Source organism: Salvelinus fontinalis, chromosome 20 (genome assembly GCF_029448725.1).
Source record: "Salvelinus fontinalis isolate EN_2023a chromosome 20, ASM2944872v1, whole genome shotgun sequence".
NCBI classification, from domain to species: Eukaryota; Metazoa; Chordata; class Actinopteri; order Salmoniformes; family Salmonidae; genus Salvelinus; species Salvelinus fontinalis.
In genome coordinates, this window is record NC_074684.1 from 19,379,702 (window position 1) to 19,438,506 (window position 58,805).

Genomic DNA, 58,805 nt, shown 5'->3' on the forward strand with positions numbered 1-58,805 from the left:
GGAGTCAGGATTTTGCGTTTCAGTGGGATTGGGACCATAGGAAAATAGCCTAGGGTCTATATATGGCTACTACGTGAGTCAATAGATAAATGTTACACTTGATTTAGGCTACATTATTGCATGCTAAATGTTTCTAATCAGTGATAGATGAGCAAACAAATAAATGAGCTACCAGTTCCACTTGTCCAGCCAGAGATCAATTAACCAAATATACAGACAGAGGTCTATGAAACAAAATCGAATGATTGATTGATTATCAGACAAGTCACAGACTTTTGGTCGGGAGCAGGACAGGCTACAACGCGAGTGAAGAGCAAAATCCACTTGTATAACAAGCTAGCTAAATGTTCTGATCAGCTAATATGTGAGCAAACTACAATAAAGATGATCATTAGCACTCACCTCAACATAGCTAACATTTCCCCAGCCTAATTGTTACCAAATATCCAAACGGAGATTCAGTGAAAACAAAGATCTGACGTTGATTGATTTATCTAGAGAAGTCCCCGAAGCTTGTCTCAAAACAGTGTGATGGTGCTGTCCCAATCAAAAGGGTGCTGAAATTACGCTGAACAAAAATATGAAACGCAACATGCAACATTTTTTAAGATTTTACTGAGTTACAGTTCATATAAGGAAATCAGTCAATTTAAATATATTCATTAGGCCCTAATCTATGGATTTCACATGACTGGGAATACAGATATGCATATGTTGGTCACAGGGGCGTGGATCAGAAAACCAGTCAGTATCTGGTGTGACCACCATTTGCCTCATGCAGCGCCACACATCTGCTTCGCATAGAGTTGATCGGGCTGTTGATTGTGGCCTGTGGAATGTTATCCTACTCCTCTTCAATGGCTGTGCGAAGTTGCTGGATATTGGCTGGAACACGGTGTCGTACACGTAAATCCAGAGCATCCCAAACATGCTCAATGGGTGACATGTCTGGTGAGTATGCAGGCCATGGAAGAACTTTGACATTTTCAGCTTCCAGGAATTGTATACAGATCATAAAATGCAATTGTGTTTGTTGTCCGTAGCTTATGCCTGCTGTCACGAACCCGGCTTGTGGCCCTTAACAAAGAGGGAGACAACGTGGAGATAAGGAATAACAAAAAATATATTTATTAAATAAAGTAAGCTATATACAATTAACAATGGTGAGTGTAGTCATTAGTGTAAGTGAGTGGTTGCGTGCATAGATGGTGAAAATGAGGGGTGTTGAGAGGTGCCAAAACAAACAAGCCAGACCCAAAAATGCAGTGTGTCTGCGTGGAGAGAGTCTCCTCAATGAATGAGGGAAAGGTGTATTTATACCCGGGACACAGCTGAGCCCAGGCGTGTCCCATTTCGCTGATGACCCTCCCAGCTCCGCCCACCTACATCCTATTAAGGAAAACAAGAGCAAAGGGAAAGAATTCGGCAAACAGTGGGAGGGACGTCACACTGCCCATACCATAACCCCACTGGCACACTATTCACAATGTTGACATCAGCAAACCGCTCGCCCACACACGACGCCATACACACTGTCTGCCATCTGACCGGTACAGTTGAAACCGGGATTCATCCATAAAGTGCACACTTCTAGCTACAGTGGTATCTTCAACCTAGCCTGACTTTGAGCTAGTGTACGCTATCTTGACTTGCTATAAAGTTGGAGAAACAAGTTGAGGAAAAAGTAACTAAACAAAGCATGTTTTATCACCTGAAAAAATATATTTATTCTGTCTTGAAAAAAAGGTCATTATTTACAATCTTCCAAAATAAATGCGATATCTGACAAGAGGGCTGTCCTCTTGTCTTCCTGGAGTCTTCCTGTGGTAAAGTCAAATGATTGTTCATGATTTGGAAAGGCCCCACAGTTGATAGTACGTCAGAGAAAAAATCAAGCCATGAGGTCGAAGGAATTGTCCGTAGAGCTCAGAGGCAGGATTGTGTCGACGCACAGATCTGGGGAAGGGTACCAAAACATTTCTGCAGTATTGAAGGTCCCCAAGAACACAGTGGCCTCCATCATTCTTAAATGGAAGAAGTTTGGAACCACCAAGACTCTTCCTAGAGCTTGCTGCCCAGCCAAACAGAGCAATCGGGGGAGAAGGGTCTCAGTAAGGGAGGTGTCCAAGAACCTGATGGTCACTGACAGAGATCCTCTGTGGAGATGGGAGAACCTTCCAGAAGGACAACCATCTCTGCAGCACTCCCCCAATCAGGCCTTTATGATAGAGTAGCCAGACGGAAGCCAGTCCTCAGTAAAAGGCACATGACAATCTGTTTGGAGTTTGCCAAAAGGTGCCTAAAGACTATCAGACTATGAGAAACAAGATTCTCTGGTCTGATGAAACCAAGATTGAACTTCTTGGCCTGAATGCCAAGCGTAACATCTGAAGGAAACCTGGTACCATCCCTACTGTGAAACAAGGTGGTGGCAGCATCATGATGTGGGAATATTTTTCAGCGGCAGGGAATGGGAGACTAGTCAGGATAAAGGCAATTATAAAAGGAGCAAAGTACAGAGAGATCCTTGATGAAAACCTGCTCCAGAGCGATCAGGACCTCAGACTGAGGTGAAGGTTCACCTTCCAGCAGGATAACGACCCTAAGCACACAGACAAGGCAACGCAGGAGTGGCTTCAGGACAAGTCTCTGAATTTCCTTGAGTGGCCCAGCCAGAGTGCGGAATTGAACCCGATCGCACATCTCTGGAGAGACCTGAAAATAGCTGTGCAGCAACGCTCCCCATCCAACCTGACAGAGTTTGAGACGATCTGCAGAGAAGAATGGGAGAAACTCCCCAAATAATCAAATGTATTTACAAAGCCCTTTTTACATCAGCCGATGTCACAAAGTGCTATATAGAAACCCAGCCTAAAACCCCAAACAGCAAGCAATGCAGATGTAGAAGCACGGTGGCTAGGAAAAACTCCCTAGAACAGCAGGAACCTAGGAAGAAACCTAGAGAGGAACCAGGCTCTGAGGGGTTGCCAGTCCTCTTCTGGATGTGCCCGACGGAGATTACAACTGTAACGGTCGTCCTCCTCCTCTTCAGAAGAAGAGGAGGAGTAGGGATTGGACCAAAGCGCAGCGTGATAGTTTGACATATACATGTTTTTTAAAGTAAAGACGAAAACCGAAAACACTTCAACAAACTACAAAATAACAAACGAACGTAGACAGACATGAACTATGAGAACTTACATATAACACGAAGAACGTACGAACAGGTACAGACTACAACAAACGAACGAACGAACAAACCGAAACAGTCCCGTGTGGTGCAACATACACAGACACGGAAGACAACCACCCACAAACAAACAGTGTGAACAGCCTACCTTTATATGGTTCTCAATCAGAGGAAAAGTCAAACACCTGTCTCTGATTGAGAACCATATATAAGGCTAATTACAAATGACCTAAACATAGAAACACAAAACATAGAATGCCCACCCCAACTCACACCCTGACCAACTAAACACATACAAAAATAACAGAAAACAGGTCAGGAACGTGACAACAACAGTACATGGCCAAGATGTTCAAATGTTCATAGATGACCAGCAGGGTCAAATAATAATAATAATCACAGTGGTTGTAGAGGGTGCAACAGGGCAGCACCTCAGGAGTAAATGTCAGTTGGCTTTTCATAGCTGAGCATTCAGAGTTCGAGACAGCAGGTGTGGTAGAGAGAGAGAGTCGAAAACAGCAGGTCCGGCACAAGGTAGCACATCCGGTGAACAGGTCAGGGTTCCATAGCCGCAGGCAGAACAGTTGAAACTGGAGCAGCAGCACGACCAGGTGGACTGGGGACAGTAAGGAGTCATCAAGCCAGTTAGTCCCAAGGCATGGTCCTAGGGCTCATGTTCTTTGGGAGGGGAGGGAGAGGGAGAGAATTAGAGGGAGCATACTTAAATTCACACAGGATAAGACAGAAGAATTAGACCAGATATAACAGACTAACCTTAGACACAAACTATTGCAGCATAGATACTGGAGGCTGAGACAGGAAGGGTCGGGAGACACAGGGGCCCCGTCCGACAATACCCCCGGACAGGGCCAACCAGGCAGGATATAACCCCACCCACTTTGCCAAAGCACAGCCCCCACACCATTGGAGGGATATCCGCAAACCACCAACGTACTACCCTGAGACAAGGCTGAGTATAGCCTACGAAGATCTCCCCCACGGCACGAACCCGGACAGTGACTCAACCCACTCAAGTGATGCACCCCTCCTAGGGATGGAATGGAAGAGCACTAGTAAGCCAGTGACTCAGCCCTGTAATAGGGTCAGAGGCAGAGAATCCCAGTGGAGAGAGGGGAACCGGCCAGCCAGAGACAGCAAGGGCGGTTCGTCGCTACAGTGCCTTTCCCTTCACCTTCGCATCCCTGGGCCAGACTAAACTCAATCATAGGACCTACTGAAGAGATGAGTCTTCAATAAAGACAAAGGTCGACAGAGTCTGCGTCTCTCACATGGATAGGCAGACCATTCTATAAAAATTTAGCTTCAAGGGACAATAAGGACTGTAGCATACAACTTGTGACTGTGGCATACGTGTAGGTACGTAGGGCAGGAACAAATCGGAGAGACAGGTAGGAGAAAACCCATGTTACAGTAGTCTAATCTAGAAGTTACAAAAGCATGGATTAGCTTTTCTGCATAATTTTAGGACAACATTTCAGATTTTTTTCAATGTTACGAAGATGGAAAAAAGCTGTCCTTGAAATATTTCGATATGTTTGTCAAAAGAGAGATCAGGATCCAGAGTAACGCCGAGGTCTCTCAGTTTTATTTGAGACGACTGTACAACCAATATTAATTGTCTATCAGGTTTTAGGTAAGACCCAACTGCAGACTGTGTAGAAGTAAAATGTTTTATTGTAACAAGAGGGGTAGGCAAACGACAGGTCAAGGCAAACAGGGGTCGATAATCCAGAGAAGTGGGGCCAAGGTACAGGATGGCAGGCAGGCTCAGGTCAGGCAGAGGTTGGTAATCCAGAGTAGGAGCAAAGGTACAGGACAGCAGGCAGGCTCAGTCAGAGCAGTCAGGCAGGCGGGCTCGGAGTCAAAACCAGGAGTGCAAGAAACGCGCTCCTGGCGCTGAGACACAAAACGCTGGTAGGCTTGAACAAACAAGACGAACTGGCACAGACAGACAGGCAACATAGGTATAAAAACCCAGGGTATAAGTGGGGAAGAAGGGCGACACCTGAATGGGGTGGAGACAAGCACAAGGACAGGTGAAACAGATCAGGGCGTGACATTGTCAGATCCAACAAAGATCTCTGTTTCTTGCGATCTAGAACTAGCATCTCTGTTTTGTCCGGGTTTAAAAGTAAAACATTTGCCGCCATCCATTTCCTTATGTCTGAAACACAGGCTTCCAGGAAGGGCAATTTTGGGGCTTTACCATGTTTCATAGAAATGTACAGCTGTGTATCGTCCGCATAGTAGTGAAAGTTAACATTATGTTTCCGAATGACATCACCAAGATGTAAAAACAATAGTGGTCCTAAAACGAAACCTTGAGAAACACCGAAACTTGATTTGTCAGAGGACAAACCATCCACAGAGAGAAGCTGATATCTTTCCGACAGATAAGATCTAAACCAGGCCAGAACTTGTCCATGTAGACCAATTAGGGTTTCCAATCTCCCCAAAAGAATGTGGTGATCGATGGTGTCAAAAGCAGCACTAAGGTCTAGGAGCACGAGGACAGATGCAGAGCTTTGGTCTGACACCATTAAAAGGTAATTTACCACCTTCACGAGTGCAGTCTCAGTGCTATGATGGGGTCTAAAACCAGACTGAAGCGTTTTGTATACATTCTTTGTCTTCAGGAAGGCAGTGAAATGCTACTTTTTATTAACATTTGAGAGGAATGGGAGATGCGATATAGGCTGGTAGTTAAAAAAAACAACATTTTCTGGGTTAAGGTTTGGCTTTTTCAAGAGAGGCTTTATTACTGCTACTTTTAGTGAGTTTGGTACACATCTGGTGGATAGGGGGGCGTTTATTATGTTCAACATAGGAGGGCCAAGCACAGGAAGCAGCTTTTTCAGTAGTTAAGTTGGAATAGGGTCCAGTATGCAGATTGAAGGTTTAGAGTCCTTGACTATATTCATGAATGTGTCAAGAGATATACGATTAAAAAAACTTGAGTATCTCCATTGATCCTAGGTCCTGGCAGTATTGTGCAGACTCAGGACAATTGAGCTTTGGAGAAATACGCAGATTTAGAGTGATCCGTAATTTGCTTTCTAATGATCATGATCTTTTTGTCAGTTTATGAATTCATCACTGCTGAAGTGAAAGCCATCCTCTCTTCGGGAATTCTGCTTTTTAGTTACATTTTTGATTGTTCTTCCTCAATTAGGTTGGAAAAATAGGATGATCGAGCAGCAATGAGGGCTCTTCAATATTGCACGGTACGGCCTTTCCAAGCTAGTCGGAAGACTTCCAGTTTGGTGGAGAGCCATTTCCGTTCCAATTTTCTGGAAGCTTGCTTCTGGGCTTGCGTATTTTCTGTATACCAGGGAGCTGGTTTCTCATGACAAATGTTTTTTGTTTTTAGGAGTACGACTGCATCTAGGGTATTACGCAAGGTTACATTTAGTTCCTCAGTTAGGTGGTGTTATGGGAATTTTATGAATAATGGCTAAAGGATTTATACATTTAACGTAGAATTATAACTAACAGAATTATATCCTGTCTGATGAAGAATGTTTGTCCATAAGAAAGAGGGACTGTTGGTAGGCAAGGAACTGTGACAGACAACTTGTGACCACTGTGAAACTGATAACAGGGATAGAAGTCTCCCCACCCAGTGAGGGGAGAGACCTTGGCCTTGTAGTAGATTGTATAACAGGTGGCGGACAATGTATGTGAAGAAGACTTGTGAACTATGTTGCCATTGTATCTGAGAGGAGGAGAGACGTTTATGACGAAATGTGAGGTATATAGACCAATGTACCGGAAATGATAAACAGAGCTCTCGAGAATAAACGCTATTGATTAATTTGGAGACTGGTCTTTGTCTATTTTATGCAAATAAGAACCTTACAAATTATTAGAAACAGACAGAGTGTTTGCTTTGTTATGATTTAATTGGTTAACGAACACATAGGAATTAAATTCCTCTAACAGCTGGTTAACCTATTTTTGTACTCTGACGTCCTTGGGTAGGTGGAGGAATTCTAGGAATCTTTGGATGGCTTTTGATGATCCTTGGTTGGGGTCTATGCAGATTATTTGTTGCGATTGCAAACGTAATAAGATGGTGGTCCAGTAGTCCAGGATTATGAGCATTATTATAAGCATTAAGATCCACAATATTTATTCCATGGGACAAAACTAGGTCCAGGGTATGACTGTCGCAGTGAGTAGGTCCGGAGACATGTTGGAAATCGATGATGCCTCCGAAAGCCTTTTGGAGTGGGTCTGTGGACTTATCCACAGACCCAAATTTAAAATTTGAATATTATCTGCCATGACTACAAGGTTCGATAGGAATTCAGGGAACTCAGTCAGGAACGCTGTATGCAACCCAGGAAGCCTGTAAACAGCATCTATAAAACGTGATTGAGTCGGTTGCATAGATTTCATGACTAGAAGCTCAAAAGACAAAAAGACTGTATTTTTTTGGTGAAAATTGAAATTTGCTATCAGAAATGTTAGCAACACCTCTGCCTTGTGTGGGGGATATGGTTGTTACGCACGCCTCTAAGAGGGAACGCAACTCCCTGCTACAACTCAACTCTCTGAAGTGCAAGGGGTATGGACTGTAGGTGCAAGTAAGGATGACACAAAAGTAGAATTTACCGTTTACTAGAATTTATTTTCTTACACGGTAATATGGGGAAAAGGGGCTGGACGGAACCAAAGCAAAGAAAGTAAATATCAAAGTTCCCCCTCTCCTATCTAACCTGCCTACCCACTTAACTTACCTAACTTAACACCGCCTGGTGCCCTAACCAAAATACAGGGGGTGGTCCGCCCAGGTCTTACCTAGTGTGCCTAGACAGTAAATATACTACGGGTATATGTATGCCCGCGGGCCTCTTGCCTAAGCACTCCCAAAGTGCCTTCTCCTTCCCCCCTGGGAACAAATGAAACAGAGTAATTATTAATGATTTCACAAACACTCACAAACACAGGACATAGAAAAACTGCTACCAACAACAACAGTACATACCACACTTTCTGATACACAACCCACACTATATCACAATCTAATTTCTCTCTCTCAATTTCCAAATCTCTACTCCTTATCTTATCTCTCTCCTCTCTCTCTCTCCTGGGCAGAACACTGGCTTTTATCTTCAGGTGGCAATGGTGATTAGAGTCAGCTGCTTCTTGACGAGGGGGCGGGGTCAGCTCCAATCACCAATTAGCCTGGGGTTGACCAATCAGCTGGTTGGGGAGTACTTCAGGAAGCCATCTCCTGAAACACACACACTAAAATACAAAACAGAACACAGAAACTGGGGAACGTAACAATGGTCACTAGTGTAACCAGGAGGAGGGGCCTAATTTAACACAGTAAATTCATCAAGCTTAAGCCATGTTTCAGTCAGGCCAATCACATCAAGATTATGATCAGTGATTAGTTCACTGACTATAACTGCCTTGGAAGTGAGGGATCAAACATTAAGTTGCCCTATTTTGAGATGTGAGATATCACAATCTCTTTCAATAATGACAGGAAAGGAGGGCTTTATTCCAGTGAGATTGCTAAAGCGAACACCGCCATGTTTAGTTGTGCCCAACCTAGATCAAGGCACAGACACGGTCTCAATGGGGATACAGACTATGCTAGTGGCAGACTCCACTAAGCTGGCAGGCTGGCTGACAACCTGCTGCCTGGCATGCACCCTATGTCATTGTGGAGCTAGAGGAGTCTCATTCTAATTCTAAAATAGGGAACAGTTGTCTAACTTTTTTTTTTGCTTTGGGGAGGGTTGTGTTTTTTCCCCCTGATTTACATTCATCCTTTGCAGATAGTTTTTTTAAAAACTGGGCAAAGGGGAGGGTGGTACGTTTTTTCCCTGGTTTACATTTGACCATTTGCAGGTTTTACTACATAATTTATTCCATCCTAGGCAAATTTCCTCATCTGCTTGCCTTGTATGAGCCTTCCCTATAAAGGTGTTTTGGTACATCCTTATGCACTACGCTTTTCCGCACACTAACTATACCACAGATCAATATAGTCCACCAGTCTAACTACTGTATCTATCCTGCTCTCTTTCCACCATTCATCAGTGGTGTAAAAAGTACTTATGTAAAAATACTTTAAAGCAGGGCCTCCCGAGTGGTGCAGCGGTCTAAGGCACTGCGGTGCTTGAGGCATCACTACAGACCTGGGTTTGATCTCAGGTTGTGTCACAACTGCTCATGACCGGATGTCCCATAGGGCGGCGCACAATTGGCCCAGCGTAGCCTGGATTAGGGGAGGGTTTGGCCGGGGGGGATTTACTTGGCTCATTGCGCACTAGCAACTGCTTGTGGCAGGCTAGGCGCCTGCAGGCTGTCTTCGGTCATCAGTTGAACGGTATTTCTGGCTCCCTGGTTAGTGGGTGTTAAAAAGTGCGGTTTGGCAGGTCATGTTTCGGAGGAAGCATGACTCGACCTTTGCCTCTCCCGAGCCTGTTGGGGAGTTGCAGCGATGAGACAAGATCGTAATCACGAAAAAGGGATAACATTTTATTTTTTTATTATAAGACACAGTGGCAGAATAAATTCAACCACACCTTTGTTTCATCACAATACCGGAGAGCAACATCTGTCCAGTGAATTCCACAAAGCATTTTGCATGTAACAAACAGTTTCATGACCTACAGCATGGTCAAGCAAGTTAATGTTTCAGAATACTAAACAACCATTGATTTAGAAACATGGAGAGTTGCCACAAGTGGAAAAGAAAACAGGTGCTGCCTGCACTATTCCAGCAACATTTCAACATCATCAAATCACCTGCACTTAGTTTAATACGGTGACAACTAAAATATACCAAAAACAATTTATTCGAATCAACGTAAGCTAAATATGATGTGGCTGTCGATGGTACTGATTTGTGTGTGCGTGCGTGCAAGTAGAAAAAACAACAAGATGCAACAGTTGTGTAAATAAAGTTCCCTGTATGTGTTAACTCTTGGGGTGCCTTATTCCCCTCTACGTTCTGCTTTGATGTGATGTGATTGGTGTCAAGTCAAATCCAAACTGGCTTCCCTTGACACTTTTTTTTGTGTGTATCAGGACCATTCACATTTGAGCTCACTCAGTTTAGCCAACACTGATTGGCTATTATTACTATTTTTAAATGATCAAGGGAGGCGAAATCCTCTCGCTTCCCTTGCATTCAATGCTACGGGCGGCAACGATGCCATACTCTTTTTGACCACAGCCTCAGATAAGTGGGCTAAACATACTGAGAAAGAGAGACACTGTTTCGCTCGCTCGGATGCTTTCTCCAGTGAGATACATTCCGCCTCTTGCGAATTTAAGGAAAATTATGAAACACAGAGAGACGAAAGATGCATTCTTTTTTTTATACATGTATTTTTCCCTTCCCTTGGCATCCATGAATACACGCCACTGATGTGCAAAGCTGATACAGACATACAGTACCCAAGACGACTCAAATCTGAAATTGCCGCCAAAGTTAGTTCTACAAAGTATTGACTCAGGGGTGTGAATACTTATGTAAAGGAGATATTTCTGTATTTCATTTCAATACTTTCTGAAGGCCCAGTTATTCAGAAAAGCTTAAAGTTGCATTGCCTCCTCTCCGATCCAAGTAGCTATTTTTCGCTCACCTAGAACGCTTCAATATAGCCTAAATATAAAATGTATTACCTTTTTATGTGTGGCATAAACACAACCAGTCAAAGTTTTAATCTGATTAGGCTACTTCAAGGCTAACTGCACATGTTCGTCCAAAATATAATTCTAGCATCCAAACTGTGCACCGCCACGCCATTTGATAAATGCAAATAAACATCTGTTCAGTGTGCAAATTACGGGGGGCCAAAAGGGGCTCAGACCCCCGAAGGAAACATGAGCTCCCCAAAATAAGTCAAACTTTGGGGGGGTCTCTAATTTAACCATTTTCTTATTTGTTTAAACTGGCATTTTGTACTGATAATTGTAAATATGAAAATAAAAGCTTATTCCAAATTAAACGAACACCCCCACCTCTCTGTCATAGTTTAAACCAGTGACAGTTGGTTCAGGCAGAGAGAGGGAGGCAAAGCGAGAGCCCTGTCTCTGCCCAAAATCTATCCATGTTAAGCATGCAAGGAATTTTTGTATGGGGGGCAATGAGTGTCGAATTTAGTCAAGATAAACATGAATTGTTATTTTGATATGTGAGGCTTATTTGATCTAATAGAAGTTTCATAATGCTTAGATTGTTACGAGTGTACTTGAAAGAGAGCGACCAGGCTCCATGTATTTGCTGACCTGTGACCCACTGACACTGCCCTCGGTTAGAGGGGAATAAGGCACCCCAAGAGTTAACACATATAGGGAACTTTATTTACACACACTGATGAAAATGAAAATGGGGATGTACATTTTTATTTTTGTCAGTGCTCTCTCTTCCATGGTCCTTCAAGCTGGATTTGTGCCTTTTCTGACACCTTAGCAGGTAGCCTGGAGGGTAGGAGCATTGGGCCAGTAACTGAAAGGTTGCTGGTTTGAATCCCTGAGCTGACAAGGTAAAAATCTGTTGATCTTCCACTGAGCAAGGCAGTCAACCCAATATTCCCCGGGTGCCGGTGATGTAGATGTCGATTAAGGCAGCCCACCCCACCTCTCTGATTCAGAGGGGTTGGGTTAAATCAAAATCAAATCAAATTGCATTAGTCACATGCGCCGAATACAACAGGTATAGACCTTACAGTGAAATGCTTAAATACAAGCCCCTAACCGACAGTGCAGTTTCAAAAAATCTGGATAAGAATAAGAAATAAAAGTAACAAGTAATTAAAGAGTAGCAGTAAAAAATAACAATATATACAGGGGGTGCTGGTACAGAGTCAATGTGTGGGGGCACCGGTTAGTTGAGGTAGTAGTATTGACAATTTTTAGGACCTTCCTCTGACACCGCCTGGTATAGAGATCCTGGATGGCAAGAAACTTGGCCCCAGTGATGTTTTTTTAAATTTATTTTTATTTTACCGTTATTTTACCAGGTAAGTTGACTGAGAACACGTTCTCATTTGCAGCAACGACCTGGGGAATAGTTACAGGGGAGAGGAGGGGGATGAATGAGCCAATTGTAAAGTGGGGATTATTAGGTGTACTGGGCTGTTCGCACTACCCTCTGTAGTGCCTTGCGGTCGGAGGCCGAGCAGTTGCCATACCAAGCAGTGATGCAACCAGTCAGGATGCTCTCGATGGTGCAGCTGTAGAACCTTTTGAGGATCTGAGGACCCATGCCAAATCTTTCAGTCTCCTGAGGGGGAATAGGTTTTGTCATGCCCGTTTCACGACTGTCATGGTGTGCTTGGACCATGTTAGTTTGTTGGTGATGTGGACACCAAGGAACTTGAAGCGCTCAACCTGCTCCACTGCAACCCCGTCGATGAGAATGGGGGCGTGCTCGGTCCTCTTATTCCTGTAGTCCTCAATCATCTCCTTTGTCTTGATCACGTTGAGGGAGAAGTTATTGTCCTGGCACCACACGGCCAGGTCTCTGACCTCCTCCCTATAGGTTGTCTCGTTGTTATACCCCCATCTAACAATGATGGTGTTAGAATCGTGCCTGGCCGTGCAGTCATGAGTGTCTTGGAGTACAGGAGGGGGCTGAGCACGCACCCCTGAAGGGCCCGTGTTGAGGATCAGCGTGACGGATGTGTTGTTACCTACACTTACCACCTGGGGGAAGCCCGTCAGGAAGTCCAGGATCCAGTTGCAGAGGGAGGTGTTTAGTCCCAGGGTTCTTAGCTTATTGATGAGCTTTGAGGGCACTATGGTGTTGAACGCTGATCTGTAGTCAATGAATAGCATTCTCACATAGGTGTTCCTTTTGTCCAGGTGGGAAAGGGCATCATCTGTGGATGTGTTGGGGCGGTATGCAAATTGGAGTGGGTCTAGGGTTTCTGGGATGATGGTGTTGATGTGAGCCATGACCAGCCTTTCAAAGCACTTCATGGCTACAGACGTGAGTGCTACGGGTCGGTAGTCATTTAGGCAGGTTACCTTAGTGTTCTTGGGCACGGGCACTATGGTGGTCTGTTTAAAACATGTGGACTAGGTATCCCCCTTTCCTTTAGTATGGAGGCCCAGAGACCACACAGGGTAATTTCCACACTGCCAACCCGCGGTCCAGTGGAGTATGGTTCTGAGGTATCCAGTGTACTACTACCATGTGGATTATACTCCCTCTCTGGAGCCTATGGAAACCCCACGCCTGAGGACGGTGCAGCATGGACCCTATGTTCCCTCTCCTCCACCTGTGGGATACTACTCAGCACCAGGTGGGGCTGCAGTAACACCCCAATGTGTGGACTACTAGAGAGCCACATTTCTGCATCCTTCGTATGGTTTTCCCTTTTCTGATAGTGTGCAGGAAGCACATTTTGCTCATATGAAGCAGGATGTAACGGAGGTTTCTTCACATTATGCAACAGAAACATAGATCCCGGGCTTCCTCCAGTCAGGGGAGCCCTCTTCAACAGGTTGCAGTGGAGAACATGGGACAGTCATATTGAGTACATCAGAAGGATGCCGCCTCTCCAGCTCCAGCAACATTGCTGGCTACTAATGTAACTTTAGGGTGAGTATATACAGTACCACTCAAAAGTTTGGACACACCTACTCATTCCAGTGTTTTTCTTTATTTTTACTATTTTCTACATTGTAGAATAATAGTGAAGACATCAAAACTATGAAATAACCCATGGAATCATATAGTAACCAAAAAAGTGTTAAATTAAAAATATATTTTATATTTGAGATTCTTCAAAGTAGCCACTCTTTGCCTTGATGACAGCTTTGCACACTCGTGGCATTCTCTCAACCAGCTTCATGAGGAATGCTTTTCCAACAGTCTTGAAGGAGTTCCTACATATGCTGAGCACTTGTTGGCAGCTTTTCCTTCACTCTGCGGTCCAACTCATCCCCAACCATCTCAATTGGGTTGAGGTTGGGTGATTGAGGAGGCCAGTCATCTGATGCAGCACTTCATCACTCTCCTTATTCAAATAGTGAGCTCATCCGTGGTGGTCGGCTAACCCTCAACCTTCTGGCCTGTAGCCCTGAATGGCATCGACTGTGCCACAAAGGCATGATTAAGTGGTAAAGTCAATATCCACGTTTATAAACACAGGGTCGCAGTTACAGTTATTGTTATTTGTGGTCTTAAACATTATTTTGAGTGAGTGAATTCAATGAGAGGCTGTGCAATTTTTTTTACAGTACGGGGGGTAGATATTCGTCACTACATACCTTCAATATGTACCAATCACTGTGCACCAATAAGCCAAGCATTAACCAAAGAGATACATAGTATCATTTAAAATGTACTAATTTCCACTGACTCTTTGCTGTTTGCCAATTATGATGAACAAGAACATGCAACATTTCTTTCTCCTTTATTAGAGATTTTTTGTAAAAATGCAATTTGACCTACAGATACATTCACTTGTCACAGTATATGTGTTGCTCGTCTTTTTAAGTGCCAGACAGTTCCAAACCGTTTAAGGTCTTATGAATATACTTTTTTTCTGAAATCATGTAGATGTTCTCTTGGAACTTTTTAGTGGAGTCATATTCTTTCTATACATAAAAAAGAGAAAACAATAACTGAAGCCCAGAAAAAAAGTATTCAAGGCTAAAAATAAAGTTGCCTAGTTAAAAAAAAGAATTTAACAAGAGAAACAGCACTAGCATACATGCACAACATTTGTCAATAAGCTTCCAAGACTTTGAAGGAGGAGAACGGCTTGACAAAGTGGTAGTCGAGGTTCCCACAGTGGGGGCACTGCTGCACGTTGCTGTACTCTGAGAAGTACTGCATCCCCACCCTGACATCTATGACCGGCTTACCACAGTGCTTGCAGTTCAGACGGGCCTAAGGGCACAAAGAGAGGAAATGGCTATGGATCTGCAGTAGTTGACTTTGCCATCCATAATGTCAATGAGACTAATAATTGATAGCAAGAGATCTAGCCACAACACAACCTGCATTTTGATCTGACTATGGCCCATGAAGTTACTTTATGGCAGCCTGCCATGTCCGAATGACGACCCTTGACCATGCTAATACTGACCCAAAGATGAATTTCAAACTCCTCATGAGAAGAAAACAATGTAAGGAATACTAAGTAGCCTACTCACCTGACAACATGGCGTCGCAGCCAGTATATCGTAGGTGTACATTGTCCCTAACTGGTGCCAGCTCCCATCCCACCTGGACTTGCACTTGATACATACAATTTTGTGGACTCCCTCCAGACAGTCGACACAGATTGCATACAGGTGCATCAGCCTCCCTTCACAAGAGAAACAATAGTGTTATTTAATAGAATCTACAATAAGCCCTACAGCGTGAAAAATACATGCATGAAAGTGATTTCACTGTAACGCATATTAATCATGCATATCAAAGCCTGAAGATCAAAGCAACATCATCCTTCCACTGTTTTAATTCATATCCATGTGGTGAATAGCTACCAAGCTGCTCGTGGAAAACTGGATAGATTGACTTGATTGATATGTATGATATGCTTGATCACATTCATGTGGCATAATCATTTAATTTACTTCTCAATTAAAGTAATTAATTGTATTGTGACAAGTTTATTATGGTGTGTTCTCATCTTAAATATATGCAAGAGATAACACCCTATATGCAGACCAGAATAACAAATTATGAAGATTGTCTGTCCCACCATACATCTTTTGAAGTCCAAATAATTTGCTTGCAGCCACATACTGTAGCTCCTGAGACCTTATCAGCTGTCAACAGTAAGCTTGAACCTTTCACTGTACACATTTTTTCTACCTCAGCAGGAAGCTCGGAACCAAGCCAATCATTTTCAATGTTGTAATTACAGGTTTCCTGAGACTGTTTGTGGGAAAATATGTCCACAGAATATCAAACAAGAATGGTGCCATTTTCCGTTCGCAATATTTGAGTTTGTAGCCTATCACAACATACTTATGAGGCATGTGCAATGTTTTGGCTGTCTGCTGATTCTGATAGCCTAAGTGTTTCAAATTCAGTTCCTCAGAGACAGACATTGTTCCGCAGGCCTACCTTGCAGGTGGCACGGCACATCGTACTCGATCTCATCATGTCTAGCGGGGCTCAGGAACAGGGTCCCGTCCACCAGGGGGAACTGTTCAAAGACAGGCAGGGTGCGGTGGCACAGGGCACAGTTGACCATGTTCCTGTGGCTGGCGCTCAGAGCCGACAGGATGTACCTCCTCAGGTCCTCTCCCTGGCCTGCCTGGGCATCATCCTCCATACGTACGTGGTAGGTGTTCAGCTTGTGTCTGGGAATGTGGGTCAGCAGCTCTGTGAGGTCCAGCCTTCGCAGGAACTGCACTGGGTTGTCCCCCAGGGTGAGTCTGGGCAGAGGCAAGATGGTATGATCCAGGTGGCCTCCGCGACCCAGCATGCCGCTTGCCAGCATGTGCTTCCGGTGGCTATCCATGTGCACTGCATTCTTCAGGAACTCCCCCAGGTGCCGGGAGTTGCGGGGCCCTGCGAAGGCGGGCGGGGAGAAGAAGGAGAAGCCTAACGGAGGGGACTGGCCTGGGGACTCAGAGGGTGAGCGGGGCCCCAGGCTGCTTGCACAGAACAGCCCTACGTGTCCCCTCTCTTGAGAGTTCTGCCGATCCACTGACTGTCGGCGAGGCAGCTCCTGACTTGCTCTGTTAGCCAGCTTACTGCCCCCATGTAACTTGCCCCTCTTAGGGTCATCAGGCAGATCCAACCCGCCTCCACATGCACCCCCTCCAGCTCCAGTTGAGCTGCTCAACTTCCCCAGGCTCTTCTCCAGAGGGATCTTCTTCTTTACATCTGTCATGCGCTTCACCTGGTACCAGTTTGTGTCTTTCTTAAGGTGGCCCTGGCCGCAGCGGCAGGAGCAGAAGCGGAAGGCCAGGTCGTATCCCTTCTTAGTCCACATGTTCTGCCGGCACTGCTTCTCGTTCCAGCTTCGGGCCCTTCCAATGCAGTTGAACTGGACCAGGATGCTGCTCTCCCACTCATAGAAGCACTGCAAGTGCATCCAGTTGCCATAGGGGCAGCTATCACTGTTGCACACTACACGTTGATAGTCATCCTTCTCAAGGTCAATGTCTCTGGCCAGACTGCACACAAGAGGGGTAGCACAGGGGGCCTCTGCTGGACACAAAACAAAAGAGTTACTATATCACTCATAACTATATTATAACATCTTCATACAACGTATGACTTGAAAATAAAAACAAACATGAGTTTTGAGGCACAAAATTCACTTTGGACATATCACAGAACAACAAAACGATATTAAACATAATAGATTCATTTCATTCATGTTGTAAAGACTAACTCCTGTGAATGCAATGTTGACAATATTCCATGCTGTTAGTGAACGATTCAGGACTGAAACATCAATGCAGAGCCTGTCTGGAACTTATCATTAAACAGTAATGGACTGTGTGAACATTCAAAAATAAGAAGAATGTTAATGGAATCTGTGTTATCTTGCAACATAAGAGCCACCATCAGTGAGCATGGATCACTGAGAAAGGCCGTCTGAATACACATCAGACAGGGAAACCCATCAGTACAGCCAAGTGAGTGGGGAAGTAGTCCAACGAATAGATTTAATGAACATGTGGCCTTCAACGATTCAGGGGAGACCTTTAATGAAGTAATTAAAGAAGCACTACACTCATAGAAAAAAGGGTTCCAAAAGGGTTCTTTGGCTGTCCCCATAGGAGAACCGTTTTTGGTTCCAGGTGTAACCGGTGTGAAATGGCTAGCTGGTTAGCAGGGTGCTCGCTAATAGCGTTTCAATCGGTGACGTCACTCGCTCTGAGACTTGAAGTAATGGTTTCCCTTGCTCTGCGGCTTTTATGGAGCGATAGGTAACTGTTGTCGATATGTGCAGAGGGTCCCTGGTTAGAGCCCAGGTAGGGGCGAGGAGAGGGACGGAAGTAGCACTGTTACACAGGTACAACCCTTTCGGGTTCCATGTAGAACCCACTGTGGAAAGGGCTCTACTTTGAACCCAAAACGGTTCTACATGTAACCAAAAGGGTTATAGCTGGAACCAAAAAGGGTTATTCAAGTTCTAGATCAGCCTGGTCTCATAGACTAGACATCACATAGTAAATGTAAATCCAGCACAGTAAAATTTGTACAATATATTACGTTTGGTATGGGTACATGAGACAGAAGGTTACTTAAGGCAAAAATGAAAGTAGGTTGGCTCGTCGCGGGTGGACGTATAATGCGAGGATGGGTAGACGTATAATGCGAACATCTACCAACCCAAATGCTGCATGTTCGAATCTAATCACGGACAACTTCAGCAACTACTCACTACTTTTTTAGCTACTTTGCAACTACATAGCATGTCAACTAACCCTTCCCCTAACCCTTTCAACTAACTCATAACCTTAACCCCTAGCTAACGTTAGACACATAGCCACCGTTAGCCAAAAACAATTGGAATTCGTCAAATATTATACATTTAGCAAATTTGTTACATATTGTACGAATTTCAATTTGTAACATATCATACAAAATGGATGATAGACATCCACAAATGAATACATACTATATGAAACATATCATACTAAGACAAATGTAAATCTGGGACACTCCAATTAGTATGATTTGTGAATGTCCGTCAACCACTTCAAATTATGTTATGAATTACAATTCGTATATATTACGAATTGCAATTTGTTCAATATGTTATGAATTTGCGAGGTGTATAATATGTTACAAATTCCAATTTGCTGTGCCTAATGTTAGCTAGGTGGCTAAATGGATAACGTTAACGTTAGCTAGGGGTTAAGGTTAGGGGAAGGGTTAGCTAACATGATAAGTAGCTGCAAAGTAGCTAAAAAGTAGTAAGTAGTTGCACAGCTAATTAGCTCAAATGCTAAAGTTGCCATGATGAGATTTGAACACGTAACCTTTGGGTTGTTAGACGTTAGGGTTAGCTAACATGCAAAGCAGTTGCAAAGTTGTTAATTAGTTAAAATAGTCTGTGATGAGATTCGAACACGCAACCTTTGAGTTGCTACATGTTCGCGTTATAGGCTCACTCATCCACCACGATCAATCACTTTACTTTCGTTGACCGCCTAAAATAACATTCGGTCTTATGTAGGGCGGTTACCAAAGGTAACTTAACATACTCATTGACGTATCCCGGATATGCGTTAATTATGTTACTCTAGTCTAAGAGACCAGGCTCAATATTTGCGTCGTGATATGGCAGTGCATGGAGCTCCATGTCAACGCATCATTAAATTACAAATGCATAATGCCAGTTGCCAATAAAGCAATAACACGTGAGTTAGGTACAGTCGAAGACAACAATGATATGTGAAGCAACGTAAGCTTATGTCGTCTCGTGCGTATGCAATAAAATCCATTGCAATAACTTGTCACGCATGTTTTGACACATTTTCACACTTACCACTTGTATGCTCGTGTAACGGTGCAGCTGTAGCCCCCAATAAGGTTGTTACCCCTGGTGCTCCCACTGTTGCGGCAGCACTGGCTCCATTTTCTTGCTCATCTCCACTACTATTAGTGCGTTTATTTCTCTTCCCCTTGTTGCTTTTCTGGTTGGGCATTTTACTGATCCTGAAATGAATAATTTCAAACTATAAACGACTGTCTGACATTTCTGCGGGTTCCATTTGAATCCCACTTCAAATGCACTGATTCTCTCTTCTTGATTGCAGGTGGTACTGTTTTTGCAGCTATATCACCATCTAGATTTCTGCAGTTGTGACAGTAAAGGTAACCTACGAAGAAGGCGTGTCCGTTTCTTGTTTTGATTCCTGCTTTGAATGTAGATCGGTCAGGCGCTGTTCTGTTTTCCTCCTGCCTCCATGACGAAACATGGCCCCGCCCCCCGACCCATTGCTGTAAGTTATTATTAGATCTAGCAAGGGAGTCCCAAGTAAAGGGGCCTGGTAGGAAGGGGGAATCCATGGTAATACCTCAGGATCAAGTCAATGCTTTATCTGGTTTATCTGAGGCTACAGTTGCAGTCATAATCTTCTATGGCTTTGCCAACAATAGATTGATTGAGTGCAGACTTAGTCTGCAGTTGCATGGTCTCCTATCCTTTTCATGAATACAAATGTTCTTCAATAATACAGTAGAGGCAGAGTGCAATGTAATAACACAGCATAAGGCTACAAAAAGAAATATGTATGCAATGCATCTGTTGTATTGGGCTAATAATCAGGCTGCAAAGTAAAGGTTGGTACTTTATTCATCATCCTCAGAACCCCCCATTGCTTTCTTATGAATGTATTATTGCCATTATAAGATGACAATGATGAAGTTTGGAAAGGAACTGCACTTTGATGAAGTTTGATAATGATCATACTGTATATGCATTGTATTAGTTCAGAGAAATTGTACATTGCTAAATTTGTCATTGTTTTTATTTATTTTTCTACCCATTTTCTTGAAGAATTACGATTGCTTCCCATATCAAGTTTCACATTTCTTTCCTACCAGAGCACAATACTAAGTATGTGATTCCTTGAATAACAGTAACACCATGCATCGGAAAAACTAAAATGCAAGTGCTTCAAAAGAGGCTTTTGCAAAAGCAGTATGTGCAAAGGTCTCTGTTGAAGCACTTGCTATCTTAGTTTTTCTAAGGAATTCCACACGAGGTAGCAAAATTACCATTTAAACAATCAATTAAATGGCCATTTAGTGATTCCTGTAAGGGTTGAAACAGGAGGAATTTGTTTCCTAAGAAGTCTACGTATTTCATCCCCTAGAAATACAATATTTGTATTCCTAAGAATTTATAAAATGTTGATTTATGATCCCTGGTAGATGCAATAGTAAAGCCTCAAAGAAACACTTGACTTATCATCTGAATAATGATAACCATCAGCTTCATTCTTGTAGGAGTGTGTTATCAACATTGTCATGGACACCTTGCAGGAGCAGCTCCCCTTCAAATGCGATGATCTTTTTCCTCTTGGCAGCCCTCAGAATCCCAACCAAAGCCTTAAAGATATTGGTGCACTTATCGTCATTGAACAGAACACCAAATTTGACACTAGTTTGTCCATCTGCATGTGTAAAACAAAGCAGTGTTCAGTAAGGAGAAATGAACTTTCCTAAAGCTCCTGTGAATGTCTATGACATTATGTTTAGTTTCCACTAACACTGCATGGTAATGGCAAGGCTTCCCCACCTAGTTCCATCTCTCCACCAAAACATTCAGAAACATTCATCATTATACATACAGTTCAGATAAACAGTGGATCATACTGAAACAATACACTCAAATAGGCTGTGTCAGCTGAGGAGCAAATAAGGGAAAGCATGGCTCTAAACAAATATGAAAGCCAGAGGATTTTAAACAGCAGGACAGAACATGAGGTAGTGGAGCTAATATGAGGTGAAACAGCCAGAGAGTTCACAAACAGTTGCTGCACTGCTTGAGGATAAAGAGCAAGTGTCCAAATGGAGACTAAACAAGCTTACTTTTATTGTACTAATTAATTACAGATCTCATTAATAACATTATGATTCTGTGAATCCACATGGTGTGCAGACTTTGGTTACACCCCAGTACTAGAATTGTAGAGGTTTTAAAATGCAGTGCATCCCCTATTGCGTGAATCATCCCCTATTGCGTGAATCACACCACCTATCCCTGGTGATTTTATTATTTTAACAGATTGTCTTGCAAAGTACACTACATGACCAAAAGTATGTGGACACCTGCTCTTCGAACATCTCATTCCAAAATCATGGGCATTAATATAGAAAGCCTCCACTCTTCTGGGAAGGCTTTCCATTAGTTGTTGGGACATTGCTGAGGGCACTTGCTTCCATTCAGCCACGAGCATTAGTGAGGTCGGGCACGGATGTTGTCATTGTATGATGTAGCGTTAAGATTTCCCTTCACTGGAACTAAGGGGCCTAGCCTGAACCATCAAAAACAGCCCCTGACCATTATTCCTCCTCCACCAAAAATGTACAGTTGGCACTATGCATTGAGACAGGTAGCGTTCTCCTGGCATCCGCCAAACCCAGATTCGTCTGTCGGACTGCCAGATGGTGAAGCTTGGCACTGCGCATTGTGATCATAGGCTTGTGTGCGGATGCACGGCCATGGGAACCCATTTCATGAAGCTCCCGACGAACAGTTATTGTTCTGCCGTTATTTCCAGAGGCAGTATGGAACTCTGTTGTGAGTGTTGGAACCAAGGACATGCAATTTATACATGCTACGTGCTTCAGCACTCGGTGGTCCCGTTCTGTGAGCTTGTGTTGCCTACCACTTCGCGGCTGAGCCGTTGTTGCGCCTAGACGTTTCCACTTCACAATAACAGCATTTACAGTCAACTAGGACAGCTCTAGCAAGGCAGAAATTTGACAAATTGACTTGTTAGAAAGGTGGCATCCTATGACAGTCCCACATTGAAAGTCACTGAGCACTTCAGTAAGGCATCCCGCTAACTTTGAGCAGAAAACACTACCGAAGTTGTGCCTGTTATTGCTATCTGGGACCCTTGGGAAATGTAAATGTGACACTAACCATAACCCTTACCTAACCGTAACTATTTTACATTTCAAATGGGGTAAAGTCAGAGTTGGGACATCCCAAGAATCCCGGATAGCACATACTTTGTTAAGCATTATGACGCCGACAGAGATGGTCGCCTTGCTTCTAGTCCTTAAGAAACTATGCAGATTTTGTTTTTTATATAGTATTTCTTACATTGTTAGCCCAGAAAATCTTAAGTGTTATTACATACAGCCGGAAATAACTATTGGATATCAGAGCGATGTCAACTTACCAACATTACGACTAGGAATACGACTTTCCTGAAGCGGATCCTTTGTTCGCACCACCACCCAGGACATTGGATCTGATTCCAGAGGCCGACCCAAAACAACATCGCCACAGAAGAGGTAAACGGAGCGGCCTCCTGGTCAGACTTTGAAGGCATGCACACCACCCACCGCTTTCGAGTATATTACTCGCCAATGTCCAGTCTCTAGATAACAAGGTAGATGAAATTAGGGCAAGGGTTGCTTTCCAGAGAGACATCCGGGATTGTAACATTCTCGGTTTCACGGAAACATGGCTCTCTCTGAATATGTTGTTCGAGTCGGTCCAGCCACCGGGATTCTTTATGCGTTGCGCTGACAGAAATAAACATCTCTCTGGGAAGAAGGGCAGGGGTGTATGCTTCATGATTAACACATGGTGTAATCATAAAAACATACAGGAAACTCAAGTAATTTTGTTCACCTGACCTAGACTTTCTTACAATCAAATGCCAACCATATTAGCCCCCAGGAGAATTCTCGTCGGTTATTATCACAGCCGTGCATATCCCTCAAGCCGATACCACAACGGCCGTCAAGGAACTTCACTGGACTCTATGCAAACTGGAAACCATATATCCTGAGGCTGCATTTATTGTAGCTGGAGATTTTAACAAAGCAAATTCGAGAACAAGGCTACCTAAATTCTATCAGCATATTGTCTGTAGCACTCGTGCGGGCAATGCATGGGATCACTGCTACTCTAACTTCTGTGATGCATACAAGGCCCTCCCCCGCCCTCCCTTCGGCAACTACGACCACGACTCCATTTTGCTCCTACCGTCCTATAGGCAGAAACTCAAACAGGATATACCTGTGAATAGAACTATTTAACGCCGGTCCGACCAATTCAACGACAGACACGAGACATATGTGGCAGGGTCTACATGCAATTACAGACTACAAAAAGAAAACCAGCCACGTCACGGACACTTGCTTCCAGATAAATTAAACACCTTCTTTGCCTGCTTTGAGGATAATACAACCTCAGGAGGCTGAAGAAATTTGGCTTGTCACCTAAAACCTTCACAAACCTTTACAGATGCACAATTGAGAGCATCCTGTCGGGCTGTATCGCTGCCTGGTACGGCAACTGCACCGCCCACAACCACAAGGCTCTGCCGGGGGGTGGGTCGGTCTGCACAATGCATCACCGAGGTCAAACTACCTCCTCTCCAGGACACCGACAGCACCCGATGTCACAGGAAGGCCAAAAAGATCAAGGACAACAACCACTGCCTGTTCACCTCGCTACCATCCAGAAAGCGAGGTCAGTACAGGTGCATCAAAGCTGGGACCGAGAGACTGATAAACAGCTTCGATCTCAAGGCCATCAGACTGTTAAACAGCAATCACTATAAACAGCCATCACTGATACAGTGAGGCTGCTGCCTACATACAGACTCGAAATCATTGGCCACTTTAATAAATGGATCACCAGTCACTTTAATGTTTACATACCTTGCATTACTCATCTCATATGTAAATACTGTATTCTATACCATCTATTGCATCGTGCCTATGCCCCTCGGTCATCCATATATTTAGATGTACATATTCTTATTCCATCCCTTTACTTAGATTTGTTTGTATTCGGTAGTTAGTAGTGGAATTGTTAGATTACTTGTTAGATATTACTGCACTGTCGGAACTAGAAGCACAAGCATGTCGCTACACTCGCATTAACATCTGCTAACCATGTGTATGGAACCAATAACATTTTATTTTGATTTGATTTGTTCTTGGTAGGTTTCCTCTTATCATCCGCAAGGGAAACAACAGTTTATGAAGTACTAGGTTGCCCCACATACTCCTGAACTGCACCTAATGAACCTCTCAGGCCTGGTCAACCACAGTCTCTGACATTCTACTGGTGGTAGTACATCACTGACTAACAAACACATTATACACTTCTATGTTGTTGAGTGGCAATAAATATGTGTTCATTATCACTCTAAAAAAAGGGACTCGGCCCAGGGTGAAGATTGCTAGCCAATCTCAAAAACCTTTTCATAATTCATTTGAACACCACTAGTAGCTTTGTGTGATGTTTGTATACATCAGTAAGTTGCATCTGCATTAATAAAGCAGACCTGAACTCGAGAACCAACTTATTTCGTTGAAAACGGCATATGTGACAGTGATGTGTCAGAAACATTTCTTCCAGTTCAAAAATTTACTAGAAAGTTTAAGTAGGTTAATTTGTCATAAAGTCAGTATAATCTAAAACTGGGTTTTGTGATATTTCATAACAAGAGTTCGTTAGGACTTACTTGATGGTTGGGTTTTGATTTCGACAATGCCCACGAATACCCGATAAACAGCTGCGGAATAAACAGCTGCGGGGATTGCGCTCTATCCGCAAAACACCGGCACTAAGCAAGTTTCCATTGACCCAGGTTTATTTGACAAAAGCGATGTCGCAAAAACATCAAGAGGTGTAGCCTAACGGAAACGGCAGGTATATAGGACAATTTTTCTAAAGAACGACTAAAATGTTAGCCGTTTGACAGGGTGGATTTTTCTTTCGTCAGTTTTTTTTATCGCGACAAATGATGGAAACTGAGAATTATTAGAATATGTGTAACGCTTGTTGTGGTTGGAAGAAGAGGACCAATGCGCAGCGTGGTAAGTGTCCATATTGATTTAATACAAAATAATGAACACTGAACAAAAACAAGAAACCGACAAAACGAACAATCCTGTACGGTGAACCAAAAGAAAAGAAAATAATCACCCACAACACACAATGACAAACAGGCTACCTAAATATGGCTCACAGAGACAACGACTGACACCTGCCTCTGATTGAGAACCATACTAGGCCAAACACATAGAAATAGAACAATAGAACAAAACAGAATGGCCACCCCAACTCACGCCCTGACCAAACTAAAATAAAGACATAAAGGAACTAAGGTCAGAACGTGACAATATGGAAAATATGAGTACATTATTGGATACTATCCATGCTGGCTTTTGCGTCCAGGTAACTCATCCTAGCAGGCAATTATTGCGTCTATTTTCTATGGAAACTTTCTAAATGTCAACATAAAATCACTTGACAAGTTAATGGAAACATAGCTATTTTTATCTGTTCAACGAGTGGATTTTTCAAATAGAGGATGATTGCCGAATAATTTGTAAGGTACACGTGACGTCACCACGTAACTATAAAGATGCACTCCACATTGCATATTAAATGTCTACTGCTTGCAAATATAAAACATTTTGTTACTCTTTCAAGAATGCCTGAATTGCTTCACCTTTTCTTTCTGGTTGGCTGGAAAGTTTTACGATGTCACGGACCGTGTCAATACATTGGCACGTGAATAATTAGATAATAATTAGAATATGGCAGACAATTAGACAATTATCCCAACTTCTCGTCTTTTGTTTTGTCAACATTTTGAAAGTTCACCGAAATGTTTCCATCAGGCCTGTCATGAAATGTTATTCGACGTACTTTACACACAAAAGTTTGATGGAACCAGTGAAACAGACCTGCCAAGCATTGTCTACATAAGTCAACGTAGCTAATTTTTTTACTTGAGAAATACTGCACCGAACACCTTACCTAGATGTAAAATTGCTTGAGTAAAATCCTGGCAAAAGCGTCAAAATAACATGTTCTTAGATTCAAAAGCGTTAAATTTTGCGTTAAAGTTCGTGTTAGATTCATTTTGACTATGGTCAGGAATTTATACTGGCTTTGTGCATATGTTTACTCATGGGGGACAAACATCAATAACTGCCACATCAAACCACACTCTTAATGCATCTGCAGAAACCCCTCTTTATACATCTAACAAGTTAAGTGTAACTAAATTAATTGAAATGTAATCTACATAATCTCCCAAAGTAATTCTCTCATGAAGGCCATCAACCATAACTATTAATGCTGTATAATGATAGGAGACAGGCACAGGAATATGTAATAAGGGGTTTTATTTCTCCATTTAAAATAAAGTACATTATGAAAACGGGGATGAAGCCCAAAACAAAGACATAAAAAAAAGAACGAGACCCGTAATAACAAGTGCAAAATACAACAGAACACAGGTACTCAACACCAATGGACAATAAAAAAAAAACAGCACAATGGGGAAGAGAGGGCACACTAATCAGGGGGAACCAGGTGTGCGTAATGAGACAAGACAGACCTGAGTACCGGCCTCAGGGACAAGGTGTGGGTCAGTCAGGGCGCCAATGGTGAAAATCCCTGGTCAGCGAAGCGTCCAGGATGTCCACCGCAGGAACACGTCGCCACTCCTCTGGGCCGTACCACTCCCAGTCGATGAGGTACTGGAGACCTGACGCCTCGAATCCAGAACTTCACTGACCAAGTACGACAGACCTCCCTCGATGTCCAGAGGAGGAGGCAGGGCGTCACTGGGTCCAACCTCAGCGAGGGGACCAGGCACTACTGGCCTGAGGAGAGACATGAAGTCAGCAGGGAGTTGCAAATGGTTCATTATCTCTCCTCAGGACTTTAAACGGACCCACAAACCAAAGACTCAGCTCCAGCAGGGCAGGCGGAGGGGCAGGTTACAGGTGGAGAGCCAGACCTGGTCGCATGGAGAAAAAAACAGGCGCCTCACTGCGGTGGCGGTCGGCCTGTTTCTTGTGCCAACACACGGCCCACCCATGTGGCGGAGGGAATTCTGCATGTACTCAGCCCAAGGTAGAAAATCCACCCACTCTCCCACCGGTCCTGACAGTAATACCTCAGGAACCTGCCCACTTCCTAATTAACCTGCTCCACCTGCCCATTAGCTTGAGGACAGTACCCAGAGGGGAGACTGACCATGACCCCCAGGCGTTCCATGAATTCTTTCCATACAAGTGAGGTGAACTGAGGGCCACGGTCTGATGCAAAAGACAGGAATCGTGGTCACAGGCAATGGTCAAAAACAAACAATACCTCACAATCATACAAACAGAAAGAACTGAACTAAATAGGGAACTGATGAGACCAAACACAGGTGAAATCAATCAACAAAAAATGAAAGACAGGGCTAAGTTCCAGAACACAAAGAAATAGGGTTATGTTCAAGAACACAAATAAAAAGAACACAAGGTTGACTAAGAAAAGAAAAGCAGAACCTTACAGGTAGCGTACACAGATTTGCAGACATTATCGCAGGTGCAGCGAAATGTTTGTGTTTCTCGCTCCAACAGTGTAGTAAAACCTAGCAATACAAAACAATACACACAATGTAAAAAGAAAAAAATTAAGAAATGTCCCAACATATCCAATTAATAACCCAAATAGCACTGTAACAGTAATCCAAATGCATTCTAATTTTTCGTCCACTTTCCCTCTCCTCGCTGCCTCGCCTCGATTACCTTGGACCCTTTTCAAAAGGAGACCAGAGAGGATGCAGGAATTAAGTAAACCAATTGAGAAAAGGAGAGGCAGCCAGGAGAGGGGAAAGTGGATGAAAATTTGCTTGTATGAAATGAGACTCTCCTTCTCCAACACTTATTGTCAGTGAAATTAAGTTTAGAGGGTGAAAACCCAAAATAAATGTATAAAGTGATTAAAACAAATGTAGCTAGTTGTGCAAGACATTTTATAAATTATGGATAAGTAACACATGTTTGCGTGCATTCCTTCGATAAAACAATAACTGATTCAAAGGGGGTGTGGCAGATTTCAAAATTATTCTGAGAAGGACTCAGGAAGGATACACTTCTGCTTCCTCACCAAAAGGAGGCTGTCGAGGAGGGGAGGACCGTCTTCCGTTTGCCTACAAACGAATTGGAACAACTCCTCGACACATCGGTTTCCGGGTTACGGAGAAGAGAGTAAGGGGAAGAGAGGGCGAAGGAAGGACTCAAATGACAAAAGGCCATTGAATTGAATGGGGAGACCCGTTCTATTCATTATATTTCTATGGTTGACATCTTTCATCCGGGACACGGATAGTCCCCCTGCCATGCAGACACGCGCTGACTCTCACCGTCTGTACGATGACATCACGGGGTATAGGAATGGCGGCTCTGGCTGATGGAGGAAAGAGCCAAAAGACCCTGAAACTTTACTTCTAACATAATTAAGAAAGATTCAAAATTGATTGAAACAACATACGGCAACGGAATAGAACCGTAAGAACTCGAATTCCGTTTGATTTACTGTTCAATAGTGACGTCCAGTCTCGGAAGTTGACTACTGGCACTGCTGACTTCAGGCTAACGTTGTTAGTTAAGCTACCTGCTAATATCCTATAGCTAGCTTGTTTAGCTAACGTTGGTAGCAACGTCAGTCATTATTTACTTACATTTTATTGATTGATAAATTAATAATTATCCGAAATAAATCATTGTTCTAATTAGTCGGCATGTAATACTGCTACTAGGCTGGTTTCTGAGGACATTCACGAAGGTGAAATAAAATTTTAAAAACCCTTCTTGCCATAGCTAGAGTAGTATTTAGCTAAGCTGAGAAACTAGCAAAGCTGACCAGCAACGTCGCTCCTCTCGCCTTGTTGAGTCCAGTTCTCACAAGGATAACACAATTAGTCTGCTGATCGCGTACTTTTGATGCCATAATGGAAAGTTTAACGTTAACTGATGTGGAGCAGAAGTATTACTCTGATTTGTTCGTTTATTGCGATACGGACAACACCAAGAAAGTGGCTTCCAACGGCAAAGTTCTTGATCTTTTCCGGGCGGCCCAGCTACCCAGTGAGGTTGTCCTGCAGGTAAGCTAGCTAATGTATCAATCTGTGAAGTGTGATAGAGATTTGTTGTATGTGGCGTACTTGTTGACTGGTGAACGTGACAAGACACCTACTAACGTTAGCCAGTTGCAAAGCCCCTTTTCACTTTGCTAACTGCTAACCAAGTATGCTACCCAGAGGAAGTTAGCAAGTTGCTAGCATTACATTATCTACATGGGCAAACTGATGTCAATAGACATGTTCTTTCAGCACCATATTTATTTCCAATATTCTTCTAGCTATCTTTCTGCTTGATAGTCTTACCATTTGAATTATTAGCTACCTAACAGTCGATAGCCCACGTCCTTCCTTGTGCAGTTGATACTTAGTTTCTTGCTGGACTGGATACAAAGTTTACAATAATATTGTCCATATTTAAACGGATACAATCTTATTTGTATCACCTTGATTATACAGGTCGGTTATCAATAAAACATCATAACACGTTCGATTTTGCTGCTGGGGGGGTGATGCAACCCCCACCTTTGCTATTAACGACAATTGTGTGTATGTATATATATATATATATATATATATATATATATATATATATATATATATATATATATATATATATATATATATATATATATATGGCTATATATGGCTATATATATTATTTATTTTTTTACCTTTAACTAGACAAGTCAGTTAAGAACATTCTTATTTACAATGACTGCCTACACCGGCCAAACCCAGATGACACTTGGCCAATTGTGTGCCGCCCTATGGGACGGCCGGTTGTGATACAGCCTGGATTCGAACCAGAATGTCTGTAGTGACACCTCAAGCACTGAGATGCAATGCCATAGACCACTGCGCCACTCAGGAGCCCAACTATCTGTCGTTTTCAAGGGATTGTTAAATAAATGTTATAACTATTTGGTTTTAATATCATCACCTCTTGAAGAACATAGAAATACACATTTCCGGTTATTCCAAATGTTTAGCTCTATCATCCAAGTTAATCAGCAAGTAACTGCATGCTTAATCATGATCAGTAAACATCCATTGATCATGTATTTTCAGATAAGTGAGGGTAGCCTATCAATTTGGTATGTAGCTAAATGTGTAGTCAAACATGCTATTAGCTAGCTAGCCAATTTGTCATGGTCCATCAATCAATGAAGCCTATCATGTCTGTCAGCACCAATAGTGATTAAACACTCTTAAAAGCAATGTTAAAAATGTGATAATGATAGCCAACTTCACTAGGTTGGCCTACGTTGATTGGAGAAAAAAGTACATTAGCTCTACTTACCACTATGTTTAGCCAAGTGTACAAAGTTTCCACCGGTAGCTTGCCAAGTAAACATTATCAGCTAACAGTACATTGGCAAATACATCCCTTCTGCTTGACATGCAGAGCCCACAAAGGATGGGAAATTAACCTAAACCACTCATACTTGACAGGTCTAGTTCACTTTTATTTTATATCACTCAAATATCCAATTGATGGTGGCCAATATTGAGAGATATTGTGAAACTACCCTAACATATCTGAAATTACATGATCAATTGATGTTTACTGATCATGATAAATGTGCAGTTACTTGTTATATAACTCTGATAGGGCTAAATTAGCTCCTGATCATGACTCCCATTACATTACACATAAGAGTCATTGGATGAAGGCCTCTTCTGTACTGGGGCGTTTTGTTAAGAACCCAGACGCTTGGGCTGAACATTAATACACATCACTTGCGGTACGGTATCTTTTAATATCAGCGAGAATTAATAAAGAAAAGGTTAAATTGATACCCACCTTTTTGACAGGGTTAGTGAATATTTAGTATTTTTGATGTGATATGAAAGTAAAGGGCTTTATGTTTCTAGACACGTATCGCAATTGAGAATCGATTCATGTTTTAGATGGAGAATTTGGTTGTTTGGGCTGCAAGAGCCAGTCTACCTCTGCAAATAAGTTCCTTTGACCTTAAGGAATAACGGTAGGCTCCTTTTCCTTAAGAGTGCATATTTGGCTAGAGCTAAATGTGCGCAATTGTTTTGCATGGAATAATCTGAAATGTCATTCTATGCTCTTCAAGAGGTGATGATATTACAACCAAGTAGTTAACATTTATTTTACAACCCCTTGAAAACGGCACAGTTATAAAAGGTTTTATCCGAGCTGGGGGTTTCCTTGCCCCCCCCAGCAGGCAAATCGAAAGTGCTGCACCTTATTTTGACCGTTTATTGATAATGACCTATCCAAAGGTCAAAGTGCTCATTTGAATGATTTTTCAAATCCAAGATGTGAAGTCAATAGAATGTGTGTTGTAGCACAGACTGACTTACTTGAACATTGTTCTGTTCAGCTTGCCTATTTCTTTGTATATTTGTGCTATTATCAATTTCTGGGCTGACATCAACATTACTGTCACGGTTGAAGGATTTCTGGACTGTCTTTCATTCGAAGTGTCAGTTATTGACCGACTCAGTCTAATTCTGAAGCCATTTGTCCTGGTGTACATAATTAACTTGCTATTTTTTTGGGCCATGATTTCTTCCTCCTGCAGAAACACAAGACTAATAGTTTCTGCTATGGTTGTTTAGTATACTGAAGAATAGGCTTTATAAATGATCCATAAATCTGAGATGTGAAATGTTTCCTGGGTCTGTCAGTTTGACCGCCTATTTCCCATTGAAATGATGCTGACTCACTAGGCCTAGGCTGGTAGCATCATTTTTTACCAACGTTGCTCTTACCCTATAGCACTGCAATGCTAAAGGCGTACACCTCTCCAAATTCAGATAGTGCATGTTCCTTTTAGACATTACAGACCGTTTTGTGCAGACACAAGTCACATTGCTCAGTAAGCATGCAAATTAACAGCTGTCTTCCTGTGTTAGGAAGTAACGTCCTTGGAACTTTCTCTGCGAGAGACTCCAGCATTCTCCCCATTATAAACATTTTGGCACAAAACAGTAGTGCATTAACAGAATGAGTTTGTATCACTCTACAGACCGATGTTGATAATATTTTGTTGTCTCAGATAACAGAGCTCTGTGGAGCCACTCGCCTGGGCCATTTTGGAAGGAGCCAGTTTTACATCGCACTGAAACTCATTGCTGTAGCCCAGTCTGGACTGCCTCTCCGGGTAGAGAGCCTCAATTCTGGTGAGTAAACATGTCTAGAATTCTCCAACTTAGAAATGGACACCTAAAATATGAGGCAGGGTATAGCACCGGACAATGTTTACATCTTTGTTTGCCTTTGGTCCGGTTATATTTCAAATCAGCCTGCCGATATTGAAGGGACAGTAGTAAAGAACACATTACTATACAATGACATTTATTTGACTTCAAACGTTGCAACAGGAGAGCTGATTGCATAACTTCAAAGATGGAATGAGGATAGCCTACACTTACCAACTTCTTCCCTGATTCAGAGGGGTTAGGTTAAATGTGGAAGACTCATTATGGTTGAATGCATTCAGTTGTGCAATTGACTAGGTATCCCATTTCCCATTTGAATCAATGGACACACAGTAGGGCCGAGACAATACCAGTATCGCGATACTCGTTATAATCGTGGCAATTTAACAAAACACGAAGCAGATTTAACTTATTGAGGAAAACAGACACAATGTTGGAAACAAACATCATTAATGACCAAATATTGCAATACTGGTATCGTCACAGCCCTAACACATAGGCCTAAAATACAAATAAGGTATGTTTAGGTATTGAACTGAATTTGCTCCCTAGAGATGAGCTGTTTCTTAAATGTGTAATATACTGTCAAAACATGGAGGATACGTGCATCACTTGGGAGACTCACCCAAGTCTCATATCTGTCTATTAATAAGCAACAGGATGCAAATATATGGATGGATCAGAGATAGAGCATTGGTGAGTGTTTGCAGGAAATAAAGGCATCCCTGTAGGGTTAAGATACAAGAGAAGAATAGAGACTTAAGTCAACAGGAAATTGCACAACCCAAACGGGCAGCTGGGCCAGTGAGATTGGAGGAAAAGACTCCAAGTTGCCCTTCAGAACATGACCATCAGGTTTTTTCCCCTGTCTTTTTTACCCACCACCTTTTTTTGTCTTGTGTTTGGTCTTTCTTTTCAAACCACAATAGGAAAGTGGGAGGTAAAGGTTTATGGTCCCCCAGACTACCCTCCACACCTCCCCGAGAACACCCCACCCTTTTAGCCCACTACCCCAGTGTGGTGGACACACAAAGCAAACAAACCAAGAAAAAACTAACAAAAGAATCACTCCCACACACAAGCAATTACCCTGACAAACTACAAAAAGACATAAAAACACACATTAACTCAACAAAGAAAAACAACTAGAATTGTCATATGACTACATCAAGCTTTGCAAAGCACCTTTGATATATATACGTTGTCAATCTTGTAACACTTGACTTGATCTGGTTAATAATGCAGTTAAATAATGGTTTTCAATATCAACACTTGTGTTGTGATAAGCCATGCTAGACTACAACAACTGACTAGTCAAGACAACTAGCTGGAGGGGATTTGAGGTAGTGCTGTTATCTAGCAGTGTTTTTCATCCACAGTCAAGGACTTGCCTCTGCCTCGCTTTGTTGTGGCCAAAAATGAGCAGGAGGCCAGACACACAGCCATGTACCCCGACTTGGAGAACCAGGGGCCTTACCAGGGTGTGATTCCACGACCCCCGGGCCGAGGGCAGGTCAAGAAGGTGTCTGCCCACGAGGTCATCCAGCCCTGTGTGCCCACAGTAGAACCACAGGTCAGTCATACTAATTCTTCCCGTCTGGAGAAGTAGTTTAGATATCATGCTCAATAAGAGCTGCTATTTTGATAGTGATGAAAGTTTGATATAGCCTACATGTTGGAAAAGGCAAGGAAATCAACATTTATCTTATCAGATCTCTGGTGGAGAAATGCATTTGATACAAACCAATTTGTATTATATCCTTTTTTTAAGAAACTGAGACAGATCAAAGTTTGATAGACATAAGTTTTATCTAATGTTATTTACCCCTCTGCAGCCCGACACCACATCCCCAGTGGTATCTCCCCACCAGTCCCCTCCCACCTCGCCTCATGCCTGGAGAAAGCACAAAAGGCAGGCCAGCGGGGGGAACGTAGAGAGACCTCCTGTGGTGGTGGCAGGTGCTGTCTGGACACCTTTCAGAGAAGCACAATCAGGTACACACTCTACTCTGCAAACTGTATCCTCTGCGAAGATGACAATCTGGCAATGTTTCAGTTGGAGATGTTCAATAATGCGTCTTATTGACGTTCACCATCTTGCAACTTTTGCATGTCTTAAATAAATGAGAGGTTTAGCCAATGAACAGAACTGGTTTGTTTCCTGACAATGATGTTATCAGACAATGCTGTGAAAAAGTATTTGCCCCTTTTCTAATTGTAGCTACTTTTGCATATTTTTTTTTATACTAAATGTTATTAGATCTTCAACCAACACATAATATTAGTTAAAAGGAACCTGTGTGAATAAATAAGAAAAATTACGTACTTATTTCATGAGCAAAGTCGTCCAAAAAGTTATACTTTTGACTCATCTGTCCATAGAACACTCTTCCAAGAGTCTTGATGATCATCCAGGTGCTTTTTGGCAAACTTGAGTCAACTTTTTGGATGAGATGGGTCCCATTTTATGTCTGGTGAAAACCAAACCCTGCATTCCACAGTAAGAACCTCATACCAACGGTCAAGCGTGGTGGTAGTATGATGGTTTTGGGATGCTTTGCTGCCTCAGGACCTGGACTGACTTGCCTTAATAGAGCAGAATTCATGGTTCCTTCTATCAGGTAATTCTACAGGAGAATGTCAGTCCACCCGTCTGTGAGCTGAAGCTGAAGCACAACTGGGTCATGTAGCAAGACAATGATCCAAAACACACCTCTACCTTCTTGCTCTTTGTGCTGTTGTCTGTGCCCAGTGTTTGTACCATGTTTTGTGCTGCTACCATTCTGTGTTGCTGTCTTGCTATGTTGTTGTCTTAGGTCTCTCTTTATGTAGCGTTGTGTTGTCTCTCTTGTCGTGATGTGTGTTTTGTCCTATATTTTTATTTTTAATCCCAGCCCCTGTCCCCGGAGGAGGCCTTTTGGTAGGCCGTCATTGTAAATAAGAATTTGTTCTTAACTGACTTGCCTAGTTGAATAATTAAAATAAAAAGTCTGTTTTAGAATAGCCTAGTCAAAGTCCAGACCTAATCCCAATTGAGATGTTGTGGCAGGACTTGAAATGAGCACTTCATGCTTAAACCCACAGATATCCCTGAGTTTAAGGGGGAAATTGCTTTTTCACACAGGGGAATTAGGTGTTGCAGAACTTTGTTAATTAAATAAAAGAAATATACATTTTGTTATTGGTAAACTCGGGTTCCCTTTATCTAATATTAGGTTTTGGTTGAAGGTCTGATAACATTCAGTATCAAAAATATGCAAAAATAGAGACAATCAGAAAGGGTGTAAATACTTATTTGCCGCACTGTGTCTCTGTAGTCCAGTACTTCAACAGTTCTTGAGTATGCTCTCTACTGTAGCTAGAACAATCTTTGTGTAATCTAATAGCACTGTCTGAGGCTGTGTAACTATCCTCTCTCCATAGGACCTGTGGTGGCAGGTGATGGGATGTGGTCTGCGCACTCACCTCCCCCCGTTCAGGAAAGCTGGGTCAGTTTGAAAGATACTTATCCCCCCTCCTCCAGCAAAATGCCACCAATGCATCTCTCGCCGGTCCAGGTAGTGCAGCAAATGCTTCCATGGACCTGTCATCTTTCTCACTTAAAGGCAGAGATGGAGCTTTATCTTAACTTCTTGGTCTAGCCTACTTCACTATATGCTCTTTTTTATGGCTTCAGTTTCCCCTTCATAAAAAATACATATTTCACTGCAATAAATCAGGAACAGTTCTGTGTCCAAATGAGCAAGATTCATTGTAAGTGGGTTGAGATATTTGAAAACAAACACTTGCAAATCCACTTCTGATACTCTTCTGTTTATTTCCCATCGTCCCACAGTCTGTGTATTCATGACCTATTAGTACTATCACAGCTCTTCCAAAGGATTGTTTCAATCTGTTATTTTCCTCTAAATGTTTCACTTGGCTGCTTTTAGGAGAACTCTTCCATACGAACGGTTGCGTCTGTTGCTACAGCCAATGAAATCCAAAGACAGTCCAGTAGCGGTTATGACGACCCCTGGAAAATCACGGACGAGCAGAGACAGTATTACATCAATCAGTTCAAGACCATCCAGCCCGACCTCAACGGTTTCATTCCTGGTAGAGTGATCTTTGTCTGGAATAGGGTTGTAACTTTCCAAAAATGTCCAGGTTTTCCATTAAACCTCGTTGGAGGATTCTTGGAATGAGCAGAACATCAGGAATCTTCAACCAGGATTTCTGGCAAACCAGGGAATTTAAGGACATTTTGCAACCCTAGTTTGGGACCACCTTTTACACGTCTTCCCATTTAAAGGTTACATGGACTCTGGCTGTTACACTACAATGATTGGCCTGTCACTAACTGACTTTTTCCCTTTGTCTGTATTTCAGGTTCTGCCGCAAAAGAGTTTTTCACTAAATCAAAGCTACCTATTCTTGAACTGTCCCACATTTGGTAAGTTATTACAAGGTGTGCTTTTGGCTTTAGTTGAGATGCTCCCCATATGTAATGATGACATTATATTATGAGTTATCTGCTTCAGTTTTAATCTAGGAAGCTATATCAAAGAATGGAAAATATAACCTTAGGTAACTCCTCTTCAATTAATGAATTTGGCTACCAGTTAGTGAATTCACAAGGGATTCCAGCAGTTTGCAATGCATGTGGGTAAAAAAAAATAAAAAATACAAATATTCTCACATTCTTTGCATTACAGGGAGCTTTCAGATTTTGATAAAGACGGGGCGTTGACACTGGATGAGTTCTGTGCTGCATTTCATCTGGTTGTTGCTAGGAAAAATGGCTATGACCTTCCCGAAAAGCTGCCAGAGAGTCTTATGCCAAAGCTTATTGACTTGGATGACTCAGCAGGTAATAGCTCGTACTCTCCTACTGCTATATATTTGGAATCTGTCAAAATCTGCCCCGTGGACCATCTGCTGTAGACAGTTGATTTATGAAACACGGAAAGAAATAAGCGTGATTGAATGGAACAGTCATCCTGATGGTATAAATGTTCCATGTTCTAGAGGTTCCAGACCAGGCCCCTGACGTCGGCTACTCGGGCTCCCCTGTGGAGGTGACCCCAAACAAGTCCCCCATGCCCTCACTCAACCAGACCTGGCCTGATCTCAACCAGGGCAACGAGGTTGGACACAGCACCACCCCATGTTATCATTGTAGAAAAGCACATTATTGAACTTTTACCTTTCCAGCATTTTGTAAATGACTTCTCAATGAAATTATCGATAAGGTCCTTTCCATTGTGAGGTGTTAGTACCTATCCTTTTGCAGGACTTTCCTGATTCAGTACCTTTCTTATCCATTTCTGAGAAACACCACTTAATACTTACTTAATTTACATACTGTAGATGTTTTGTCAGAAAGCTGCAATTGTTGATATTCTTTATCAGTCCCAAAGTCAGTTTTCTCCATTTCTGTTTAGCTAGTTATCACTAACCAGTTTCTAGCCAATATCCATCCCCTCCTCACTATTACTAATTGATGATATGTGATGATAAATGCAGTTCATCACCCCTCTGGGAGAGCAGTGGGGTTTGTAACTGGGTCTGGAATCATCTTGTGTGTGATGATCCATTGAAATGCCTGTGGTGCTGATGTATTTCTGCTCTTGTCTCTCTAGCAGTGGGAGACTTTTAGTGAACGCTCCTCCAGCTCACAAACTCTGACCCAATTTGATTCTAACATTGCACCAGCTGACCCTGTAAGTCAATCACCTAGTTTGCCTGTTTCTGTATTAATGATAATATTAACACTTGGCCCCTTGATCTCTCTCTTAGAGTGCATGTACTTAATTCTACTGAATCTGCCACAACAGAGGTGTCAATGTGATTTTGCTTGCTTAGCTTATTGGATACTTACTCAACTTTCTGTCCCATATTAAAAATATAACATTGTGGGTTCTACAATATATTTATTTATTTTTACCTTTATTTAACTAGGCAAGTCAATGTCCGGGCTATTTGATCAATTATAGCTGTATGAAATATCTTTCCCATATATCTTCTGGTTTCTTAAATCTGCATAATTGCCACGCATATAAGCCTTTTCTAACCTTATAAACTGTTCTGACAGTATGAAAAGAGTTCTCTTTACAGTCAGAAAGGGAATGGAAAGATTCCTAAAGGCATTATTATTGTGAGCTAATGATCAAACAAGAAACCTTTGTCCTTACAGGATACAGCTATTGTCCACCCTGTTCCCATCCGCATGACCCCAAGCAAGATCCATATGCAAGAGATGGAGCTGAAGAGAACCGGAAGTGGTAAGATGGTTTCCCCATATGATAAGAGCGCTTAAACATACACTGAGCTCTGTCCTCTAAAGCAGTGTTCACTTTTGAGACTCCATCGACTAGCAACTCTCACGTATTTGACTGGGAGTGGTGAAGGGATGCCCATTATCTTTTTTTTTTAGAACTGTTTTTTTATTTTTTATACTGTTAATGGAATTTACTGTTTTTCTTTCTCATTCCTGCAGACCACACACATCCTACCAGTCCCCTGATGGCTAAACCACCTGAGCTCTCTGAAGAAACCTCTATGAAGTTTGTAACAGCTAACTCGGGTAAGTGTCAAGGGATGTTCCATTATCATAAAGAACTTAGGACTATGGCAGTTTGTAGGTAAATCTATTGTAGAAAATATCATGTGACCATAATTATATTGCATTTCCTTGAGGAATGGTTAAACATAGAATACTCATGTTCTTTACTAAAGGTGATGGTTATAGCAGTTCAGATTCATATACTTCAGATCAAGACCCAATTACAAGTGTTGTAACAAGACAAAGGTAAGTTGGTCTCAATGTCTCGAGATAATAGATGCTTTGTTTATTGAAGCGCTTTTGGACAGTAAGCTCACTAGCTGTGTTGTCTGGGTTGTAGGTCTAATTCTGGGACCTCTCCTGAAGGTCTAAAGGTGGCGGCTGCCCCCCCACCGCCCCCTCCCAGGCCCAACGCCTCCCACTCCCGCTCCTCCTCGCTAGACATGAACAGAAACTTTGCCGCTCACCCCACAGGGCCACAGCAATCTGGAGTTGTGGCCTGTCCTCCAGCCATACCTCCTAGACCGCTACCCACACAGGTAGAAAGCCAATACAGACAGAAGAAAGTCAATCTCATAGCAGAAGAGATGTTGCCACCTCTGGGTAGTCTTTTTTTTTATAGGAAATATACACATTGAAATGCTGAAATCTCTTCACTTTGTCTTTTCTTGTTCATACGCTCTATTCACTCTACACAGACTACTTAAAGTCATTGATCATGTACTCTCCAGTTCAAGGTTGTGTTCAGTTTTCAACATACAGTGTTAAGTCTGAACTCTGTCTATCCTATTCCCTTTGTCCCCAGACCTCTGGTCCTCATAGTGGGCATCGCTCGGATGAGGGCCTGGCAGCTCACTCCACTACCTCGCCCCTGCAGATCCCAGAGCAGCCCAACTTCGCTGACTTCAGTCAGTTTCAGGCCTTCGCTGCCTCAGATCAGCCTAGTGACGACGGGGAGAAGCACCCAGAGAGTCTGCCAGTGAGTCAGACATACAGTATAATACAGAACCTGTTCTATCAGCTGTGCTCTGTTATAAGAAAAGAGACTGTGTGCTCTGTTCACAGGTAGAGAAGTCTACAGAAGGGGCTGGGCCTTTGAGAACTGTGAAGATTGACAACCAAGAAGAGAGAGCTGCAGCTACTGTGAACTCTGTAAGTAGTGGACTTACTGATACCATGATGCCAATACTGGGGGCCTAAATGTCCTCATTTGTTCAGATGATTTATACAGTGGGTTTGTTTTTTTCCTGTAAGGCCAAAGGGTCCATCATGGCCCCCCCACCCAAACCTGTCCGCCGGAGACTGAAATCCGAGGACGAGCTACAGGATGAGGCCCTCCCCCCGAAGTCTAACGTCATAGCCACTGTTCTAGCTACACTGCCATCCATTCCCAGGTAGGAACAGGGGTTTCAAAGGAATCTCAAATTTTATTTGTCACATACACATGGTTAGCAGATGTTAATGCGAGTGTAGCGAAATGCTTGTGCTTATAGTTCCGACAATGCAGTAATATCCAACGAGTAATCTAACCTAACAATTTCACAACAATTACCTTATACACACAAGTGTAAAGGAATGAATAAGAATATGTACATAAAAAATATATGAATGAGTGATGGTACAGAACGGCTTAGGCAAGATGCAGTGGATGGTATAGAGTACAGTATATACATATGAGATGAGTAATGTAGTAAACATTATATGAAGTGGCATTGTTTAAAGTGGCTAGTGATACATTTATTACATCAATTTTTCCATTATTAAAGTGGCTGGAGTTGAGTCAGTATGTTGGCAGCAGCCACTCAATGGTAGTGATGGCTGTTTAACAGTCTGATGGCCTTGAGATAGAAGCTGTTTTTCAGTCTCTCGGTCCCAGCTTTGATGCACCTGTACTGACCTCGCCTTCTGGATGATAGCGGGGTGAACAGGCACTGGCTCGGGTGGTTGTTGTCCTTGATGATCTTTTTGGCCTTCCTGTGACATCGGGTGGATAGTAAATCTGAATAGTGACTGGTCTGTGGTTGTTGATTATACATTAGATTTCGTAGTTAACATCAGCCACGAACTTAAAACTCTCTTGAATACTTTTTACAGGTCTGTTGGTAAGGATAAAAAAGCAATTCAAGCCTCTATCAGAAGAAACAAGGAAACCAACACAGTTTTGGCCAGACTCAACAGTGAATTACAGCAACAGCTAAAGGTATAGGAGTGATTACAATAATACATGCATGCATGCTAGCTATTCTGTTACTAAAATGAACCTGATGCTTGTTTTGGAAAATGTTATCTTCACGAAATCCAAGCCTTTAACAAGGTTAAACTTTAGTCCTCATTTGAGGATTGTTTATCTTGTTGTTTTTAATTCATAGGACTTACTAGAAGAGAGGATATCTTTGGAGGTTCAACTGGAACAGCTCAGACCATTTTCCCATTTGTAACCTGTGTGTGTGAGGAGGACAAGTCCATGAGAGAAGATAGGAGAGACCTGAAGGGGCCTTTTGTGTGATGCACATGTTATCTCCACTGTCTATTCCCTCTGCATTCTGCTGTCTCTTCTGTGGGAACCAGATGGACTGACCGACCGTCTGTCTGTCTGTCGGATGGTCAGTCTGTTTGTCTGTCGGACGGTCCGACGGACAGACGGTCGGTCTGACTGACGGACTGACCGCCGGTCGGCCTGACGGTCGGTCGGTCCGCAACAACACACTCTGACTCACCCTCATCAGACAGAGAACAGTCTTTCCAAAGGGGCTGGGATAGGAATGTTACAAATATTGGCACTTTTATTTATCAAAGAAATAGCAAAGATTATTCTGGACATCAATCCCTTATACTATATCACAGGCCCCGAGGCCAGACGGACAGGCACTGAACTGGAACTTGAGTCATGGGGTACTGAAGGCCGAGTTCCCTCCCTCATTCTTCCCCATGATGACAAGTGTCCAGTAGAGGAGCACTCTGGGGTCTGCCTGTGCTGTGTGTGGGCCTGGTCTCCTGGGACCTGTCGAGGACAGATAATCATGCCAGTGAAGGCATTGGGAGGAGTCTACAGGAGATGACTCTCTATCCTGGAGCGCTTTGGACTGATCATGTGACAGGAATTAATTAATGTTCCAGTTTATTACAGCATCCCGCTACGTGGAGGGCTATTCTGTCCGTGTGCGTCTCTGTATACATGTGTGTGTGCTGTATGTATGGTGTGTGTGTGTTTGGATTTATTTGGGCACGCAATGGTTACATAAACGGCATGATGAAATGAGTGTGTATGTATATTTTTTTCTTCCACTAGTCTTCTGCAATTTAATCTGTAACAAAATGAGCTGTGTTACTATGTGAAGTGATTGACCCCCAGATGACAGACCACCTTTTTGTTTTTGCTCCTGGCTCTGTAGTTGCTCATGCTGACGCTGCCTGTGCCTCTCAAGGTACATAAATTGAATCAGTCCTGCCCCAAACACAAGGTTCCCTGTGAGATATGATAACCAACTACGGAAGCGAGACCAGAATGAAACAACTGCACTTTTCCCCATTTTATTTTTTTTGTTCCCCCTGCATGTTGTTCATGCTCTTATCTAGTATGAAGACAGTGCTTAAATACAAACCACTTGATTTCTACCTGTATGCGGTATCTTACCTAGGCTGACATTTGTGTTGGTACCTACACCTTGTATAACTGTCTATTTTTGTTTTTCTGGAGCTTCTTGTGTTTGCTTAACCTGTCTTCAAAAGCCTTACTCCTGGCGTTCAGGTTTCCACTGTAATCTATTCTCCCTGTATTGAACCAAGTTGAGCCTTCTTTTCCCTGCTGTTCAGGTTGATGTACTGTATAAGGGGTATGTTGTATATTGTATATGATACACACCTTTTGATCTCATATGTACATTTGCATTAATTGCTGACTAACAGCAAACATTCTATTTAATTGCTTATATTATGGCTGTGTGATCATAGATGTTTAACTGCATGGATGTATCTCTGCAGAATGAACTAGCAGCTGTGTGATTTTTACACAAAATAAAAACTGCACAATATTTTAACTGCCTTTTTCCAGGTCTCATTTTTTTTATTGCTGATTTGACTCAAGGAAGAACTTACAAATGTGTATATTGCTACATTTTTAACACTTTATCAATTTATGCATTCCAGTCTGACGTACAAGATAACTTCTCCCCTGAAGTAACATTTCTCAAGCAAAATATATGTAGTGTATAAGCTGGAAGTAGACGCCTAAGTTGTGTCCATTAGTTTACTCCAATTAGGAGAGGGGTGGTAGGGTTAGGGGAAAATAATAGAGGAAAATATGTCATCAAGGCAAAGGGTGGCTATTTTGTTTTTGCTACATGATTCCCTATGTGTTATTTCATAGTTTTGATGTCTTCACTATTATTCTACAGTGAATGTAGGAAATAGTAAAAAGAAAAAGAAACCTTGAATGAGTAGGTTTGTCCTAACTTTTGACTAGTACTGTGTGTGTATATATATTTACAAAAAAATATGGGGGATTGGAAATGATGCAGACAGAAGAGCACAAAGTACAAAATAAAAAGTTGCAATTCACTTAAAAGAAGGAGCAGTGAGCAAGTTTTACTCAAAGGGTAACATTAGTACTATATTTTTCTTTCTCAAGACAACAGGACTTGGTGCACCATTTCTAGTTAGGTTTTTTATAGCAGGATGAACTCTAGTTACACAGAACATATAGGAATACAATAACTTGTAATATCAACAATGACGAGGACGTAGGTTTCACTTCTATTCTCTTCTCTTATAGTTGACTTGTGAAATCATCCTGAACATTGGTGCCCTCAGATGTCTACTTCACCACTCTGGAAAGGGAATAAAGTAAGTTAAAATAAATTTCCTGTCATTGTCACATGGTGCAGTTGAACAATAAAAAATAAAGCCTGGTTCGATTTACAATATGATTTGTCCAGTAACAGAGCAGCACTTACACTGTTGTCTGTTTGTAGCGGTCAAGGGCCTCCTGTGCCACCACCTCTGAGAACTTCGGGTTGTTCCAGGTAATGTCTCCAGGCACACTGAAGGTCATGGCGGGGGTGTTAAACAGCTGCACAGACACGTTGGTGTCCCCTGGTTTCTCAGGGTCCTCCGTGTCCTTGGACATGACCTTGGAGGAGAATAAGACATTTCAACATACAGTTGAAGTCAGAAGTTTACATACACTTAGGTTGGAGTCATTAAAACTCGTTTTTCAACCACTCCACAAATTTCTTGTTAACAAACTATAGTTTTGGCAAATCGGTTAGGACATCTACTTTGTGCATGACAAGTCATTTTTCCAACAATTGTTTACAGACAGATTATTTCACTTATACACTGTATCACAATTCCAGTGGGTCATACATTTATATACACTAAGTTGACTGCCTTTAAACAGCTTGGAAAATTCCAGAAAATGATGTCATGGCTTTAGAAGCTTCTGATAGGCTAATTGACATCATTTGAGTGAATTGGAGGTGTAACCGTTCCATGATCTCGCCATCACGGTTGACAACTCCATTGTGTCCTCCTCCCAGAGTGCTAAGAACCTTGGCGTGATCCTGGACAACACCCTGTCGTTCTCAACTAACATCAAGGCGGTGACCCGTTCCTGTAGGTTCATGCTCTACAACATTCGCAGAGTACGACCCTGCCTCACGCAGGAAGCGGCACAGGTCCTAATCCAGGCACTTGTCATCTCCCGTCTGGATTACTGCAACTCGCTGTTGGCTGGGCTCCCTGCCTGTGCCATTAAACCCCTACAACTCATCCAGAACGCCGCAGCCCGTCTGGTGTTCAACTTTCCCAAGTTCTCTCACGTCACCCCGCTCCTCCGCTCTCTCCACTGGCTTCCAGTTGAAGCTCGCATCCGCTACAAGACCATGGTGCTTGCCTACGGAGCTGTGAGGGGAACGGCACCTCCGTACCTTCAGGCTCTGATCAGGCCCTACACCCAAACAAGGGCACTGCGTTCATCCACCTCTGGCCTGCTCGCCTCCCTACCTCTGAGGAAGTACAGTTCCCGCTCAGCCCAGTCAAAACTGTTCGCTGCTCTGGCACCCCAATGGTGGAACAAACTCCCTCACGACGCCAGGTCAGCGGAGTCAATCACCACCTTCCGGAGACACCTGAAACCCCACCTCTTTAAGGAATACCTAGGATAGGATAAAGTAATCCTTCTAACCCCCCCCCCCCTTAAAAGAGTTAGATGCACTATTGTAAAGTGGTTGTTCCACTGGATATCATAAGGTGAATGCACCAATTTGTAAGTCGCTCTGGATAAGAGCGTCTGCTAAATGACTTAAATGTAAATGTAACTGTGGATGTATTTCAAGGCCTACCTTCAAACTCAGTGCCTCTTTGCTTGACATCATGGGAAAATCAAAAGAATAGAGCCAAGACCTCAGAAAAGAACTTGCAGACCTCCAGAAGTCTGGTTCATTCATGGGAGCAATTTCCAAACACCTGAAGGTACCACGTTCATCTGTACAAACAATAGTACGCGAGTATTAACACCATGGAACCACGCAGCCGTCATACTGCTCAGGAAGGAGACGCGTTCTGTCTCCTAGAGCTGAACGTACTTTGGTGCGAGAAGTGCAAATCAATCCCAGAACAACAGTAAAGGACCTTGTGAAGATGCTGGAAGAAACAGGTACAAAAGTATCTCTATCCACAGTAAAACGAATCCTACATCGACATAGCCTGAAAGGCCGCTCAGCAAGGAAGAAGCCACTGCTTCCATACCACCATAAAAAAGCGACTATGGTTTGCAACTGCACATGGGAATAAAGATTGTACTTTTTGGAGAAATGTCCTCTGGTCTGATGAAATAGAACTGTTTGGCCATAATGATCATCGTTATGTTTGGAGAAAAAAGGGTGATGCTTACAAGCCGAAGAACACCATCCCAACCGTGAAGCACGGTGGTGGCAGCATCATGTTGTGGGGGTGCTTTGCTGCAGGAGGGACTGGTGCTCTTCACAAAATAGATGGCATCATCTATGGGTCTTTCAAATGGACAATGACCCTATGTATACTTCCAAAGTTGTGGCAAAATGGCTTAAGGACAACAAATTCAAGGTATTGGAGTGGCCATCACAAAGCCCTGACTTCAATCCTATAGAACATTTGTGGGCAGAACTGAAAAAGCGTGTGCGAGCAAGGAGGCCTACAAACCTGACTCAGTTACACCAGCTCTATCAGGAGGAATGGGCCAAATTTCACCCAACTTATTGTGGGAAGCTTGTGGAAGGCTACCTGAAACGTTTGACCCAAGTTAAACAATTTAAAGGCAATGCCACCAAATACTAATTAAGTGTATGTTAACTTCTGACCCACTGGGAATGTGATGAAAGAAATTAAAGCTGAAATAAATCATTCTCTCTAGTATTATTCTGACATTTCACATTCTTAAAATAAAAGTGCTGATCCTAACTGACCTAAGACAGGGAATGTTTAATAGGATTAAATGTCAGGAAATGTGAAAGACTGAGTTTAAATGTATTTGGCTAAGGTGTACGTAAACTTCCGACTTCAACTGTACGTCTATTCATAATACCATGATAGAAAGAAATTGGTACGATGTAAGATACTTTAGTAATAGAAACCCCATGCAGACTGTGGAGTCTCACTGTTTCGATCTTGAAGATTTCATCCTTGGTGTCGGTATTGTTGGCCAGGGCAGACACCCAGCCAAACTGCTTGCTGAACAGGTCTAGCAGGCTGGATGTGTTAGACATCTGCTCCTCAAACCTCCTCAGCTGCTTGTTGTACTCCTGGGTGAACTTCTCAGCCATGGCCAGGGCCTGCTCCAGCTCCTCCTTCAGAGGACCAGTCAGAGGCTTCTTCCCAGAGCAGTCTGGACGAGAGAACATCACTTCATGTAATACACAACTATATAGTTAACAGGGTTGCTGGTGTCCCTATGTCAGCAACTTCTGGTGTGATGTGATAGCAACCTATTATACTTGACTCAGCCAAGGCATGGCTTTGTGGTATCATAGAGCCTTGAAAATGTAGGTGTACAAGCCATTGCATGTTGCATGATGAATGCTACTCCCTGTGATGTCAGTGCCAAGGATAATCGTGCTTGAATTTGTTCAGACCTGTTCTGACCTCTGAGTTATGAAGCACTTTGGTTATGTGAATGTTGCAAAAGAAAAAAGACAAATCTGAAGGGCTTTACCAATATCCTGGATCGCTACACATTTTTCACACTCTCCTCGCAGTTTAATGCAGCCAGCAGAATTGCGACGTATCTCTCTGCAGGTCATACCGGAAGGCTTTGTCACAACAACATCCTCATTCACACTCCCCTCTGTGGAAAAAAAGACCCAAAGGTAATTTTATGTGACTCTTCACATCATATTATGGTCTAATAACAGTTGTTTAATTAGGACTGAGGCATACCCTCTGAGGGGTTGATGTCAAAGTTAGCATCTGCTTCCATGAAAGGCCCCATGGAGCCAAAGATATTCCAGGCCATGTCCATCATGGGAGCGAACATGTTGTGGAACCCATGGAAGTCTGGGTCCTTCAGAGGGGACCTGACCACACGGGAATGCACCTCGCCCGCCTTTGCCCTCTCTGCTCTCTCATTGGCCCTCTCACCCTGACCCCAGATGCTGGGCATGCGGTAGGGGCTGGGGAACATGGGAGGGTTGAGGGAGCGCATGTGGTCAAACACCCTCATGCTGTCAATGAAGATGCTGTCCACCCCATCGGCCACGTTGGAGTAGCGCTCCTCCAGGTTCTGGAACCTCCAGCTCTGCTCCTGGTCCTCTCGCTCCAGAACATCCATGTTCTCCCCATTGATCCAGATGGAGAATGGAGAGGTCCTGTTCAGAACCTCTTCCAGCTGAGAGAAAACAGGAGAAAGCGGCTAGTACAACAATAACCTATTTTATTTGGAAGGATTGTATAACAATAGCTTAAGCACATTGATCAGCTCTACCGCATGTCCCTGTGTAAGTCTTGCTCACAAAACATATTTGAGCTACAATTGCAAACCAATGTGGAGATCGATTGATGATAGTTGAGTAGTGTAGTTGAGGCGGTACCTGTCTGCCAACTAGTCCAGCTCCACTGCTGCAGGTCCTGGAGTAGTACTTGATACAGGTGTTCTTCAGGCAGGGTTTGCACTCCTCCCACAGAGACTGCATGGTGCCATTACACACCTCCTGCTCCTCACTCAGCTTCGTCTCCATCTCCTGAGCTGCCTTCAGAGCATCCTGACAAACAAGCACAGCAACAGGGTCAGTGGCTGGGAACTACTGTAACCATCCATGAACCTGTATAAGGTGATAAATTGCAAACAAAATGTACAGGTTGATCACTGACTTTTTTGGGGGGCCAATATAGTGACCACAGCTCAACATGTACAGTATGATGCGCAAATACACTACCTCTTTTTGCCTTGTAGTTTTCTCCAGGGCACTCAGGAACTTCTCATGGTCCTCTCCAGACCTCTCCATCACTGTCTTCATCTCCTTCACCCCACTGATAGCATTTTCTATCTGCTTGTCCAGGTACTTCATTCCAAGGAGGGAAATCTCTACCAATAAGAATTGTTGCTTAAAAATAAATCTTCAAAGTGACTCAATAATCACAGAACATCCCGCATCATACAATTTACCGGTATTTAAAAATATATTTAGTTCTGAGATGACTTACGGCTTAGATCGTCCTTGGATGGAGGCAGCAGACACTGAGCAGAGACAAGGAGTAGGGCAAGGCCCACTATTGACCCAAAGACTTTCATCATTACTTTTTCTCATATATCCAGCTACTCATGCAGTACAAACCTGAAAAACAGACATGATACAATATCACTGGCAAACCTAAATCTAATACATTTATGGGGGGGGGGGGGTCTATGGAAGCTACTTGGGGCTGAGGGTATTTTGGATGTAATGATTACACCTCATGAAAAGCACTGCAAAATGACCTCATAGTTCTCGTCTGACCTTGGTGTTGTTGTGATGTTGATTATACCCACTAGAGGGTAATGTTGCACATCTAACAATGATAATAGTGTGACTAGGGTTGCAAAGTTACCGGAATCTTCAGTAATTTTGGTAATTAAGAGAAAATCTATGGCAATCTATCGTAAATTTGGTAATTTATACTTGAATAATTTCAAAAAATGTATATATAGTATACGTTTTTACATCTGTGTCCATATTGTCCATGAGTTTCTAGTAGATACAACATATGATTCAAGAGAAAATTGACTGACTAATGAAAAAAAGCATCTAACCTACAATGGCAAGTCAATAGTTGTAGTAACTCTTCCAACTATTGACTTTTTTCACAATTTGATTAAAAAACATGGACAACAAAGTAGTAAAATAAATAAGTGTGTACATTTTTTTTAACGGATATTTCATGCTGAAACCCTCATATTAAAAACCAATGGTATTCACTACATTGATGGTAATGTTTTACAGCTTTGTCATTACATTTTTTATTTGAGTATCATGTTATTTAATTATTTTATATATTTTACATGTGATAAGGTCACAGAGGGACAGAGATAATTAGACTCCTGTAAAAATCTGAAGTACCCAAAAGGCTACTAGATGTCTTATGATAGGTTACATAAAATACTTCAAAGATACCACATTTCTGGTAGTTTCCAGTAATATACCTTCCTTTGCAACCCTAAGTGTGACACTGCAGCCTCCCGGGTGCCACCAGAGATTCTGGGTTTGAGCCCAGGCTCTGCCAGCCGCGACTGGGAGGCTCATGGGGCGACGCACAATTGGCCCAGCGTCGTCCGGTGTTAGGGAGGGTTTGGACGGAAGAGATATCCTTGTCTCACCGCGCACTAGCGACTCCTGTGGCGGGCCGGGCGCAATGCACGCTGACCAGGTTGCCAGGTGTACGGTGTTTCCTCCGACACATTGGTGCGGCTGGCTTCCGGGTTGGATGTGCGTTGTGTCAAGAAGCAGTGCGGCTTGGTTGGGTTGTGTTTCGGAGGACGCATGGCTCTCGACCTTCGCCTCTCCCGAGTCCGTACGGGAGTTGCAGTGATGAGACAAGACAGTAACAGTACTAATTGGATACCACGAAATTGGGGAGAACGTTCTGACGTTAGCAAATTTTATCCAAAGAATGCAGTGTGTTTAATCTGCATTACATCATATACATTTGTCACATTTGATACTTTTCTAATTTTGTTAATATAAGTATAGACATTAGACTCCTAGACCCCTGTAGATATGGATACAATGTGAGGATTAGTAGACATTTATCTGACAGATAAACATTTGTACTTTCCTCCTGTTGGAGTAAACAGAAACAAACACAAATCCTTCTCCACTAATCTCTGTGAATATTCCAGGCAGCCCTATAATCCCTTTACTCACTGTGCAATATACAAGAAAACACTGAATCATTGAGAAACAAAAAAAGTAGTCTTCATTTGGAAAAAAGAATGACATCCTTCCAATTTTGGCACCAGATATTCAATGGAAATGTCATCATTGAAGGAGGTCATAATGTTGACATGTTCAGTCACATGACTGTTAGTAGCCTTTTTTGTTTTACAGGTCTGGGTGGATGAAATGATGGAAAATATTATTGACATTTTCAGTCAGAGGACTGTAGAATTACACATTATACTGGTCTGGCTGGATAAAGGATGCCTCAAACGAGGCATCATCACATATGATCAGACTCCAAACAGCATTTATTTTTTTAGTTAGCCTTTATTTTTACCAGGCAAGTCAGTTAAGAACAGATTCTTATTTAATGGCGGCCTATCCAGGCCAAACCTGGACGATGCTGGGCCAATTGTGCGCCACCCTATGGGATCCCAATCATGGCCAGATATGATACAGCCTGGATTCAATCCAGGGACTGCAGTGCCTTAGACCATTGCGCCACTGATATAGAATAAGCAATCACTTAGAGAGGATGAGTCTTTGCCAAACTAAAACACCTAGCTTGGTTATGTAAGAACCATGAAGTCCCTCTGAATTCTTTATTCTAATAATATTGCTGATTCCAGCTGGTGTCTGCAGAGACACTTGAGATTCCTCTCTGAGGACCACTGAGACAGCTGCATGACCTCTCCAGAGGGTCTTTACTGAAGCTTCTCCCATGGAGTGGGAGAGGGCTGCCTCTAACAAATGGATCTGAGACAGATTGTTTAGTCAGCCTGCAAACCCTAGAAAATGGACGTTGTTCTAAAATACAATAATAATGGGAGAAAAACAAGTCAATAACAATAGTTAACAACTTCCTACTTATAAATTGCTCCAAAAGTACTTGCAGGACAAAACAGAACTCTATTTATAGAAGTCAGAAGTAGAACACAGAATTCTGATCCATCACGCAGATGGACTGAGTCCTGTATTAGAAGGGATTTGCACATTTTAATACCCTCCTAATAGGGAAAAACATGGGGTCAGAGAGCTGCAGCGTCCAGACTTGATTACTGTCTACTCTGTCCATCTCACTCAAACTTGCCCTGCGCAGCTAGAATATCAACTCAATAACAACTCTCCATAACTCAGAGTGAATTTGTGCCTTTGAGCAAACGATGTTGAACTAAATTATCAAAATGTATACACTCTTTATAGCAAATGTGTTGAATAAAGCTTGCAACCTTAAAATGTTTTGATATTCTTAGTACATATCTGGGTCATTCCCAGGCAGAAATAGCAGTGTTGATACTAGAGGTCATCCATGAGTAAGAATCAGGAAATACAGTCCCATCACTGTGCAACATTTCTGCAAGGTCAAGAGTTGGTAATAATAAACAACCTATGGTACAATAAAGGCTTGATCCCCAGGTAGAAATGGTAAGAGCAATCAAGCATTCCAACGATAACCCTATCTTAATATGCAGCAAAAGGTATCTGCACACAGGGCTGGTACTCTGAAACACGAGACACTATTTTTCTCACAGGCAACAGAGGACCACTCACCTCCCTGTGGATCTTGCCTCTTCAGACTGGATGAAGCGCAGTGGGGCTGTCCACTGCTAGGTATTTATACATGACCTAGCGGTGATGTTGGCACCGTGATTCACTCCCATATAATGCCCTGTGGCTTTGGACTTTTCCAGAAGTTGTGTAATTTCCGGTCATAGCTCGGAGCTGAGCCATGAAGCAGCCAGGAGTGGGCAGTGTTGCACTGTGTGTCACTAACCCCCTCTAGCTTCTCTCTGCATGACTGCTGGGAGACAAACCAAATAGAAGGAGGATTGTGTGTGCTGTGTGGGTCAGTAAACAAGGGTGGGGGAGGGTACTTTAAAGATGATTGCTCTTTATATTATCACTCAGCCCCATGACTCAGGGCTGAACGACTGATTAACTTGGGTGCATCAGTATACACACACAAAAGGATAGTGCAAAATGAGTCCCATTCAAATCATATTGGCATCAGCCAAACAAGTGCACACATTTACTGTAACACCCTGTAGCTCTATTCCAAAGCATATCCCCACACTTGGCTCAAACACAACAGTCCCAGGCTCCAGGCTCACACAAATGCTCGGCCAAACACAGGTATTTACGGGAATGTTGTGTTCCGAGTGGGAACCTGCTGCTTCTGGAAGGTTATAAAAGGGTTTGTTAATGAGCCCTGCAGATTTAAATCTGTTACTTCATGCCCTAATTGTTCTGTTGCCAAGCTGAGCTCTACGGTCAGGCCAGTGACCAGATGTCTGCAGTTATGACTATGCTTTATTTTTTCCTGTGACGCATGATCATGACATAAGCTCATTCAGAATTGAAATGATCTAAAGGAAGAAAAGGCAAAACTAGATTCCTGGCTGCATCCCATCCAAAACACACAGAGAATAACAAGTTCTGGGCCCTAATGTTGAATAACTGCTAGGATGATATTTACTGTGCCTTCGGAAAGTATTCAGACCCTTTGACTTTTTCCACATTTTGTTACGTTACAGCCTTATTCTAAAATTGATTTAATAAATACAAAATAATTCAGAAATCTACACACAATACTCCATAATGACAAAGCAAAGACAGGTTTTTAGAAATGTTTGAAAATGTATTAAAAATAAAAAACAGTAACACCTTATTTACATAAGTACTCAGACCGTTTGCAATGAGACTCGAAATTGATCTCAAATGTATCCTGTTTCCATTGATCATCCTTGAGATGTTTCTACAACTTGGAGTCCACCTGTGGTAAATTCAATTGATTGGACATGATTTGGAAAGGCACACACCTCTCTATGTAAGGCCCCACAGTTGACAGTGCATGTCAGAGAAAAAGCCAAGCCATGAGGTTGTTGAAATTGTCTGTAGAGCTCCGAGACAGGATTGTGTCGAGGCACAGATCTGGGGGAAGGGTACCAAAAAATGTCTGCAGCATTGAAGGTCCCGATGAACACAGTGGCCTCCATCATTCTTAAATGGAAGAGGTTTGGAACCACCAAGACACTTCCTAGAGCTGGCCGCCAGGCCAAACTGAGCAATCGGGGGAGAAGGTCCTTGGTCAGGGAGGTGACCAAGAACCCGATAGTCACACTGACAGAGCTCTAGAGTTCCTCTGTGGAAATGGGATAACCTTCCAGAAGGACAACCATCTCTGCAGCACTTCACCAATCAGGCCTTTATGGTAGAGTGGTCAGACGGAAGCCACTCTTCAGTAAAAGACACAGCCTGCTTGGAGTTTGCCAAAAGCCACCTAAAGAATCTTAGACCATGAGAAACAAGATTATCTTGTCCTGAATGTCTTTTCTTTTTTTTTTTCTTTTTTTTCTCCCCTTTTCTCCCCAATTTTCGTGGTATCCAATCGCTAGTAATTACTATCTTGTCTCATCGCTACAACTCCCGTACGGGCTCGGGAGAGACGAAGGTCGAAAGCCATGCGTCCTCCGAAGCACAACCCAACCTAGCCGCACTGCTTCTTTAACACAGCGCGCCTCCAACCCGGAAGCCAGCCGCACCAATGTGTCGGAGGAAACACCGTGTACCTGTCCCCCTTGGTTAGCGCGCACTGCGCCCGGCCCGCCACAGGAGTCGCTGGAGCGCGATGAGTCAAGGATATCCCTACCGGCCAAACCCACCCTAACCCGGACGACGCTAGCCAAATTGTGCGTCGCCCCACGGACCTCCCGGTCGCGGCCGGCTGCGACAGAGCCTGGGCGCGAACCCAGAGACTCTGGTGGCGCAGTTAGCACTGCAATGCAGTGCCCTAGACCACTGCGCCACCCGGGAGGCCCTTGTCCTGAATGTCAAGCATCACGTCTGGAGGAGACCTGCCACCATCCCTACGGTGAAGCATGGTGGTGGCAGCATCATGCTGTGGGGATGTTTTTCTGCAGCAGAGACTGGGAGACTATTCAGGATCAAGGCAAAGATGGACAGAGCAAAGTACAGAGAGATCCTTGATGAAAACCTGTTCCAGAGTGTTCAGGACCTCAGACTGGAGCGAAGGTTCACCTTCCAGCAGGACAACAACCCTAAGGACACAGCCAAGACAACACAGGAGTGGCTTCAGGTCAAGTCTCTGAATGTCCTTGAGTGGCCCAACCAGAGCCCGGACTTGAACCCGACCGAACAGGAGAGACCTGAACAGGAGAGACCTGAAAATAGCTGTGCAGCGACGCTCCCCATCCAACCTGACAGAGCTTGAGAGGATCTGCAGAGAAGAATAGGAGAAACTCCCCAAATACAGGTGTGCCAAGCTTGTAGCGTTATACCCAAGACTCAATGCTGTAATCGCTGCCAAAGGTGCTTCAACAAAGTACTAAGTATAGGGTCTGAATAGTTATGTAAATGTGATTTCATTTTATTGCATTTTTTTTAATTAGCAAAAATGTCTAAACCTGTTTTGCAACGTCAATATGGGTTAATGTGTGTATATTGATGAGACGATTTTTTTTTTAAATCAATTTTAGAATAAGGCTGTAACATAACAAAATGTGGAAAAAGTGAAGTGGTCTGAATACTTTCCGAAGTCACTGTACAAACTCATACTTTGGCACTGTGTCGGCAGTCTCCAAGGGCTGATTTGTGGTTTCAAATAAGAGGAAAGGTAAAAGTTCAGTTGTCTAGGACATTACAGCTGGAGTGTCCTAGCAACAATACCTCAATTGGTCTAGTTTTATATAGATTCTTTTATATTTTGAATGTGGGTATGCACTTGACACAATAGTTATAAGCATAGAAGTGAGATAATATATAAACAAACTTGAATAATGCCCTTGGCATAGGTTCTTATGGCATGGTGTTACGTTTTAGAAGATGAAACCCACTGGGCACACTTGTTGAATCAATGTTGTTTCCACGTCATTTTAATGAAACGATGTTGAACCAACATGGAATAGACGTTAAATTGATGTCTGTTTCTCTCGCTGTTGTATTTTATCTGCCAGGGCATTTAAATCAATGTGGGTTATAGCCTAGTCCCTCATGTTGCCCCATTTAAAATTGACTGCATGGGCCATTTGTTTCGGCAGTCTCTGAAGTTTGGCATTGAGTTCAAAGTGTCCGTCTTGAAGTAATTATGCGCCTTTCATACATCACAACTCTAACTTGATATTCACGCTTAATCTTTAGATCCACATGTCCTCAGTTTAGCTCAATATTGTGTTACCAGCTACTGCTTTTGTAATGTATCCTACAGTACTACTGCATAACATCATTGGAAGTCAATGTCCCACATTTACAGTTCCCTCCATAGTGTATTTTTTATAACCTTTATTGTTATTTACAATGACGGCCTACACCGGCCAAACACGGACGATGCTGGGCCAATCACGGCCGATTGTGATACAGCCTGGATTTGAACCAGGATGTCTGTAGTGACGTTTCAAGCACTGTGATGCAGTGCCTTAGACCTCTGCGCCACTCGGGAGTTTACATTACATAACTTCAGTAATTGGTCTTAAACCTAAAGGTGATAGCGTTCTGACCTTTAGACACATCATTAACTACTACAGTCCAACCGTGACGCCTGCGCGGTTTCGACTTTGTGTATTTCTTCTGCATCCGTAGATACCAACCATTAGTCTGTGTGATTAACAGGGGGCTGAGCTAGAGAGGTGTTTGTGATACAAGGGCGGATCCCGAAGTCCGAATGGTTGGAGCTACAAACCTCACGCACACGCACATGTAACATGTTTTGCTATATGATGCTCAAAAGAGTCGTTAGCAGGTAAGGGCTTCTCTTACGTAGAAGATCATAGGAAACCCCAGGACATAGTGTCTATGATACTGTAATAAGCTCACAATGTTGCAGTCACAAACTCCACACAGTTGTCACTGACTAGTTGGATATTCATTTCCCAGTGAGCAAACAATTTCTGTACATACATCATTGACATAAATTTTTAACAGGATTTTGCTTTGGTAGTCCTTATTGCCAATAAAACTCATGAATGCAACTGTTTGTGTCAAATTGTTTAGTGTTCTACTTGTTGTCCTGAAAATAAAATGGTAAAACACTTTATTGTGAGGCTAAATATAAGGGCTGCAAATATAAATGAAAGTCTGATAAATAAATGAAAAGCAGATTTTTGCTGGGGTCTCGGGACTGATAGGGTTAATAGATATCCTTCCAAACAGCTGAATTACAGCTGCTATTAGAAACATTCAGGCCTCAACATCTGTATGCAAGTATACACAAATGTGTTAAAAATAGAGGCCTCTAAACTCTAGCCAATATGGCCTCTCTCTGCATCACTGACAAATCAAACCAGTCATGAACTTCCCATTAATCAGTGGCCAGGCAATTTATTTGATAGCAGTTTTATGTTGATTTAATCTGTTATGGATTGAAACAAAGGGCCTCTCATAATAAACTCATGATACTGGAAGGTAGGCTATTTACAAAACGGCTGCCCCAGTAACAGTAATGCAATAACATTTAAAACACATTGCTTATTAATCTCAACTACAGAGGGGATGTTCTATTTAAATTGATTAATAACCTGATGAAAGTGTTTAAATGAATGCTGATTGAAGCTGTTTGCATAGGGGCTAATATCATGCATATTGTTAGATTATCCTAGTGATTATGATATTATGTCCGCTCTCCAAGCCAAAAGGCCATTTCACAGCGGGGAAAGGACAACCTCTTACCGTGTGCTTATGCGATTGAAGGAAAAACACATGTCTGTTGTCTTTCATCATGCAACTGTCTCTGTCGCTCACGCACACTTTCTCTTTCTGAAATCTCCTTCAGCTCATGTTCTAAAGATGGAGCTTTATCAAATCAACCTGGAATCCATTTCTTAAGAAACAAATTGCTTTCAGAAACTTTTCCAAACTAAGGATTATTTGAGCATCTTGCAATGCTTATCCATCCATTGATTTACTGGCTGGTAGGATTCCCATCCAAGGTCACAACATTTTGTACAGTCACTGCATATTGAAAAACATCAGTAGAGCAGAATAAAACTAAAACAATCACAAAAATATGTTGAGAATGGACCAAAGTGGACAAAAGCAATGAAAGGGTTTCTGTTGGAACGTATAGATGGACTCCATTAGAGCAACTAGATAATTGACTCTGTATGGGCCCTGAGGTACTAGGAGAGAAGGAGCCAAGTAAAAGGTTCACTTAGAGGATAGAGAAAAATTTGCTCATTTAGCTAGAGTAATAATCTTAAAATTGTTCAGTGATGGGATAACTTCCTCCTGCCCTGTCCAGATCCTCTCTGTACTTCCTCAGTCATCCGTATCTTGGTGACTGTTGATGTGACTACTGCCCATATGGTTCACAGAGAAGCATCTGCTCTTCCTCTGGTCTGGTGAGAGTTAACATTATAGCATCCTGCTAACATTATAGCATCATGATATCAATGTTGGGAATAATTGATACAATAGTTGGCATTGCATGACCCATGGCTAATAATGCACCCATATGGATGGTAATTAGATGGTATGTGTTATTAATTAGCTAATAATGCACCCATATGAAGGGTAATTAGATGGTATGTGTTATTAATTAGCTAATAATGCACCCATATGGGGGGTAATTAGATGGTATGTGTTATTAATTAGCTAATAATGCACCCATATGAAGGGTAATTAGATGGTATGTGTTATTAATTAGCTAATAATGCACCCATATGGAGGGTAATTAGATGGTATGTGTTATTAATTAGCTAATAATGCACCCATATGGAAGGTAATTAGATGGTATGTGTTATTAATTAGCTAATAATGCACCCATATGGAGGGTAATTAGATGGTATGTGTTATTAATTAGGAAACTGCATACTGAGAAACTATTCCATTTCAATTCCAAAATAATATGCAATGTCCCTGCACAATGATCAATGAAGACTGTTGGTGATTTAATTTTAGCAAA

At 42.6% G+C, this 58,805-nt stretch overlaps 3 protein-coding genes across 4 annotated transcripts; 1 reads left to right on the forward strand and 2 right to left on the reverse strand.

The window, feature by feature from the left end:
- Positions 1-14,590: 14,590 nt before the first annotated feature.
- LOC129817465 (headcase protein homolog) lies at positions 14,591-20,081 on the reverse strand. Of its 2 annotated transcripts, none has more exons than XM_055872738.1 (4): positions 19,666-20,081; positions 16,275-17,366; positions 15,353-15,507; positions 14,591-15,086 (listed from the first exon to the last, which is right to left on the reverse strand). In XM_055872738.1, the coding sequence occupies exons 1-4, from the start codon at positions 19,823-19,825 to the stop codon at positions 14,922-14,924; spliced, it is 1,572 nt and encodes a 523-aa protein (XP_055728713.1). In that variant the 5' UTR covers positions 19,826-20,081; the 3' UTR covers positions 14,591-14,921. The 2 variants fall into 2 exon arrangements, with proteins under 2 accessions (XP_055728713.1, XP_055728712.1); XM_055872737.1 differs by having other exon boundaries at positions 16,275-17,369.
- Positions 20,082-28,877: 8,796 nt separating this feature from the next.
- LOC129817466 (ralBP1-associated Eps domain-containing protein 1-like) lies at positions 28,878-43,540 on the forward strand. The gene is made up of 19 exons (XM_055872739.1): positions 28,878-29,779; positions 32,794-32,917; positions 34,336-34,529; positions 34,792-34,951; positions 36,380-36,444; positions 36,889-37,054; positions 37,328-37,391; positions 37,654-37,808; positions 37,967-38,085; positions 38,581-38,661; positions 39,135-39,222; positions 39,438-39,524; positions 39,677-39,749; positions 39,844-40,042; positions 40,309-40,482; positions 40,569-40,655; positions 40,758-40,897; positions 41,598-41,703; positions 41,873-43,540. The coding sequence occupies exons 1-19, from the start codon at positions 29,627-29,629 to the stop codon at positions 41,939-41,941; spliced, it is 2,304 nt and encodes a 767-aa protein (XP_055728714.1). The 5' UTR covers positions 28,878-29,626; the 3' UTR covers positions 41,942-43,540.
- On the reverse strand, positions 43,535-52,600 carry LOC129817467 (clusterin-like). The gene is made up of 9 exons (XM_055872740.1): positions 52,442-52,600; positions 49,179-49,309; positions 48,911-49,059; positions 48,566-48,736; positions 47,916-48,363; positions 47,692-47,823; positions 47,138-47,364; positions 44,456-44,631; positions 43,535-44,329 (listed from the first exon to the last, which is right to left on the reverse strand). Exons 2-9 carry the CDS (start codon positions 49,267-49,269, stop codon positions 44,317-44,319), a joined length of 1,407 nt encoding a protein of 468 aa, XP_055728715.1. The 5' UTR covers positions 49,270-49,309; positions 52,442-52,600; the 3' UTR covers positions 43,535-44,316.
- Between the last annotated feature and the right edge of the window lie 6,205 nt (positions 52,601-58,805).

What these genes read in the sequence shown, in the direction of transcription:
- LOC129817467 (XM_055872740.1), bottom strand. Translation starts at nt 49,269, where the DNA reads ATGATGAAAGTCTTTGGGTCAATAGTGGGCCTTGCCCTACTCCTTGTC. An exon ending in AAACTACAAGGCAAAAAGAG is followed by an intron (nt 48,737 to 48,910) that starts GTAGTGTATTTG and finishes CTTGTTTGTCAG; the next exon opens with GATGCTCTGAAGGCAGCTCA. An exon ending in CTGGACTAGTTGGCAGACAG is followed by an intron (nt 48,364 to 48,565) that starts GTACCGCCTCAA and finishes GTTTTCTCTCAG; the next exon opens with CTGGAAGAGGTTCTGAACAG.
- LOC129817466 (XM_055872739.1), top strand. Translation starts at nt 29,627, where the DNA reads ATGGAAAGTTTAACGTTAACTGATGTGGAGCAGAAGTATTACTCTGAT. An exon ending in CTTGAACTGTCCCACATTTG is followed by an intron (nt 37,392 to 37,653) that starts GTAAGTTATTAC and finishes TTTGCATTACAG; the next exon opens with GGAGCTTTCAGATTTTGATA. An exon ending in ACACTGCCATCCATTCCCAG is followed by an intron (nt 40,898 to 41,597) that starts GTAGGAACAGGG and finishes TACTTTTTACAG; the next exon opens with GTCTGTTGGTAAGGATAAAA.
- LOC129817465 (XM_055872737.1), bottom strand. Translation starts at nt 19,825, where the DNA reads ATGCCCAACCAGAAAAGCAACAAGGGGAAGAGAAATAAACGCACTAAT. An exon ending in GTTACACGAGCATACAAGTG is followed by an intron (nt 17,370 to 19,665) that starts GTAAGTGTGAAA and finishes TTTTGTGTCCAG; the next exon opens with CAGAGGCCCCCTGTGCTACC. An exon ending in TGTGCCGTGCCACCTGCAAG is followed by an intron (nt 15,508 to 16,274) that starts GTAGGCCTGCGG and finishes TCTCTTGTGAAG; the next exon opens with GGAGGCTGATGCACCTGTAT.